Raw genomic sequence first — 72,089 nt, 5'->3', positions numbered from 1 at the left:
AGCCACCCCGGAAAATGGCGCGTTCATAGAAGCGCCATCTTCTGGCGCTGTACCCAACTCATCCAGGGCCCTGGTGCGGTGGCTCACTGGGTAATAAAGGGGTTAGGGCCAGCTTGGTATTATCAGCTGGCCCCAAGCCCAAAATTCATGGGGTCACGCCAGTATTAGACATGACCGCCATGAATTTCTAGTAAAGTATTTAAAAAAAACACAACACCCAGAATAAAGTCCTTTAATTGAAATAAAGACACAATTCTTTATTGTTCTAAATTAAACCATACTTACCATCACACCCATTCCAGCTGAAGCCAACGATCTCCTGCAATAAAAGAAAAATAATAAACCAACCTCATCCTTACCTTTCCATGGTTCCCACGACAGCTTCAGCTCTGCTACATCGAGATGACTGGCTGGACCGCAGCAGAACGCTGCCATCCAGCCTGTCATCCCGCAGACACTGAGAAGCGCAGGCTTGCTTGCGCTCCTCACTGTCTCGCTGTGACGGCATCCAGATGAGCCGAGGTCATGTCCAATGAACTCGGCTCACCTCATGCACGTCACTGACAGCGTGGGAAAATTCTCACGCTGAAGTGCTGAGTGCAGGAGAATTCTCCCACGCTGTCAGTGATGTGCATGAGGTGAGCTCATGTTCAATGAACTCAGCTCACCTCCTGCACGTCACTGACAGCGTGGGAAAATTCTCCTGCAATCAGCGCTTCAGCGTGAGAATTTTCCCACGCTGTCAGTGACGTGCATGAGGTGAGCCGAGTTCATTGGACATGAACTCGGCTCCTCTGGATGTCGTCACAGAGAGACGCTGAGCAGCGCAAGCAAGCCTGCGCTTCTCAGTGTCTGCGGGATGACAGACTGGATGGCAGCGTTCTGCTGCGGTCCAGCCTGTCATCTCGATGTAGCAGAGCTGAAGCTGTCGTGGGAACCATGGAAAGGTAAGGATGAGGTTGCTTTATTATTTTTCTTTTATTGCAGGAGATCGTTGGCTTCAGCTGGAATGGGCGTGATGGTAAGTATGGTTTAATTTAGAACAATAAAGGATTGTGTCTTTATTTCAATTAAAGGACTTTATTCTGGGTGTTTGTGTTTTTTTTAACTTTGACTATGGGGTTAGTAATGGGGGTGTCTTATAGACGCCTCTCCATTACTAACCTGGGCTTGATGTCAGCTGGCATTATAAGCTGACATCAACCCCAACCCTATTACCCCCTGCCACCGCACCAGGGCAGCGTGGAAGAGCGAGGCTAAGTGCCAGAATTGGCGCATCCTATGAATGCGCCATTTCTGGGGCGGCTGACGGCTGGTGTTTCTAGCCTGGGAGGGGGCCAATATTCATGGCTCCCTTCCTGGGCTATCAATATCAGCCCCCAGCTGTCTGCCTAGCCTTTGCTAGCTATTAAATTAGGGGGGACCCCACGTCATTTTTTTGGGGGGGTCCCCCATTTTAATAGCTAGTAAAGGCTATGTATTCAGCTGGGGGCTGATATTAGTAGCCTGGGAAGCTCCGTGGGTATTACCCCCTTCCCAGGCTTCAAACATCTGCCCCAGCCGTCTGCTTAACCTCCGCTAGAGCCTAAAATTAAGGGGAACCCCACGCCAATTTTTTTAATAATAAATCCTTTATTTTAATACTAAATGACAAGTACAGTAACCAACACTATCACTGTACTTCATATATATGTGACTGACATGTTTCTATCTATCTAATCTATGTGTGATGCTCTATCTTTCTGTTCAAAATTGTCGGGTACTGCTGCTGAATTGCCGGCCGGCTTTTTTAAAGAGACAGTGCATGAAAACACTATTATTTTTTTAAATAAATCCTTTACACTAAATGACAAGTACAGTAAGCAACACTGTCACTGTACTTATTATATATGTGACTGACATGTTTCTATCTATCTAATCTATGTGTGAAGCTCTATTCTTTCTGTTCTAAATTGTCGGGTACAGATGCTGAATTGCCGGCCGGCTTTTTTAAAGAGACGGTGCATGAAAACACTAATAGTTTTTTTAATAAATCCTTTACACTAAATGACAAGTGCAGTAACCAACACTGTCACTGTGCTTCTTATATGTGTGACTGACATGTTTCTATCTATCTAATCTATGTGTGATGCTCTATTCCTTCTTGTCTAAATTGTCGGGTACCGGTGTATGCCGCTGCTGAATTTGCCGGCCGGCTTTTTTAAAGAGAGTGTCTTCTGAGCAGTTTGTCAGCTTTTGGACACCTTTGCAGGTGTTTTCTATGTGTTTCTATGTGTTTTTGTTTGCCTGCCATTGGTTTTAACGGTGTTCGACGGTGTTCTAAGGTGTTCTACGAACAGTTCGACGAACAGTTCCTCGAACATCCCGGTGTTCGACGAACCGAACCGAACCCGAACACTACGGGGGTGGCTCAACACTAACTATAAGGCACTGCCTCACAAAACCAAAAGCACCGAGAGCCACCTCAGACTAAAATGAGAGAATGAGATCCCCACATGATTAAAAGACATTTTTATTGGAAAATAATTAAAAAATACATACAATTCAAGCAAGGTAACTCGAAAAGGATGGATGAATGACATTACCAGATGTAGTAACCCAACAACAGATAAAAATAAATGAGCCTGTTTACAATAAGAAATACAGGAAGGCCGTAGTTGGCCCAGGGCATTAAAGGGAGGCCGGCATGACAGGGTTAATGCGGGAATAAAGGGGGTGCTGATGTGAGGTTTATCTTTCCTTTGCACGGTGAAAAGGGGGTTAACTGGGATGGAGAAGGCTACAGGGGAGAGCATTTGGGGTCAGGGTTATTAATAAGGGAGGAGTGGGGTTTATAAGGGATGGCCATTTGGGATTTGGCAGCCATTTTAGGTTGCCATCATTGAATAAAAACCATCTCCCACCCACTCACCCTTAGAGCCTTCTACTAAATAGTCAGGGGTAATCTGAGGACGAATCTTAAATTGCATTATTTCAGTGTAAGCTCTATGTATGGGGGTGTCTCCGAAGTTGGTGGACTTGGTTAATGGCGGATCGGTGAGGGGGGCCTCGGGAAGTTCTGGACCCCCTACATTGTATTCAGTGGTCACAGGTAGTTGATCCCAAGGAAAGGGATAGGACGGCCTGTGTGTCACGCGTGTGAGTGCAACACAGAGGGAAAAGGGAAAGGGAGCCCAGACACTAGGAAAGGGGGATGAGGTGACCTCCTAATCGGGACTAGCATCACCCTGTCTCCCCCTAACGTCCCTATACAGCCTCCGCAGTTGTCGCCGATCATGTGCCTTGCACTACTATCCCTGGCGCAAGGCTATAGATGAGGGTGGAAGGAGATGAGCACTAGTCAACCTCCGCTAGCACTCTAAAGGCAAAAGGGAAGACAACACAGGGAAACAACAACTCAGCTTTAGAAGAACTCGAACAGGGCACACGGCCTCAAGACTCCAGAGAGGATGTGATGCTGCTTCAGCCAAGTTCCAAGTAGAAATGAGTATAACCGGCGACGCCCACCTAGACACACCAGGTATATATACACCCAGACTAAAGGGAGGTAGTCGCTGGGTCCTAAACACAGCCTCCTATCTAGGTAGCTGTCTGCATTACCAAACGTGGAGATCTCCTGCAAACCACTGTCTGTCACCTCTGACACACCCGTGACACCGTGTTTGGGGCATAGTTCATTGGCCGGTTGTTTGAATTGGTGCCTCCGAGCTGGGGCTTAGCAGCTGGAGGTAATACGATATCTGGCCTAAGGCAAAAAAACACAATTGGGTTCTTGGTTAAAGTGTGCGGCTTCGAGGACCACCCCTCTAGGAGGATGTTTATAATGTGTTGTATTTATATGTTAATATCAGGGAGATATTAAGAAGATATTAACAATTTTTCCCAAACCCCTCTTGCCTCTCACCCCTCCATTATCCACCATTTGTCACAAAAGGAGAGCTGACAGTCCAGCTAAAAATTATCACCCACAGCCAAAGTAGCTTAAACAAACACTGGCACACAAGAGGTGCCACCAACCTACTTAAAATGCGAGTGTGTTTTCCCCTGGCGAGGCAGGGGACGATTATACGCAGGCTTGTGACAATTAGAATGTAGTTGAGGAAGTTTCCAGGACTTCATTGGAAATTTAACTGAAGTCTCCAGACTTTTGGGCACCGATTCAAAATATGGAATATTGGAAATTCCATAATTCTGAGAATGATGGGACCCATATTTTTAGTGGCAGGGTCAGCCAACGAACAAGATGCTTATTTTTTCGTAGTCGTAAGCCCCTCCAGCGGGCTGTGGCACAAAATTAACAAAATAGCAGATCACAACTATGCCATGTGTGGTCTCTAAATGAATGTAAAATAATAATAGAAAATATGGTATCGCTTTTGAGCTTCTGGGATCAACCAGTGAAAAGTTATCCCAAAAACCAGGTATCTTAGATAAAATGTGCAGACCAGCCCCCGTAATGTCAGCACAGGGGATGTGTGGGCAGACCGCCCCTTAGGCATGAAAGAGTCCACGGAGGATAGATGAGCATTCTTTGTCAGGGGGGTATAGATAATATAAGCAACGGATCGCGTTCGATAATGCTCAAATCAAATCGGGGAGCCCCTCCTCCAGCTATACTGATTCATCCCTGCGAACTCTATAGTAAGTTTCTTCTGTAATCCTGTTTATTTTATGTAAATGTCTATTCTGCATTGTAAATGTCCATTTGTAAAATCTTGTATATTTTTTATAAGACTGCCTCACTTTTGGATTAAATATAAAATGTAATAGTTCTGTTTCTTTTGTCCTGTAATTGTTACCTCTCCCAAAGCCATATGCTACCAGAATGCAGGTGTCCGCCCAGGCCTGTATTATATTTCAGATCTGGATGGTGGTGGCAGAGAATATTAATAATTGGGCTATCGTGAAGCTGACAATGACAGTACGGGGCGTATACACATATTTCATACTTTGGAATCCGGAGGTGTGACGCCATACGCGCACTGGTTGCTTGCCGATTCCTACGTAGTGAGTAGTGGGGTCCCTGACGAAATCCTGACAGGGTGACGGCAACGGCGAGATATTGCGTGATGTCCCCGGTATCGTCGCTGTGGAATACCTGACAGTTAATAAAAGGCTTCTGTGGCCAATTTAATCCAACATGCTGTACATGTGTGGCGTGTTTATTTAGTAAGGGGAGGCGGGGGAAGTTATAGGATAAGGGTACCGTTAGCCCCATGACTCGCAGATACCCATTGTCAAGACTACATTGTCTCAAGCATACTGTAGGTGAAAGTAAATATAGATATAAGTATAGCATACTTAGCTGCTGTGTGCCATCATCACCCTTGCGCCCCAATTCGCATTTTGCCCTGCTTCCTCAGGGGGCATGTTTATCATCAAGGGAAACACTCTTATATATGTGCACATTTTACGCCAATCAACAGAAAGGTGTGTAATAATTAATATTGATCCTACTACATGGTGATGGCACATGCCGTGCTATTTCCCCGCTTGCCACCAGGAATTTCCTGTTTCTGATCAATGGAATGCATACGAAGTGCAGGCGCATCTGGAAATAGTATCCGGCATGTCAGTGCATGCGTGCATGCCCTATGGCACCAAACTATCGGAAGAACCAGTAGAAAAAATTTTAGCACATGCACACGGCCAGTTGTGTGTTGTTAGACCTATTCACACTTAGTCAGTGACCAATGCCACATCTGTAAGGCCACTTCCTAAAACCGCGGTCATCAGACGTGATCCGATATTACTGACGTAATAATCATCACATTTTTTTAGAGCGTGCCAAATATTACACTCTAGTTAAGGTCTGCCAGTTGTGTGTTGCTCAACCTATTCACACTTGGTCAGTGACCAATACCACATCTGTAAGGCCACTACATAAAATCGTGGTCATTAGACGTGATCCCATATTACTGCCGTAATAATCGTCACATTTTTTGATGCGTGCCAAATATTACACTCCAGTTAAAGTCTGCCAGTTGTGTGTTGTTCAACCTATTCACACTTGGTCGCTGACCTATACCACATCTATAAGGCCACTGCCTAAAACCGTGGTCATCAGACATATGAAAATATGCACTAGCTCTCTGGCTACACTCCTGGCGTACGGGGCACAGGCACGGGGTACTGATCCAGCAGTGCACAAAATCAGGGTAGGTACTTATCACATGGAGAGATTTTCTTTACATGTTTATTAACTTTTACAGCCCTGGTTTAATGAGAGTTTTGGACGCTTATACTATGTCTAATGAAGCTTGTTTGCTTCATGTACAAATAACCCCTTTTTTCCATGAGTTAAACTTACATATAAATGCATAAATGTGATTTATGACTCATGGTAAGGGATTTAGTGTTCTGTGACCAGTGGTACTTTCTGGTCTTATTCCCTCTTCTCGTATGCACAAACATGTGAGCTGCACTGCAATGTCTTTTTCGAAGCCTATATCTGGACTTCGTCTTAACTGTATGAGGCATTGTCCTCTTGTTCTGGTGTTCCTTTGAACCCAGCTCTTTTATTGTATTTGTATGAATTTTGTCTAATAAAACTGTGTCTATTTTTTCCAAATGATTGACTTTTTGGATCTTTCTATGACTCATATTTGGTGCGTTGTAGGTTAGTTATATATTATGAGTCTTGATCCACAATGAATATTGTTGCCCTGACCGTTTTTCGGTGCTATACTGTTCCTATATAAGTGGTCAGACCAATATATACATTCAGCTTATCACAAGCTGCTCTCATTTAGTAATTATATAAAATGTATGGATTTTTTTAAACTTGTAAGTGTAGCGCCCCGAGGGTTCGGCCGCTACAGGGGTATTGCACCTCAGACCAGAGGTGTGATATTCCACTCCCAGGTAAGGATGGAGTATGGACCAGGGCTCAGTTAGCTGCATGCAGCACACACACCCCATTTCCGAGGGACAGCTCAACGGTGCTCCCACTAGACAGAAGTGCAGGCACGACCGACCATGTCCCTGCTGGAGTGGGGAGGGAGGGGTGGAACACCCAGTGCTGTAGGGGCAGATAGGGCGTGATTACTGAGCGTAGGAAGGAGCCCATTGGTTGCTGGTCACCTGGGCTCATGGCTAGAGGGAGGTATAAAAGGTGGGCACCATCTTAGATCTAGGTTCGTTCTGTGGAGAGGAGAAGACAGGGAGCAGCAGCTCAGGCTGAGTGCTGCTCCAGAGGCAGGCTTAGGGAAGAGGTCGGGGCCTGAGAGGAGAAGGAGAAGTGGGCCTGGAGAAGAGGCCGAGGAGGAGGTGAAGGGGAGCTGAGATTCTGGCTCATCTCAGCTCCAAGAGAAAGGAACAGAAACAGAAAGGAACTGCAAAGAAGGAGAGACAGAGAAACAGAAGGGCTCAGGAACAAGAAGGTGGAAGGGACCCTAAGAACCCACGAGAATCCAGGGTGCAGGGTCAGGCAGATTAAGGGTTGATGGAGGAGAAACAGCCCTCAGCCAAAGACCGGTCGTCGTGATCATATATTAGTGCGACACCTCATCAAACCTGCTAGGAAGGCACCATATAGGACAGCGGAGGACTGGGCCCACGTTTAACCGCACAGGTCTGCGGCAGCTGGACAAAAGTGGGTCACTGGTGAGGCAGGCCAGAGAAAGGATAAAAGGGGGTCCTGTGCCATGCTCCTGAACTGCCTGGGAGTTGACCGAGCCCCTCACCTGGTGGACGCAGCACGGCTCGGGCGGTCACTGCTGGCCGAAGTGACCTGGAACAAACGAACTGTGAGTAAAGACCCTGGACTGTAACTTGTTGTCTGTGTGCTCCTTCACGTCTACAGCACTATCAGCACCGGGACCCGCACTACCATCACTCCCAACATCCACTACACTGCCCTGGGGCTGCACTCTTCCCGTGGGGAGTCACATCACCTCAGCTGCACCCATCATCAGCCCCAGCGGACTGCCTTGCAGCGGCGGTTCCTAATAACCGCAATCCACGGGTGGCGTAGTCGGACATTATCTAAAGCACGTAGCAGACTACCATTGGCCTGACCACCCTGAGCCGCGGGACCGGGCCGCCACTACTACTCCCAGCGTCTCCCTATCGCCCGGTTCCGCGTGCCCCACGGCTCAGGGGGCGAGTCAGCTTTGGCATAGTCGGCAGGATCGTGACCAACCCGCCACAAACGGGTATTGCGTGCCTGAAGAAAATTGCACATGTACCTTAAAAAGAAGTTTCCCGCCCTCCGGAGTCGTTTCCCGCCATCCGGAGCCGATTCCCGCCATCAGACGCCATCTTGGACCGTTTCCCGCCATCTTCATCCGTCTTTCCCGCCCTGGCAGAGCGGACGCCATTATGTGCGCACCAAAAGACAGCAGGAAGCCACCTCCCATCATGGGCCAGGTCCCAGAATGGCGCCAAAAAAGGAGCCCGCCCCCACCAGCCATGAATGCAGCAGTGGAGATGTCCATCAACATGGTGGGGCTGCCCCTGAAAGTGATTGTCAGCAGAATGCCCCAGGACCACCCCCTCTGGGGGCGGAGTGGGAAGAAAACTGTGGGGCAGGGCGCAGTCTGGATCAGTCTGGCCAGGCCGCACCCGGAGATGGAGGGGGAAACCAGTTCCGGTACCCTGGCAAAGGGCCTGCTGCAAGCTACACCACCATGCAGCCTCACCGAGCTGTTAGCCCATCTCCCCAAGGAGGACCCCGAATACACACGGGCGGCATTGGAAGAGCTGGACCGGAGGATGGTCCGGGCGCAGCAGGACGTGATCGCCGGATGGAAGGAGGAAGTGACCCGGCGGGCTGTGATCCTGCAGCCGAAGGCGCCATCGACGAGCGGCGTACCAACCAGCGAGGGCAGTGAAGGCCGAGCAGAGGCCGAGGACGACGCCGCGGAGGAGGCCGCGATAGCGGAGGCAGGTAACGGAGACGCCCCTGCACCGAATCCTAAGGCCGCCGACCTGCCCCCGCACCCCGTCGCGGAGCCCAACGCACCGGGACCTGCCGGCGACACCGTGTCCTCACCGCCATCAGCCAGCCCCCAGGCCGTCGACGCTGCCAGTGAGCCCCGCCCCACGCCGTGCCCTCTGACCCCGGGCGTGCTCAGCCAACCGCCACCGCAGGCCCGGTCGCAAGGCCCTGTGCTCCCGGGCGCCGCTGCCCTGACGGAACCCCCTGCACCTGCTGTACCACCCTTGGGAGCAACCAGGAAACGACCAGCACGGGCCTGGTCGCAAGGTCACGTGCCCCCGGGCGCCACCAACCCACCTGCGCCCCCTACTGCTGCAGTACAACCACTGGGCGCGGATCTCTTCGCCCAATACACCACTCCGGATGGGCTGCCTTTCATCTGGCCCCCCGAGTTTGTCAACCCCCGCTTCCGGAGGAGCCCGTCCGCGGAGGTCGAAGTACCCTCTGAGCCCCTCATACCTGCTCCGGCGCCTCAGGAAATCCCCCAGCTGCCATTGAAAGATGCCCAGTTCGAAAGGGACCCCACAGGGGAGGACCTGATGGGGTTCACGAAAGAAACGCGAGCGGGCATAGCTGAGCGGCGGGAGGCCTGCCGCCAATAGCTGGAGATGTTTGAGAAGGAGCAGCGAGAGCGGCGGGTGAAGCAAGAGAAGCTGCAGGTCCAGAGCGCGGAGCAGAAAATGAAGGCGCGGCGAGATCCCCGAACTGCCCGCAGACCCCGAGTCACCGGGACTGTAGTGAAGTTCCAGATGGAGCGCGGCTGGGGCTTCATCCGAGACCCCGAGACCATCAGTGACGTGTTTGTGACAAGGAGAGATGTGGAGAGTCACCTACCAGAAGGCCATCGTGGGCGGGATCTATTCCCAGGCGACGTGGTGTCTTACACCCGACACCAAGGCGTGAAGGGGTGGTACGCCCTACACGTCCGCCGAGTAGTAGAGGAGGAGGAACAGCACTACTCGGACGCTGAGTACCAGGAGGGCCCGGACGGGCCTGAAGATCCGTATGAGGAGGAAGAAGGAGCGTCACAAAGACACCGTTACCAGTGAACGGTAAAGTGGCATTGTAAATAGTTACCCGTAAGGGTGTAAAGGAACTGTGTGGGACTGTTACTAGATTGAAGTGTGGTCCCCGTTGGGACTGATATAGGACTGTGTGAACGTTATGCCCTATCCCCTAAGTAACCTGGCTGAGGACTGAGAACAGCCATCCCTCTTCCCCTAACAGGCTGAGGACTGTGAGCAGCCATTCCCCTATCCCCACCGGCCGAGGACTGGGAACGGCCAATCCCATGTATATAGTTGCGCTTCTTAAAGCGCCCCCTACTGGTTTTATACAAGAACCGCAACGTCTACCTCAAAGTTAAAATGGACTGTTGCACCTTTAAAAAAAAAAAAAAAAGAACACCTGGTCGCAAGTTGCACCGCCGCCAGGATCCAAGAATGTGCTTTATTTAAAAAAAAATGTTTTATGTGAAAAGGTTTTATATGCTGCTAAATAGTCATGTGAAAGTTTTCTATAATGTTTTATACAAAAGAGTTCCGGAAGTATTGAAAAAGTTTTCTATAATGTCTAGTGAAAAGAAAAGTGTGTCCCATAAAGGGAGTTGAACCGTAATGTCTGATTCTAATGTAAAAAAAAGTTATTGAAAAAGTTTTGCATGTCCTGTAATCAACTGTTTTTGCTCTTTTCCAGCCCGAGGACGTGCTGTGCTTTACAAGGGGGGAATGTAGCGCCCCGAGGGTTCGGCCGCTACAGGGGTATTGCACCTCAGACCAGAGGTGTGATATTCCACTCCCAGGTAAGGATGGAGTATGGACCATGGCTCAGTTAGCTGCATGCAGCACACACACCCCATTTCCGAGGGACAGCTCAACGGTGCTCCCACTAGACAGAAGTGCAGGCACGACCGACCATGTCCCTGCTGGAGTGGGGAGGGAGGGGTGGAACACCCAGTGCTGTAGGGGCAGATAGGGGGTGGTTCCTGAGCGTAGGAAGGAGCTCATTGGTTGCTGGTCACCTGGGCTCATGGCTAGAGGGAGGTATAAAAGGTGGGCACCATCTTAGATCTAGGTTCGTTCTGTGGAGAGGAGAAGACAGGGAGCAGCAGCTCAGGCTGAGTGCTGCTCCAGAGGCAGGCCTAGGGAAGAGGCCGGGGCCTGAGAGGAGAAGGAGAAGTGGGCCTGGAGAAGAGGCCGAGGAGAGGTGAAGGGGAGCTGAGATTCTGGCTCATCTCAGCTCCAAGAGAAAGGAACAGAAACAGAAAGGAACTGCAAAGAAGGAGAGACAGAGAAACAGAAGGGCTCAGGAACAAGAAGGTGGAAGGGACCCTAAGAACCCACGAGAATCCAGGGTGCAGGGTCAGGCAGATTAAGGGTTGGTGGAGGAGAAACAACCCTCAGCCAAAGACCGGTCGTCGTGATCATATATTGGTGCGACACCTCATCAAACCTGCTAGGAAGGCACCATATAGGACAGCGGAGGACTGGGCCTACGTTTAACCGCACAGGTCCGCGGCAGCTGGACAAAAGTGTGTCACTGGTGAGGCAGGCCAGAGAAAGGATAAAAGGGGGTCCTGTGCCATGCTCCTGAACTGCCTGGGAGTTGACCGAGCCCCTCACCTGGTGGACGCAGCACGGCTCGGGCGGTCACTGCTGGCCGAAGTGACCTGGAACAAACGAACTGTGAGTAAAGACCCTGGACTGTAACTTGTTGTCTGTGTGCTCCTTCACGCCTCCAGCACTATCAGCATCGGGACCCGCACTACCATCACTCCCAACATCCACTACACTGCCCTGGGGCTGCACTCTTCCCGTGGGGAGTCACATCACCTCAGCTGCACCCATCATCAGCCCCAGCGGACTGCCTTGCAGCGGCGGTTCCTAATAACCGCAATCCACGGGTGGCGTAGTCGGACATTATCTAAAGCACGTAGCAGACTACCATTGGCCTGACCACCCTGAGCGGCGGGACAGGGCCGCCACTACTACTCCCAGCGTCTCCCTATCGCCCGGTTCCGCGTGCCCCACGGCTCAGGGGGCGAGTCATAAGCAACAGAAAAAGGGAGGTATTGCTTCAGGGAGTATTAGAAACTGTGCACAATATGGGAGAGAAATCAAAACTTCATTATTCCAAAGCCCTAATGAAAATGGAAAAAGCGATTAGATTGTTATGGCCCCTCAGTCATTAACACAAAGTTTTAAAACGTCTCCCACAATGTCTTTGTGTAGCTGAAAGGTGGGCTCCATGTACATCAGTCCGATACTGGCAGCTCTGTATGGACTGTGGTGGACCTGTGTGCTTAAACATGACAGTACAGATTTTAAGTCATAGCCTGGCCTGCAAGTACAGTACAGATGTTGCTGCAGGGAGTTGAGTGTTGGCTCCTGAGAGGGCTTCTGTCACGCAAGGTGTGGGAAAGACTTAGTGCAACACAAAGGGAAGAGGGAAAGGGAGCCCAGACTCTAGGGAAAGGGGGAAAGTGTAGACCTCCTAGGTTGATCTAGCGTCACCTTGTCTCCCCTAATATCCCTGTATTGGCTCTTAACCAATCGCCGCACGCGTACCTCGCCCTGTCTTTCCCTGCGTTTGGCTCAAGCTAGGGAAGGGAAGAGATGAGCACTAGTCGATCTCCACTAAATACTATAGACAACATGGAAGGACAAATGGGAAAAGTGCTTAGCTTTAGATGATTTCAGACAAATGAACAAACACATCCTCAAGCTCCAGAGAGGAATAGGTACTGCTGTTGCTAAGCCTTCACAAGGAATAATGAATATCGCCAGCACCTCCCTCTGGAACACACCAGGTATTTATACACCCAGGCCAGGGAGTTAATTAGCCAGAGGGAGGTAGCCGCTGGGTCCTAGAGACATCCTTTAAGATGGCTGTAATGCCAAACGTAGATATCTCCTGCAACCAACTGCAGGGTGACTGTCTGTCCCCTCTGACACACCCGTGACAGTTTCATGGCTGAGAAGTGCGTTCACCAGAAGGAGAGAAGGTTTGAGAGAGGCTTGGTATAGAGCTGTATGCAGCTCAGTGGCTTTGGGCCATTTGCAGTGAGACTCTTCTCTACTGTGACCAGAGACCAGACCCACAAAGCAAGTTTGACCAGAAGGAGAAAGCATCATCATACCCCTGCCTTCCTTGTGCCTCATTTTTGGAAAGTGTGTTGCTTTGTACCCTAGACTGTAACTACTGAGCTAAGTGCCATTATCTATAAACACTACTTTTTATGCCCTGTCCAGGGTACTACAGAATGAAGACTGTCTGTTACGGTAGGTGCACACGACTGTTTTCTCTCCATTCGATTAAATCGATCAGTTTATGCTGATCAGACTTTTGATCAGAGTTTGATTAGTGTGGGATCAGTTTTTCTCAGAGGTGGAGATGAAAAATATAAGTTTCTCCACCTTTTCCATTATATCTGTCTGTGAAAATTGGCCCGCACTCAGATGCCAGCCAAGTGTGGTCCGATGTTTCTCATTGACCCGTAGACTTGCATTGACGATTTTGATCTGACACTCGGATCAAAATCAAACGTTATCATTTTTTTCTCACGTCACTCAGTTCTAGGAAAAAATTGGACATGTGCATGCACTTATAGAATAACATGGGTATGAGTACTATCCATCAAAACCAGTGATAGCACTCGTATGAGAAAATCGGTCTTGTGCACATGCCCTTATTGTGTCATTTTTGTACCGTGTTAGTCCCCTGACTCTTTAACAAGCTATTTCACCTCTCTTGAAATAATGAAATTAGATTAAAGATGCATTTAAACCAGGCTCACTTCTGCCCATTAACAAGCTTCAATCAACAATATATAAGTTTACATGGCCCCACAGTTACTGATTAGAACAGAATGATTGTTAATACGATTGTTCTGCCCCCATCATGTTATGGCAGCACATCCGCTGATTACACAGGGTGACATGCTGCTGATAATTAAAATGATGATTTCTAAATGATCCCATCTCCTTTGTCTGGTGAATGGGGGTCAATGGGAATGGAACTTTTCCCAACATATATGGTCAGTTATATGCATGAATACAGTGTGCACTTAGACTAAAAGTGGGAACATTTACGCAGCCTTTTTTTTATATTTTGTACATATGTCAGCAGTATAACAATAGGGATCAATAATAATTGTATTGATTGCAATGGTTAACACTATTATTTTAACCTTTCTTTTATTATTCCCCAGTGTTAAGTAATATTGACTGAAGAATGTAGAGCAATATGTTAGATAACAGCTCAGCCCCAGTAAATACAAGCAGTGAGTTATAAAACCCTGCACACATCCTCAGTGTTGTCTCCACTTGAGGGCAGTGAGTGATGACTCCATGTCTTACATAACTCTTTGTTTGGGACAGTTATACAAGTTCTCTGCTCCACCCACCCATATCCACAGCTTATAATAGCAGCTATGCTGCTCCATGCACCCATACACAGACATGGAGGTGAGGAGTGCACTGCTTCTGGGGCTGCTCTCTCTTTTTGGGATTGCAGTGGCTGAAGAACAAGAATTTAATGTCTCCAGTCAGAACCAGCTGCCTTCATTTTGTCGCACCAGTGACTGTCCAAAGTACCAGCTGGTGAAGAAATACGATGTAAGTATGGGGAAGGGGTTGTGGATGAACTAATGCGGAATGTTAATTATACTCCATGCTGGAATTAATCAAGAGTTTTGCATCAACAAAAAAAGACATTTTGTTGCATGCCATGTGTGATTTTTTACTATTTATGCGCCACTTTGGGCGTGGTTAGTTATACAAAAATGCCAGATTTAAAAATGGCACCTCACTCAAGTATGGGCATAGTGTAAAAAGTATACATTTGTGCAACATTTTGATAAAGTGAGTGCAAATAATAGCAACATAGTCACAAGCAAAACTGACTTAAAAAAATAATCTCAGGATGTATTCTCCCCTCAGTGCCTACCATTACGTCTAATATTTTAGGCTATATTCACACCTTTTTTTCTCATTTTCCTGCTGTCCATTTCTAAAAGCAAACAGCGCACTAGCCTAAACAGTTTAATGAAACTATTTACACATGTTTTTTTCATAACTGATCTGTGTGTTCGTTCTGTGAAACTTAAGAATATGTCCTATTCTAATAATTTTTTATGGATCAGACTTAGCCATTCAGTTCTAGGGGGGGTCTATCAAAAACAGATAAAAATGGTAGACATCTGCTTTCCATCATTTTTTTTTTTACTGATCTACTGCTTAGGGTATGTGCACAAATAGAGCCAGATTCATCAATGCTTTTACGCTAGTATTCTTAGAAAAGTCACATAATTTTGACGCAACTGATGGCTGAGTTAAAATTGTACGACTTTTGGTGTTCTCAAGCTAGTTTCACCCAGCTCTAATAAAATGGGCAGAGCTAAGGCTGGACGGGAGCTTGGCAACTGCCACTTTTGTCAAATTATTTCGCTACTCCACAAATCTTACTTCAATAGGGACATGATTAGGATTGTGAAGAGGCACCTGCCCACAGAGATGCATACCACTTACCTGGTGCTCTTGATTCATGAAGTTCGCTGATCTCGATGTATCAGGAATCTGCCTCTAAAAGTGCCAAAAAATGCGCCCTTAAAAATTAACATAATGGACAGCAATGTCAACATGTTCCGTCTTATGGCTGAAACCCTGAAGCGATTAAAAGAAGTGACATGCTCATTCTTCTGATAGTAGTATATTAAAAGCCACCGCAAGTATGACGGCTCTCTATATTTCACAGTTTAGAGTAAAAGACGCCAGAGCCGCCACAACAATGACGGGAAATCGGCCAGCGAAGCTGTTTCAGGTGGTTTCCTGAAGCAGCTTTGCCTGGAAAAACTTGCTGCAACAGCATTTTTAAAAACTGGATGAGAAAATAACAGACAATATCAAAAGGAATGACACATGGGAGAAAAACGGTTTGTTTTCCCGCTTTCCTTCTCAGCGCTTCTCCATCATTTGACTGTCAGATAACTTCGTACCATCCTGCTAGGCTTCCTGCCCCAGTCCTAGTCTCCGGGGAATCACTAACATCCCTCATTCCTTCTAATACTTTTCCTTGTCCCCTCTGGATCACGCTATCTGTTGCCTCAGTCTATGCTGAGCAGCACACGTACCTGTGCCATGGAATCAGTGTACAGTTCGTGTCGTTTCCAAGCGCCGGGTGCTGAACGTTGACCTCATCATTGTCTCTTGCTCGCGCTGTGATCAGCACGAGCAAGGGACAATGTTGGGAGTAGTAGTCTGCTCCCGCAGTGTCCATGTGTAAAAATAATAATAAAATAATAAAATCCTTATACTCACCTGTCCGGAGATGTCCCCTGCTGTAATCCTCTGACCGCTGGAGCCGGGAAGAATGAGCCGCTCCAGCGAGTGGGGCCCTGTACTGAGCGGAGCTCATTGAATGGCAGGACACCACTCCTGAGCTCAGCTCAGCTCCGGGGTCCACTTTCTGGAGCTGCTCATTCTCCCTGGCTCCTTGGTGTCAGCGGTCAGAGGATTACAGCCAGGTGAGTATAAGGATTTTATTATTTAATTCTTATTTTTACACTTGGACACTGCGGGAGCAGAAAGCTACTCCCAACATTGTCCCTTGCTCGTGCTGATCACAGCGCGAGCAAGGAACAATGATGAGGGCAGCGTTCAACACCCGGTGCTTGGGAACAGCGCTAACTGTACTGCTGATTCCCAGGCGCTGGTATGTGTCACACTGATGACACACGGATGTCATCCGTGTGTGCTCAGTGTGGAACATTTTGCGGACCGTGCAGCGTGTAAAAAATGGATACGTCTACGTGTGGAGCACATGGACACACGGTCCGTGGAAACACATTGACATGTGCGCAAACCCATAGATTTGAATGGCTTGTTTTTTGCGTGATGAGTCGGATTTTTTATTGGTACCATTTTTGAGCCCATGCCATTTTTTCATCGCTTTCTATTCCAATTTTTGGGAGGTAAAATGAAAAAAAAAAACCAGCAATTCAGGAATTGTTTTTTTATGCCTTTTCGCACGTGGTAAAATTAATAAGGCAGCTTTATTTTTCGGGTCATTACCATTATAGCGATACCACATTTATGTCTTGTTTTTATGTTTTGGCGCTTTTACACAATAAAAATAGTATAAAAAAAAATAGTTTTTGCATTGCTATATTCTGAGAGATATAGATTTTTTATTTTTCCACTGATGGAGCTGGATGGCAGCTTGTTTTTTTGTGGGACATAATGGCATTCTCAGCGATATTATTTTTATTTACGTTTTACTTTCTGATCACGTTTTATTAAATTTTTTGTCTGGCAGTATGATGAAAAAGCATAGTTTTTTGCCATTTTTTTTTTTACAGTGTTCACTGAAGGGGTTAACTAGTGTAATAATTTTACATTTTTTTTCGGTTGTGGAGATACCAAATATGTATATTTTATTTGTTTATTTTTGTTTTTACATTAATATATGTATTTATTGGTATAATATTTTTTCAGTTCTTTATTTTGTTTTTTAATATTTTCATGATGTTTTAAAGCTGATTGATGTCGCTATTGACAGCGGCATCAGAGGGGTTAAATCAATGCGATCGGTGCTAGCACCAATCATGAGCGTTTCTGCAGGGTGTCAGCTATAATCTGTAGATGACGCCCGCTGATGATGGCGCTGGCTCTGCGAGTGAGCCAATGCTATCGTCCCTCTGTACATGTGCGGCAGTTTGCGGGAACGCACCTACTGCGGCACCGTACATGTATGACAGATGTTGTTAAGGGGTTAATTAATTGGGCCTTTGTTTTAAGAAATATTTTACCTTGATTTGGTCAACCCATTTATTAGCCTAATTGTTGACAGATTATTTTTCTCAATTGAACTTTTCCATTTTCAGAACTTTGAACTTCGTCAGTATGAGGAAACTCGATGGGTGACAACCTCACTAAATCAGGATTTGTTTGGCTTAGAGATGGTGAAAAGCTTTAAACGTCTGTTTAAATATATCAGTGGGAGTAATGCTGAAGGTACAGTCATATGAAAAAGTTTGGGCACCCCTATTAATCTTAAGCTTAATGTTTTATAAAAATTGGTGTTTTTGCAACAGCTATTTCAGTTTGATATATGTAATAACTGTTGGACACAGTAATGTTTCTGCCTTGAAATGAGGTTTATTGTGCTAACAGAAAATGTGCAATCTGCATTCAAACAAAATTTGACCGGTGCATAAGTATGGGCACCCTTATCATTTTCTTGTTTTAAATACTCCTGCCTACTTTTTACTGACTTACTAAAGCACTTTTTTTGGTTTTGTAACCTCATTGAGCTTTGAACTTTATAGCCAGGTGTATGCAATCATGAGAAAAGCTACTTAAAGTGGCCACTTGCAAGTTGTTCTCCTGTTTGAATCTCCTCTGAAGAGTGGCATCATGGGCTCCTCAAAACAACTGTCAAATGATCTGAAAACAAAGATTATTCAACATAGTTGTTCAGGGGAAGGATACAAAAAGCTGTCTCAGAGATTTAACCTGTCAGTTTCCACTGTGAGGAACATAGTAAGGAAATGGAAGAACATAGGGACAGTTCTTGTTAAGGCCAGAAGTGTCAGGACAAGAAAAACATCAGAAAGGCAGAGAAGAAGAATGGTGAGATCAGTCAAGGACAATCCTCAGACCACCTCCAGAGAGCTGCAGCATCAACTTGCTGCAGATGGTGTCACTGTGCATCGGTCAACTATACAACGCACTTTGCACAAGGAGAAGCTGTATGGGAGAGTGATGCGAAAGAAGCCGTTTCTGCAAGTACGCACAAACAGAGTCGGCTGAGGTATGCAAAAGCACATTTGAAGAAGCCTATTTCTTTTTGGAAGAAGGTCCTGTGGACTGATGAAACCAAGATTGAGTTGTTTGGTCATACAAAAAGGCGTTATGCATGGTGGCAAAAAAACACAGCATTCCAAGAAAAACACTTGCTACCCACAGTAAAATTTGGTGGAGGTTCCATCATGCTTTGGGGCTGTGTGGTCAATGCCGGCACTGGGAATCTTGTTAAAGTTGAGGGACGCATGGATTCCACTCAGTATCAGCAGATTCTTGGCAATAGTGTTCAAAAATCAGTGATAAAGTTGAAGTTACGCAGTGGATGGATCTTTCAGCAAGACAATGATCCAAAACACCGCTCCAAATCTACTCAGGCATTCATGCAGAGGAACAATTACAATGTTCTGGAATGGCCATCCCAGTCCCCAGACCTGAATATCATTGAACATCTGTGGGATCATTTGAAGAGGCTGTCCATGCTCGGCGACCATCAAACTTAACTGAACTGGAATTGTTTTGTAAAGAGGAATGGTCAAAAATACCTTCATCCAGGATCCAGGAACTCATTAAAAGCTACAGGAAGCGACTAGAGGCTGTTATTTTTGCAAAAGGAGGATCTACTAAATATTAATGTCACTTTTCTGGTGAGGTGCCCATACTTATGCACCTGTCAAATTTTGTTTGAATGCAGATTGCACATTTTCTGTTAGTACAATAAACCTCATTTCAAGGCAGAAACATTACTGTATCCAACAGTTGTTACATATATCAAACTGAAATAGCTGTTGCAAAAACACCAATTTTTATAAAACATTAAGCTTAAGATTAATAGGGGTGCCCAAACTTTTTCATATGACTGTATGTTGCTATCTTACATAAGCCTCTGCTCATATCCATGTTGTGGGGTTCTGTCTCGGTGTATGCCATCAAAATTATGTAAAACTTGATGGACTACATCAAGAATGTATAATTGGTAGAGAAAGGTTGAACTTGTACCTTCACAACTTCACACTGTAAAAATAATAATAACATTGTTAGGAGAGTCCTAACTCCAACTTAAAAGTTTCTGAAATTCATTTTCCGGCTAGTGAGAATAAGAAATGTACAGCTTGTGATTTCCAAAAATCTCCAAAAAATTCTGGTGTGTTCATGTATTTATTTTTACCCATTCTTCTTTGCAAACTAGCTCTAGCTCAGTGAAATTGGATGGAAGGCGTCTGTGAACAAAAATTTTCCATCCTTGCCACAGATTCTCGGTGGGATTTAGGTCTGGATTTTGACTGGGCCATTCACACAAATGAATATATTTTAATCTAAACCATTCCATTGCAGCTCTGGCAGTATGTTTGGGGTTGTCCTGCAAGAAGGTGAACCTACGCCCCAGTCTCAAGTCTTTTGCAACCTCTAACAAGTTTTCCTCCAGGATTACTCTGTATTTAGCTCTATTCATCTTCCCATCAACTCTGACCAGCTCCCTGTCCCTGCTGAAGAAAAGCATCCCCACAGCATGATGCTGCCACCACCATTTTTGACTGACACGGCCCCATTATCAGTATTTGGTCAGTATTCGGTCATATTTTTTCTCAGGAGTGGGAGCCAAAACCAGGAGTGGGTGATAAATGCAGAATTGGTCACTTGTTTCTATTATACCTTTTCTCTGATTGTTCCTCACCGGGTTTTGGCTCCCATTCCTGAGATAAAATACTGGACAAATACTGATAGTGGGGCTTGGCCTAATAGTTGTTCTGTGGACAGATTCTCCCATCTAAGCTGTGGGTCTCTGCAGCTCCTGTACAGTGATTTTGGGCTGTTTCTCTTATTAGTGCTCTCATTGCTTAGGATGTCACTTTAGGTGGATGGAAATGTCTTGGTAGGTTTACAGTTGTGCCATACGCTGTCCATTTCTGGATGATGGATTGAACAGTGCTCCGTGAGTTGTTCAGAGCTTGGACTATGTTTTTATAGCCTAAATCTGTTTTAGGCTATGTTCACACATTGCGTTTTTGCTGCTTTTTTTTCTACAGGCAAAACCTGCTCTCTTTGCAGTAAAGAAGCTGCTTACAAAAAGCAGGTTTTGCTGAGTATTTGCTGTGTTTTGCTGTCACTGTCAGCATTTTTTCATCCATAGAAAGTAAAACGCAGCAAATGGTCAGCAATTTGTAAGCAGCTTCTTTACTGCAAAGAGAGCAGGTTTTGCCTGTAGAATTACTATTCTCTACAACTTTATCCCTGACCTGTCTGGTATGTTCCTTGGTTTACATGATGCTGTTTGATCCCTTATGTTCTCAAAAGGCCTTCAAAGAACAGCTGGAGTTATACTGAGAATAAATTACACACAGGTGGACTCAATTTACTAATTATTAGTGTTGAGCGAGCACTAAAATGCTCGGGTGCTCGAAGCTCGGGCCGAGCTCGCCGTGATACTCGGGTGCTCGACCCGAGCAACGAGCCCAATGTTAGTCTATGGGAGACCCGAGCATTTTTGCGGCGGCACCCCCGGCAGTCTGTAGAAAGCCTAAAAAGTGCCCAAAACTATAGTGATCCCCATGCTGTCCTCAAATGACATGGGGACAGCATGAGGATCGCCCCAGGAAGCATTTCTGAACCCCAGGTCACTGTTGTCAACAACGTGTTCAGAGGTATTAAGCCACTTTTACAGGCTCATAATAAAGCATTCAAAAACGAAAGTGAAACTTTTTTCCTGTGAAATATGTTAAGGAATTTCTTTTCCAGGGTAAAGACTTGTGTATAAGGTAAAATAAATAACCAAAAACAAAAATACTCCTCCACACCTTGGGCTATGTTCACAAGTAGTATTTTTTATGCGTTTTTGCACTTTTGTATTGCTTTCAACTGTGACTAATGCATTCACCGGGAAATGTCATTTTAACATTTTACAACCTTATCTGGCCATGTGCTGTGTGACACATGCATACAGTGCTGAAAAGACATGGGGACAGCATGGGGAAGACCCCTGGAAGCATCTCTGACTCCCAGGTCACTGCCTAAAAGTGTGCCCATCAGAAGTGATCCTTGCCGCATCAGAAGATGCAGACTTGCAACTATCCCCATGCAAGTCCTTGTCCCAGGGCAGTGTTCAATTGTATCTCCCCCATTCCTTGCAATGCAAGCGCAAATATGCAGCCAACCACCCACCCACCCCCAGGCTGCAATACCATACTGCTAGCTTGCACTTGAAATGGAGCCTTTTAGTTTTGAGGAGGCCGAAACTGGCCACTACCTCATGGCTGCTTCGGCAGCGAGGTATCCATACTCAGTCCCTAGCCGCCCGGCGGCCGGGTGTCCACACTCGGTCCCCAGCCGCCAGGGGGCGGCCGGGTGTCCACACTCGGTCCCCAGCCGCCCCGCGGCCGGGTGTCCACACATGGTCCCCAGCCACCTGGGGGCGGCCGGGTGTCCATAAACGGTCCCCAGCTGCCCCAATTTCTCCGTAGAAGATCCCCACAGACTTTTCTTAGCCTGGCCTACTTTAGGGCAGCATTGGATGTGCCCACCAGAGAACCAGACTCCTCCGGTGGGCCCTGGCTTCTCCATCAGGGGAGTTGAGAGTGCAAAGGTGAGGAGCATGATGATGATGATAGAAGTTAGCATCTGCTTTGTTTTCAAGGAATGCAAGTGCATGTATGTAGTAGCGGCTAGGCCTGAGGTGGTCAGCGTTTTGGCGCATATCCTACCTCCTCCGAGGATTGCTGGATGTTTTCCTGCTACTATCCAAGTTCTATGACTCCCGTTAAAACAAAGCTTCAGGTGATAAATGATGGATGAGGTAGTAGCAAAGGAGAAAGAGCAGGAGGAACAGGGACCATTCACATCAATATCAGACCAGTCAACCACATATGTCTTGTAGGATATGTTTCTGTAACAAAAGGAGCGGTTCGGCTACACAGTTATAGGGCATACAGTGAGTGCAATGCCTACCAAAAATTTTGAGGCACTCCAATGCCCCTTGGAAATGACATGGAGGTCAGAGGGCCTTAACTAAACCTTTTTTTCCATTTATAGCAACTGGGTCTCGTGTACACTATTGGCCTAAGCAGTGAATGGAAGGCTTTCCAAAAATTATGAGGAACTGCAATGCCCCTTGAAACAGACGTGGATTACAGTGTATTAAAAGCCTTCTACCCATTATTGGGGAGTGTGTCTCCCTTAGTTTTCACCTTTGCATTGAAAAGCAAAAGCTGACTAAAATTAGGAGGAAATGCAATGCCCGTTGGAAGAGTCGTGGAGATTATCTCCCATAGTATTTGCTTATGCCTTCCAAGCAAAAGCTTCCAAAAATTAGGACGGAGCAACTTGCAATGCCCCTTACAAGAGCCATGCAGTACAGCATATTACAAACATAAGTCCCATTATTGGGGAGTGGGTCTCCCATAGTATTTGCTTATGCCTTCCAAGCAAAAGCTTCCAAAAATTAGGACGGAGCAACTTGCAATTAGAGATGAGCGGTGTTCGAGTCGAACTGTTCGCCAATCTCAAATTCGAGCTGTTTTGAGCGGTTTTCGAGCCGTTTGGCGAACACGAACGATTTGAAAAAAATCCGGCTGTTCGAGGTTATGTTCGATAAATGTTCGTGCACCAAAATCATAACTGGATTTTTTCACAGTAATGCTGATAATCAATGTTAATACGCAGTTTGAGTGTACAGCGGGGCGGGGGGAGGGGCAGGGGATGGATCTCTGCATAAATAATGAAGATCTCCATTTTTTTTTCTCTTTCCCGCATTTACAGTGGGGAGGTGCAATCTGTCAGCCTATCAGCAGCGCACACACGGAGCGAACTGCTTTTTATCACACAAGCAAGGGCATGTGTCATTGGCTGTGTATGTCACATGTCCTTGCCCTATAAGACCCAACCATTTTCCCCGTCGCCACCATTTTCTCACTGCTGCAGCTGCGTTTTAGACGGCACCGCTGTTGCTGTGTGCGCTATACTTTCAGTGTTAATTTCAAGCCAATTTTCTCAGAAATATACAGATAGCTTGGGAGTAGGGAATAGTTGTGATTGCAGTCCTTTTGAGGACTAGGTTCCAGCATTTCCTACGACTTTTAGCAGGCAGGTCTGTGCTCTTAAATAGATAGGTTGGGAGTAGGGACTAATTGTAATTGCAGTCCTTTTGAGGACTAGGTTACAGCATTTCCTAGGACTTTTTGCCAGGCAGGTCTGTGCCAGTGCTGTGCAAGTGTTTTTCACAGCATTTGGCTAAATCTAGCTAAGCAAATCCTATTTGGCCTCTTGCAGTGTGTGTTAGTCAGTGGAGTAGCGTATCTGTGTTGCAAGCTACACCACCTGTGTATAGAATACAATTTTTTTTTACTGCACCTAGCCAAGTAAAACCTTTTGGGCATAGCATCATTCTATTAGGCCATCTATACTAAGCTCCACCAGCTTGCAAATTACTAATAATTTTTATCTGCATCTAGCTCGGAAAATAATTTTGGGCTTGTAGCAGTGTGTGGGACTAATTCTTAGTCCATCTATACTAAGCTCCTCCAGCTTGCAAATTACAAATAATTTTTATCTGCATCTAGCTCGGAAAATAATTTTGGGCTTGTAGCAGTGTGTGGGACTTATTCTTAGGCCATCTATACTAAGCTCCACCAGCTTTCAAATTGCTAATAATTTTTAGCTGCATCTTGCCTGTAAAATAATTTTGGGCATATTAGCAATGTGTGGTACTCATTCTATTAGGCCATCTATACCAAGCTCCACCAGCTTTGAAATTAATAATAATTTTTAGCTGCATCTTGCCTGTAAAATAATTTTTGGCATATTAGCAGTGTGTGGTACTCATTCTACTAGGCCATCTATACTAAGCTCCACCAGCTTTCAAATTACAAATAATTTTTAGCTGCATCTTGCCTGGAAAATAATTTTGGGCCTAGTAGTAGTGTGTGGTACTCATTGTATTAGGCCATCTATACCAAGCTCCACCAGCTTTCAAATTAATAATAATTTTTAGCTGCATCTAGCCCCAAAAATAATTTTTCTTCTTAATAGTGGTAGCAATAGAAATATGGGGTGCGCTCCTGGCTAACAAAAATATACGCTTCATAACAAAAAACACCAGCCTAGCGCACTGCATTAATAAGATGGTATCATCGTCTCTCCCAGTGCTAGGCCTACTATGCCGTCTAGCATTCCTGTGCCTAAAACACAATGTATGGGTCCGCGCTAGCCACGATGCTGAGGTGTCTAAAGCTGCTGCTAACGCTTTATCACAATTCAATTGGCAGATTTTCACAGAGCTCCTCCCCAATGCCCACCCATCGGGCAACAGTTACCCACCCTCCCTATGGGATCTAGTGGCGAATAGTTGATGTCATTAATCAGAGCGTCTGTTGCCCCGTCGACGTGGCAAGCATATGGTAAGGCATGGGAAGAGTGGACACGACTAGTAGCAGGCAGACGGGTTGACCAATGTGAACAAGCCAGATTACAAGTCACCATAGAATTTCTCCACCAGCTAATGATGAGGGGCATATCAGGGGTGTCAGCGCAGCGGTGTCTGACCGGAGTAGCATTTCACTTCCAACTACTGAATTGGGGAGATGTGACAAAGAGATTCATCATCAGACAATCCATAAAAGGGTGGAAAAGGGGTCAGCCAAGTCAGGAGTGTAGACGTCCCGTCCCGTGTCACTAAAACTGATTTCTCACATCATATCCCTAACACCATTAACATGACACTCACAATTTGAAGCAACACTACTGTCTACTGCATTTGCGATCGCCTTGTTCGGGGCGCTATGCATAAGCGAATTAGTTCCTCGATCCAAAATTACCACCAGTGGAGGCTTATTACACCAGGACGTAGTCATAGCCAATAATGCAATACGTCTACGCATACACCAATCGAAAACGGTGCCAGCGGGCAGGGGCACTTGGGTACTTCTACAACCCACAAACGGTACACTGAGTCGGGTAACAATAGTAAAAACATATATAACCATCAGATCACAAAGTAATGCCATTATCAAGATACCAGTTCCAAGCTATATTTAATAAATGCATAACATTGGCAGGGAACCACCCCAAAGATTACAGGACACACTCATTCCGCATAGGCGCGGCCACGGAAGCAGCGAGAGCAGGACTGTCAGAAACGGAAGTTCAGAGGATAGGGAGATGGCGATCCACGTGTTTGGCGAGATACATAAGACCGGACTTGTTATCCTAACGTGGTTTGTTTCTTTTACAGGTGACGCTAAGCCAACAGTGTGGGTGATAGGCCACTTGTATATATATTGGGCAGAAAAAAGTCCGCCCAGGCAGGAGGAAATTAGAGTTTCATAACACATATTTCACCTGGAGAGGTATTAGAGGCCTGCTATGGCCACAGGTACTATTGGAGGTAATCAAAGTAGGGAGAGAGGCAAGAGGTCCGGTCATCTTAGTTATACAGGCCGGGGGAAACGACCTAGGTCATCACAAGAGCGCGTAACTAATGGCAATAATGAAACTAGACACTGAGAGCTTCAGAGAATTTTTCACAAAACTAACTATAGTATGGTTAGACATTGTGCCGATAGCGGTATGGCAAGGTGCGCGAGACATCACGGCCATCGAACGGACAAGGTAGGTAATAAATATTCGGATGGCAAAATTTAGAAGAGACAGAGGCGGTGTAGTGATACAACACCGACAACTGGAAGGAGATAAAGCAGGCCTCATAAGGCCCGACGGTGTTCACTTAATGGATATTGGACTGGACATATTCCTGTCAGGACTCCAGGACGGAGTGGAACAAGCGTTAAGAGTGATGGATGGGGGTCAGAGGCCTGCATACGAGTACGCAGGATCCTCCGTGGCCTAGAAATAGAAAGGACATGTTAGAGAGTTACACTTGTTGGCCAACTTTCCGGTGTGGAGACCCAGGGCATGCTGCAAGAAGCTGAATTATTTTAGAAATAAAATGCCTTTCTAATGGAATGAGTATAAAGAGTTAATAAAGCTGTGACCGATCCTCACCCATCCAGTTGTAAGAGTTACATTATTGTATTGTCAAGGAAAGGGGGGCGGTAGGGGGGCTGACCGTCTGGGTTTGGTTGGGGGTCCCCACAGTCTGCCTAGGCTAGATGCATTTAAAAATTCTTATTAGATACACAGGCGGTGCAGCTTGCTTCGCAGCTGGGCTACTACGCCCAAATTATTGCCTAGGCTAGATGCAGTTAAAAATTCTACGCTGACTAGCAGACACTGAAGCTTTGGAGCAGACCTCTGAGTAAACCACTCTTCAGACTCAACCATCTGTGTTACCCCAAGCCATAGTGTATGTAGTTTCTTACATTTAAAAGGGGGGGGGGGGGGCGACCCAACCCACCTGGAATTGACGATGCCAACGTCACGTAAAACACAGCAACGGGACTCCAAAAAGAGTCTCCATTTTTTCCAAAAATTGTGGCACAGACACCACTTAAGTGGCATCAATTGCCCCAGAGTTGCTTAAAAAGGTTGGTGAGGTGATTTTACCAAATCCTCAAGCTTTTAGTCTCCCCAGGATGACACAGGGGTAGAAAGGTCCTTGCGGATCCATGATTTGTTCATCTTTATGAACGTGAGCCTGTCTACGTTCTCAGTGGACAGCTGTGTGCGCTTATCTGTCAGCACACCACCAGCAGCGCTGAACACACATTCAGAGAGAACGCTGGCTGCAGGGCATGACAAGATCTCCAAGGCGTGAGTGGCGAGCTCCGGACATTTTTCCAGATTGGAATCCCAAAATGAGCAAGGGTCCAGTGACACAGTCATGGCTTCGATGTTCACTTGGAGATACTCCTGTACCATTCTCTCTAGGCATTGACTATGTGTCAGACTTCTTGTCTCCTGTGGCCTTGCAAAGGATGGTCTAAAAAAGTGGTGAAACTATTCCACAAAATTGCTGTTACCAGCAGATACTGTGTTACTGTTACGGTTTGAGTGATGAAGACTCGACAGTCCCACGGTTTGCAAGTTAGAACTGTGAGATGCACTACGTGCTCCACTGGTGTTTTGTGGAAAAGCACATGTAAGATTCTGCAACAGCCTCTGCTGATACTCCTGCATGCGTGAATCCCTTTCTATGGCAGGAATTATTTCGGCAAATTTATTTTTGTACCGGGGATCTAAGAGTGTGGCACTGGCAACCCAGTAGTCGGGATTACTTCGAATTCTGACAATCCAAGGGTCATGTTGCAGGTAGTGCAGCAAGAAGGCACTCATGTGTCTTGTGCATCCAGGAGGACCAAGTCCTTGATGTGTTGGTAGCGAGGTAAGAATCATGCTTCCTTCCTCTGCCCTCTCTCCCCCCAACCTCACACAACAGAAATGTGATCAAGGTCTCCCTCATCTGATGAGTCTTCCATGCCCATCGCCGGTTCGTCCTCCACTTCTTCCTCGGCTCCTGCACCTTCCTCAACAGTTTGGCTGCTACCATGCGCCCTGGTTAATCCCTCTCCCCCACCCTCCCATGCCTGCCGCCTTGGTGCTGCCAACCGTCTGGACCATGGAGATGTTATCGCTTCCGCATACGACTCCTCCTCTACTTCCTCCACCTCCTCTTGTCCCACCACCTGACTCTGAATTCTGTTTAACATGTGCTCCAGCATGTAAATCACTGTAATAGTCATGCTGATAATGGCATCGTCGTCAGCACAAACATCTTCGTCGCCATTTCAAAACTGTGCAGAAGGGTGTGTGGCGCCCCTGAGGGTTCAGTCGCCACAGAGGTACTGCATCTCACCCAGAGGTGTGGTATCTCACCCTCAGGTAAGGAAGGAGTATGGCTCGGGACCCTAGCACCTGCATCCACCACATACCCGCAGTGGGGGTAGGGCGAGATTGCTCCTAAGGGAGAGCACAGTCCCAGGTCCCTAGCTGGCTGGAGGGTCCTATGTAGTGGGTGTGGGTGGAGAAAGCAGCTTAGGGGAGAGTATAAATAGGAAGCCATCTTAGAAAGAGCAAGCCAGTCAGAGGAGGAGAAGTGACAGGAGCAGAGGCTCTGCATGAGCTCTGCTCCAGAGGCGGGCCTAGCCTGGGAGGCCCAGGACTGAAGGAGAGAAGAGAGGAGTGGGAGCAGGAAGGCTCCAGGAACCGAAGGGACCCTAGGGGTACAGGCCGTGCAGAAGGCCACCCGTACGCCTGCTGCTACCAGGAGGTAGAGGGGTCAGGCCAGATAAGGGGAACCGGTCCCTCAACTAGCGGAGAAACAGCAAGGCTCAACTAGAAACTGGAGGCTGCAGCATTTCATGTACTGCAGGCTAAAGTCCACACCAGTCTCACTAAGAAGGTAGCCACATAGGACCCAGGGGACGGAACACACGTCGCCCGCCAAGGCCTGAGGATACCGGATAGAAGTGTCACTGGGTGTGAGGTGCAGGGAGAAGGCCAGAGAAAGGACACACAGAAGGGGGTCCTGCTAAGTACTCCAGAGCTATCTGGGGGTGGACTGAGCCCCTCACTGAGTATGCACAGCACGACGGGGGAGATTGCTCTGGTACCTGTAATCTGGACTGCAACAACTGTGAGTAAAGATCTTGGGACTGCATCACACGGATTCTGTGTTAAATACTGACTCCCTGCACTACAACCACCATCATCCACCCACACTGCCCTGAAGCTACACTCTTCCTGTGGGGAGTAATAATACCATTGCTGCAAAACCACTAGCTTCAGAGGACTGTTCCGCAGTGGCGGCCCCTTTGGCCGCACTCCACAGGTGGCGTAGTCGGACATTATAAAACCCATATATACAAATTACCCTTGGATTGACCGCCCTGGATCACGGACCGGGTCACCGCCACAGTGACTACAACCCCCAGCTTCTACCGGCCCGGCTCCAGGTACCCCACGGCCCAGGGGGCGTGTCAACTTCATAGGTCCCTGATCTGAGACCACTCCTGCAGCGTGATTTGCCCCACCTCTGGATCTCGTTGGCCCAGGCTATACGTCAGAACTTATTACACCAGGGCTTGTCGGTGCTGCCACAGTCGCTGCAACATGTGCAGAGTTGAATTCCACCGTGTCGGCACATCGCATTTCAGCCGGTGAACTGGCAGGCCCAACGACTTCTGTAGAGATGTAAGTCGTTGAGCTGCGGGATGCGAACGGCGGAAGTGAGCACACAGCGACCGTGCCCTCTGCAGAAGGCCATCTAGTCCGGGATAATGGGCTAAAAATTGCTGGACAACCAGGTTCAACACGTGAGCCATACAAGGCACGTGTGTGACATTGCCCCGGCGAGGGGCCGCACCCAGGTTTGCAGCATTATCGCACACGGCCTTCCCTGGTTGCAGGTCCAGTGGAGACAACCATTCATGAAACTGGGTCTCCAGAGCTGACCACAACTCCTCAGCTGTGTGACTCACATTTCCCAGACATTTCAAAGTAAACACCGCCTGATGCCATTGAGCCCAGCTGCCAGCATAGTAAGGAGGTGTGCAGGATTCCTTCTGCGCAGTTAGAAAGCTGGTGGCATTACCAGACAGGCTTTGGGTGCAGGTGGAGGACCGAGAGGAGGTTGAGGAGGCAGAAGCAGTGGAGGAACTTCTAGATAAAGAGGATTGACGCACATCTCGTGGGGACGGCTAGACTTGGACAGCAGCCCCTTGTCCTGCTGTCACCATAGTTACCCAGTGCCCAGTCAGTGACATGTAACGCCCCTGTCCATGCCTACTCGTCCAAGTGTCTGTGGTGAAATGCACCCTGTCACACACAGAGTTTCTCAAGGAAGCGGTGATGTTGTGTGCGACATGCTGGTGTAGCGCAGGCACACCTTTCTTTGAGAAGTAGTGCCGACTGGGCATCTGGTACTGGGGCACTGCGACGGACATAAGGTCTCGAAAATCCTCTGTGTCCACCAGGTGGAAAGGCAACATTTCTTTACCCAACAGCTTGCAGATGGAGAAATTCAACCTCTTAGCTTTGTCATGGCTAAGAGGAAATGGTCTTTTACTTGTCCACATCTGAGGGACCGAGGGCTGGCTGTTGTGCTTAGACGGGGTTGAGTAGGGTGTCCACGGCAAACTGCCGGTCTGTGAGGAAGATGTGTGTCACCCTGGCCTGGATGCCACAAAATGTAATAAAGCTGTGTCTGAGAGCAAGGGAGAGGTTCTCTTGTCAGGGGAACATTAGCATGCAGTACCTCCTGTCTCAGGCCAGTAGGGGGAGCAGGCTGCCCCTATAAAAGCTGGTGCTGGGGGCAGGGTTAGTGAGAACTGGATGACCTGTCTCAGTACTGAGACGTGTCCCGGAGCAGAGCAGGGACAGAAAGTTGTATTGCACCTAAGAGGAAGTGTGGCAGGAAGAGAGCCACAAGCCAGAGACAAGAGGCGAAGTGAGCCTGTCTTGGCAGATAAAGGACTTAATTTACCAGACTTTGGTGTCTGAGGCTGGGAGGATTCCACATCCTACAGCAGATAACCAGTCCGCAGGGGACTGTATATTCCTTGGCCTAAGAAGCCTGGAGGCTCTGCCACATCAGAAGGGACCAGTAAAGCCGTACCAGGCCGGGAGCAGAAAGGAACCCACGTCGCAGGCCATACAGGCGAGAGTACACAGAAAGCTCGGAAACGTGGGCTGTTACCCTATCAGGAGGAGATAGCCAGAAGGAGCGCAGAAAGCACGGTAGGCCTACACCCTCACCCTGACCAGGGCCAATTTCCCCATTGCTCTCAGACATCCAGGTCCCCTCCTAGCCGGGACTGTTTGTAGGTCAGTTTACCTGTTCTAGTAAAGACCCTGGACTACAACCTGTTGTCTGTGTGCTCCTTGCTCCTCCTGCACTAACGGCACTGGGACTCTCCCCACCATCACTCCCACCATCCATTATACTGCCCTGGGGCCGCACTCTTCCCGTGGGGAGTCACACCATCCCAGCTGCATACATCATCAGCCCCAGCGGTCTGCCCTGCAGCGGCGGTTCCTAATGACCCCAAATCCACGGGTGGCGTAGTCGGACATAATCATCAGCACATAACGGACTACCACTGGCCTGACCACCCTGAGCCACGGAACCGGGTTGCCACTACTACTCCCACCGTTTCCCTATTGCCCAGATCCGAGTGCCCCACGACCCAGGGCGCGAGTCAGCTTTGGCGTAGTCGGCAGGATTTCGCGCCCTCAACCACCGTGTACTGCGTGCCTTCAAAAGACTGTCATACCTGCCGTGGTGAAGGTTCCCGCCATCCGGAGCCGTTTCCCGCCATCTTCAGTCGGTTCCCGCCATCTTCAGTCATTTTCCCGCCATTTGAAGTCGTTTTCCCGCCGTGGGACGCCATCTTCAGGACGCCGCGTGGGAAGAAGAGGGGCGTGGACGCTGAAAGCGCGCGAGACCTGAAGCTCCGCCCCACGCACCGACGCTGCGCAAGGTCCTGGAAGGGAGAGAGAGCGACGCTGACGTCATCAGGACGCGACGCAAGGTCCTCGTCCGGAGCAGCACCAGCGGAGCCGCGGCCTACAGAAGAGGATCGTCGGAAGGTAGGTCACGCTTAACTAGGAGGGAGGAAGATGTCGGACATGGAGGCGCCCACTACCGCCAGTGCAGCTGCAGCAGAGGTGATGCCATTTTCCCTGCCCTACATCCCTTGAGCGGCCTGGCTGCCTAAGTACTCAGGGGAGCCCCATGCCCTAACTGACTTCAAGGAAAGGCTGTACAGTTTGTTCCAAGTCTACCCTCTGACAGAGGAACAGAAGGTTAGCATACTAACAGGGCAGTTAACTGGCGCAGCCCAGAGGGAGGTAAAGTCATGGCCCGCTGAGGAGAAAAGAACTGTGAAGGGTATTCTGGCCCGGCTGCGGGGTACCTTTGACACAAGTACCTCCGCTGAAATTAAAATGAGGTTCTATGAATGTAAGCAGCGGGCACAGGACAGCATCAGAGACTATGCCCTAAACTTGCAGGAAGCCCTGAGGGCCATCCAACAAGCTGACCCAGGCAGCGTGCAGGATACGGATAAGCTCCTAACAGAACAGTTCATAGAAGGTCTGCTGTCTAGCGCCCACAGGACCCAGCTGCGCCTTATGTTCTTTCAGAACCCTGATCTGACCTTTGCCCAATTCAAGGACAGGGCCATAAGGGTGCTCCGTGAATCCGCAACAAGTGACGCTATAAATCCCCGGCGCCCTGCTTTCACCTACCACCAGGAGGCGGCGCCCTACTCTATGGACTCTGTGGGGGCTGATGCACAGGCCCTGAACCAAGCCCCGTCGAAAGATCTGCACCACCAAGTCCAGAAGCTGACCAGGAGCGTCGCGGCGTTGACCAGGACCGTGCAGGCGATACAAGTGGACCCATCAAGACCCAACGAACTGGCTTCAAGTCCGGAGGATGTCCCGTGGCATCAACAGAGGAGGATCCCGTCGTTCCGAGGGAGGCCCACAGACCGCTACGCAGAGGATGGACAGCCCATTTGTCGTCGATGCAACCAGCCCGGACATATTTCCAGGTACTGTAATTTAAACGGGTCCAATCCCCAGGCATAAGATCACCAGGCCCTTACAATTGGCGCAATAAGTACTTGGGGGGGCGCCCGGTTTTACCCGTGGTGCTGGACGGTATCCCCATGAGCGCCTTGCTGGATACTGGGTCGCAAGTAACCACTATCCCTTATGTACTTTTTAAGCAGTATTGGACTGATGCTGATATCACACGGTATCCAGACAGTAACTTGAGCATCATCGCCAGTATTGGCTTACCCGTGCCGCAGATGGGTTCAAGGAGATGACCATTAAAATTGGTAAAGTTGAACTGCCGGCACAGGGAGTAATTATTGTGGACATTGACCGTCGTGAAAGTCACCCTAAAATAACTGTGGGTACTAACGTGATTGAAAATTGTCTTTCAGAGGTAATTGAAATTCTACAACAGGTGGCGGTGAATGCTAGTTCCAGCCAACAGACAGTCCTCAACAAGGAGATAAAAGCCCTGATGAGACGGCAGCAGGTAGAACTGTCTGGTGGTGAGATCGGTAGCGTAAGACTGAGTGACCCGTTCCCCATTTCCATGCCTCCCAAAAGTGAAATGATGATCTGGTGTCGGACTGCAATCGGGTTGAGAGGTAGAGACTACCAAGCCATGGTAGAGCCCGTGTACTCAGACAGCAGGCCCACCATTTTGACAGCCAGGGGGGTGGTTGATGTCCGCCATGGGAGGGTGCCCGTTCGCATTCTCAACATTGGGGAGAGAGAGGTACACTTACCCAGGTACGCTATACTTGCCAAACTGTTTGTTGTCGAACACAAAGCTATCAGGGCCGTGGAACCCTTGCCTCCATCTCCTCAGGCGGAGGGTAATGGCTCCCAGAAACAAAAGGAGGACTGGTGCCAGAAACTCCATGTGGGTGCTGACTCCACCCCCCTGCACCAAAAACAAGGAGTCTACCGGGTGGTCCAGGAGTACGAGAGAATTTTTAGTAAGCACCCGCTAGACTTCGGCAGAGTAAAAGGGATAGAACACCACATCCCCACAGGGAGCCACCCACCAATAAAAGAGAGACACAGGCCTGTACCCCCTGCACATTATCAGAACGCCAAGGGTATGCTGCAGGAAATGAAAGAAGCTGGGGTCATTAGAGATAGCTGTAGCCCCTGGGCTGCCCCCCTGGTTCTGGTAAAAAAGAAAGACGGCACCATGAGAATGTGCGTGGACTATAGACAAATCAACCGTATCACCCACAAAGACGCATATCCGCTACCTAGAATAGAGGAGTCTTTAGCCGCACTAAAATCAGCTAACTTCTTTTCTACTTTGGACCTTACTAGCGGGTACTGGCAGGTTCCTGTGGCTGAGGCTGACAAGGAGAAGACCGCCTTCACCACCCCGATGGGACTGAGTGAATTCAACTGTATGCATTTCGGGCTCTGCAACGCACCAGGGACCTTCCAGAGGCTGATGGAATGCTGTCTAGGGCACCGAAACTTCGAGACGGTCCTCCTTTACCTGGACGACGTGATCGTCTATTCAAAGACCTACGAGGACCATCTAAAGCACCTGGCCGAGGTGTTCGAAGCCCTGGCAGGCTATGGCCTGAAGGTGAAACCATCGAAGTGTCACCTGTTGAAGCCAAAGGTCCAGTACCTGGGGCACGTGGTAAGGAAGGAGTAGCCCCCGACCCTGACAAGGTCACGGCAATCAAGAGCTGGCCAAGCCCCTCGAACATCAAAGAGGTGAGACCGTTTCTCGGGTTGGTAGGCTACTACCGAAGGTTCATCCTATGCAGGACCTCCTGATCGGACAGTCTAAGTCCAGGAGTCAAAAGCCACAATTCAAGTGGGATAAACCGGAAGAGGAGTCCTTCCGCCAGTTGAAGATGGCCCTCACGGGGGATGAGATCCTGGCCTACCCTGATTATGGCCAGCATTTCATTCTCCACACAGACGCCAGTAATGTGGGACTGGGAGCCGTACTGTCCCAAAACCAACAGGGCAGAGAACGGGTGATCGCATACGCCAGCCGGAATCTGAGGCCCACCGAGAGGAACCCGGAGAATTACAGCTCCTTCAAGCTAGAATTCTTGGCGGTGTTGTGGGCCATGACGTAACGCTTCAAGCATTACCTGGCCTCCGCAAAGTTCACCGTGTACACGGACAACAACCCGTTGACACACCTGGACAATGCGAGACTGGGTGCCCTGGAACAGCGGTGGATGGCCCGTCTCTCCAACTATGACTTCGTGATCAAGTACCGGGCAGGCAAAACCAATGCCAACGCTGACGCCCTATCGAGAATGCCTCACTTACCTGAAGGTGACGAAGACCCAGAAGAGCTGGAGGAGGTAGAACTCCCCGCGTTTCACCGGTATGGAGCCGCTCAATACTCCCACCGTGTGAAGGAGGAGGATCTAACAACCGTGATGATCAATCCCCTACCTCACCACAGCTGGGCCGAGACCCAAGATAATGACCCTGCCATCCGCCTGGTGAAAGATCTGCTGACCCGGGAAGACGCCCACTTAGACCCAGATGCCCCAGAGGAAGCCAAGCAGCTATGGAAAGAGAAGAGCAAGCTGTTCCTCTACGAAGTCAAGTTGTGCAGAAGGATTGTCAACCACTGGACGCACGAGCTGACCTGGCAAGTCGTGGTTCCAAGGCGGGATGCAGCTATGGTCCTGGGAGCTTACCATGACAGAGCGGGGCACTTCGGTTGGAAGAAACTGGAGTTCCTGCTAAGAGGAAGGTTCTTTTGGGTCGGCATGAGAGGAGCTGTAGAAAAATGGTGCAGAGACTGTGGCCCTTGTCACCTAAGGAGGAAGGACCGCACCAGCCAGAAGACACCCTTGAGGCCCATCGTCACCACGCAGCCTCTTGAGCTGGTAGCTCTGGACCACGTCAAATTGGCTCCAAGCCGGTCAGGATACATCTACGCCCTGACAATCCTGGACCACTATTCCCGTTTTCTAGTGGTGGTCCCGGTGAAAGATTTGACAGCCCAAACGGCGGCCAGAGCCTTCCAGCAATACTTCTGCCGTCCACACGGGTATCCGGAAGAGGTCCTGACGGACCAGGGTCCAGCGTTCGAAGCTGAAATCTTCCAGGAGTTCTGCAACCTCTATGGCTGTAAGAAGATTCGTACAACGCCTTACCACCCACAAACCAACGGGATGTGTGAGAAAATGAACAGCATAGTCATTGATCTCCTAAAGACGTTGCCCCTGGAGGAACGCAGCCTGTGGCCAGAAAAACTGCCGGATCTGATAGACTTATACAACAATATCCCGGTGAATGCTACAAACTGCACCCCGGCTTACCTGATGCGAGCCAGACCAGGTAAGCTGCCCGTAGACCTGGAGATGGGAGTCCTAACACCTGAGGACACCTCCCCGGATGCGGACTGGGATACCGAAAGGAAACTGCAGTACAAGAAGGTGCAGGAAAGTGTGGAGAAGAGCCTGGCCCAGGTGAGAGAGAGGCAAGAAAGACTCTTCAACCAACACGCCCCTGCTGGTCCCGTAGAACCTGGTGAGCAGGTCCTGAAGTGAAAGAGAAGGCTTCACAAGTTGGATGACCAGTGGGAAAGGGAACCCTACACCGTACTGCAGTCTGATCACGACAACCCGAAGGTGTACGTGATCACCAAGGACGGAGGAGAAACCACTAGTACCGTCTCCAGAGACCACCTAAAAAGGTGCCCTGAGCAGCTCCGTAGTGCAGAAGAGGATCAGAGTGACCTTGAACCCGCAGAGGACAAGGAAGAAATGATCAGCACCGTTCTCGGAGAGTTCCCTCAGTCCTGGACTCGCATAAATGATGCCATAGTGGTACCTGTCCTGCATTTCCTGCAACCAACTGCGCAACAACCTGCACCAGAGCTGGAGGGTGAAGAAGAGCAAGCAGCTCCAGAGGCAGAAGAGCCTGAACCAGCAGCCCAGGAGAGTCAACCCTCTGCTGACAGTGAACCTGCCATGCCTGCGGTAAGCCAAAGGACCCGCAGACAGCTGCCTGCCCTACCTGTACACCCAGCTGGTAGCTGTACCCCTAACGCTAGTGGGGAAAGCCGAGTCAGTCCACCACCAGACAGTGGGTTAAGGAGGTCAACCAGGAGCACAAAGGGGCAGATACCCGCTTGCTGGAGAATATAGGGTGCACTAAAATTGTAAATAACCCTGTTGCCAAATGTTGAAATGTTTGCCAAGTTACATGCATGTTTGGTAATTCTGTGTTTCAGTTTATTGCAGTTACCGTAAGGACTTAAAGGTTATGGACTTTTTATAACCGGGACCTTGTATGGACTGCGTTCGGAGCCTAACCAAGGAATGAACTAAGACTGTAAAGGACTTGGGGTAGGACAGACCCCCACCTGGTTAAGGCTCCCCGTTGTATTGGTGATATGGACACCCGTTCACAGACCACACTGTGACCTTAAGAACTCAATTTGTGCGTCACTTTCCTGATAATGTTTTATGGTTATGCATGTTATTCTTTATTTACTGTTTAGTCCTGGAGTACTAAATTTTACTAGGGGGGAATGTGTCACCCTGGCCTGGATGCCACAAAATGTAATAAAGCTGTGTCTGAGAGCAAGGGGGAGGTTCTCTAGTCAGGGGAACATGAGCATGCAGTACCTCCTGTCTCAGGCCAGTAGGGGGAGCAGGCTGCCCCTATAAAAGCTGGTGCTGGGGGCAAGGTTAGTGAGAACTGGATGACCTGTCTCAGTACTGAGCAGAGCAGGGACAGAAAGTTGTATTGCACCTAAGAGGAAGTGTGGCAGGAGGAGAGCCACAAGCCAGAGACAAGAGGCGAAGTGAGCCTGTCTTGGCAGATAAAGGACTTAATTTACCAGACTTTGGTGTCTGAGGCTGGGAGGATTCCACATCCTACAGCAGATAACCAGTCCGCAGGGGACTGTATATTCCTTGGCCTAAGAAGCCTGGAGGCTCTGCCACAACAGAAGGGACCAGTAAAGCCGTACCAGGCCGGGAGCAGAAAGGAACCCACATCGCAGGCCATACAGGCGAGAGTACACAGAAAGCTCGGAAACGTGGGCTGTTACCCTATCAGGAGGAGATAGCCAGAAGGAGCTCAGAAAGCATGGTAGGCCTACACCCTCACCCTGACCAGGGCCAATTTCCCCATTGCTCTCAGACATCCAGGTCCCGTCCTAGCCGGGACTGTTTGTGGGTCAGTTTTCCTGTTCTAGTAAAGACCCTGGACTGCAACCTGTTGTCTGTGTGCTCCTTGCTCCTCCAGCACTAACGGCACTGGGACTCTCACCACCATCATTCCCACCATCCATTATACTGCCCTGGGGCCGCACTCTTCCCGTGGGGAGTCACACCATCCCAGCTGCATACATCATCAGCCCCAGCAGTCTGCCCTGCAGCGGCGGTTCCTAATGACCGCAAATCCACGGGTGGCGTAGTCGGACATAATCATCAGCACATAACGGACTACCATTGGCCTGACCACCCTGAGCCACGGAACCGGGTTGCCACTACTACTCCCACCATTTCCCTATTGCCCGGATCCGAGTGCCCCACGGCCCAGGGGGCGAGTCAGATGCAGTCGGAAAAGTTAGGTTGCCTTGATCCAAAGGTGGTGCTCTCGATGTCGGAGAGCGCTCAACACCAGCTGGTGTTTCCACTTCCAAATGAAATGATGACCTGCCAATCACACTGGCTGTTGCGGGTAAAGAGGTGGCAGGTCTGCGTCCAAAAACATGTGTGACTGCTGTCCCCCCAGTGACAGAGGATGAAGGGGCCGCAGATGTACAAGATGGGGCAGACGGTGGTTGGCCTGGCCCGCTAGGCCGCATTGTAGCACAGTGAGCTTCCCACTGCAACTTATGCTTCATATCCATGTGACAGTTCATGCATGAAGTACTCAAACTATGGATTTTTTGGTCTCTACTTAGCTTTTGGTGACAAATATTACAGATAACACGAGTTGGGTCATCCTTTTTGATCTGAAAAAATACCCAGGCTATGCAAGGCTTAGAGCCCATGTGACCTGAAGAGCCACCACGACTTGTGGTCAGAGGCAGAGTTGTGGTTGAGGATGCACTTGTTGACGTGCTTCCAGTACTCCGTCTCTGTCCAGGAAGGCGTAACCTAACCTCGTCGTCACTAGCATCTGTGACGCCCAGCTGCGCTTGGTATCACAGATCCTAGAAGAGTGCATTGATGGAATCCTCCACAGGAGGCCCCCATAAACATTCACACATCTCCACCTTCCACCTCAGACCAGCAGAGGGAGCCCGTTAGGGATATAAATAGGTAAGGTGGAGCTAGGCAGTTCAATTCCTCTGAAGAGTTCCTGCAGTAGAGAAGCCTAAGAGAAGTCAGTCTGAAGTGGAGCTCAGTCTAGTCTAGAGAACTCAGTTAATAGTTCAGCAGTGGAGCACGAGGCTCCTGCTAGCTAGATTCAGGGAGCCCAGTTAGAGCTTAAGGTGTGCCGGCGCCATAAGATCGGTGAAGCGCGGCAAGCTGCCATTAGTGTGTATAGCCTAGTGAGGGCCCGAGTAGGCCGAAGGCAAGTGGAGAGTTAGTACATAGGGGGCAGAGGAGCTTAACCAGCTCACCCCGAAGCATTTACCGGACACCGGATCCGAGCTTACCGGGATCTCTATGACCCAGTAAGGCATAACCGGAATCCCTGGAGAACTACAAGTCCCAGGATCGCTAAGGTGCTGATACGTAACAGAGCCAGGAGACGCTTAGGCCCCGCATACTGGGAGCGTGAACTGCAAGACAAGGCCCTACCACAAGGTCAGCCAGCGCAGGACAGAGACAAAGTTAGGCCTAGCTCCAGGCAGGTCAGAAACTTACTACGCAGAGGCAAGAAACTGGAGGCCCTACACCCGCTCATTGGGGAGGATCCTGATATGCACCCTTCACCCTACAGTGCTCCGGGATGTGCCTGAATTTCCACCAGTAAAAGGTACTGAAGTGACTACCGTGTCCGTTCCCGTTCTTGCTCTGACCCAGCTGGGTCTCGCCTGTCCTGCATTCCCCCTGCATACGCTTTTCTGAGGACTAGCTCCACCTGTGGGGAGCTATACCATCGAGCTGCCTTATCACCGGCCTCAGTGGACAGCTGCAGCGCTGGTGCTTCTCACCAGATACCACAGGTGGCGTCACGAACTCTTATAAAATTAACAATTATCCACCCTTTTAAAGAGTGACCCCAGGGTACGGGCCCGGGAGCCGACCACCGCGACATCCCCAAGGCCAGGCAAAGGCCCGGGTACCGAGTCATCCCCATCCCCTGGGCTAGTCACATCCTCCTCCACCTCCTCTGCTGACCTCATCGACTGGCTGACTGTGGGTTGACAGTAAGTGGGATCTCCAACCTCGTCATCATCACCCTGTGTGTTCTCACACCCGTCGTCCTCAGAGCCAACCTCTTCCTGCCCTGACCGAAAAGTCAAGTTGTTGCTCCAATCAGGTATTTGAGTCTCATCATCGTCTTCATCATTGTCTCCACCAACAGGAGTTACAGTTTGGGAACGAGGGTCTACATTATGCTCAGAACCTTCTTCATCTGGTCCTGGATCCGACTCATAAAGATTCTGGGCATCAGTGCAGATCATTTCCTCGTCTGGATTAACAGAAGCTCTGGAGCAGACCTCCATTTCCCAGGCTACAGTATGAGTAAACAGCTGTGCAGACTCAACCATCTGTGTTACCCCATACTCAGACGGGCAGCTGGAGACTTGGGAGCTGTGACGAAGCAAGTGCGATTGGGGTGACACCTCTGAGGACTGGAGTATTTGTGATGTTGAAGTTGAGGTGGAGGAGAGCCCACTTGAAGGATGACTTGATATCCATTGAAGCACCTGCTGTTTTTGTGCCTCATCTGGAATTTGTAGCGATGGGCGTGTCCGTAAGAAAGGGATCGTATCACATTGTCCACGAAAGGAAGTAGACATCTTAGTTTGGCTGGAAGATGGTCTTTCTTCTGCAGATGTTAATTCCCCCCACCGCGGGGGGGCTCGACCCACCAGCGGACAGGCACCAGTATTGGGAGAGGGGGGCTGGCCGTCAGGGTCCACCGCGGCTCTGGCACAAACCCGGCGACACGGAGGTCGCATGGGCAGGAACGGACTGGCCGTGTCGGCTTCGCACTTTTTGGGTTTTAGAAGGGCATGACATGCCTATATCTGTGTCTCCCCCTCCTTTTACTGCTCCACCTCTTTTCTTTTCGCATGACTATATGTACTTGTCACTTTTCCATGTGTTAGTTGTGTCTTCTGAGCAGTTTGTCAGCTTTTGGACACCGAACCGAACTCGAACACTACGGGGGTGGCTCAACTCTACTTGCAATGCCCCTTACAAGAGCCATGCAGCACAGCATATTAGAAACATAAGTCCCATTATTCGGGAGTGGGTCTCCCATAGTATTTGCTTATGCCTTCCAAGCAAAAGCTTCCAAAAATTATGAGGAAATGCAATGCCCGTTCGAAGAGTCGTGGAGGTCCCAGTAGCTTAAAAAGACACTTTTAATGCCCCTCAGAAGAGACGTGGAGATCAGAGCGGTATAACAAGACGCTTTTAATGGCCCTTACAAGAGACGTGGAGGTCAGAGTGGTATAACAAGATGCTTTTAATGCCCCTCAGAAGAGACGTGGAGGTCAGAGTGGTATAACAAGACGCTTTTAATGCCCCTTACAAGAGACGTGGAGGTCAGAGTGGTATAACAAGACGCTTTTAATGCCCCTTACAAGAGACGTGGAGGTCAGGGTGGTATAACAAGATGGTTTTAATGCCCCTTACAAGAGACGTGGAGGTCAGAGTGGTATAACAAGACGCTTTTAATGCCCCTCAGAAGAGACGTGGAGGTCAGAGTGGTATAACAAGACGCTTTTAATGCCCCTCAGAAGAGACGTGGAGGTCAGAGTGGTATAACAAGACGCTTTTAATGCCACTTACAAGAGATGTGGAGGTCAGAGTGGTATAACAAGACGGTTTTAATGCCCCTTACAAGAGACGTGGAGGTCAGAGTGGTATAACAAGATGCTTTTAATGCCCGTAAGAAGAGACGTGGAGGTCAGAGTGGTATAACAAGACACTTTTAATGCCCCTTAAAAGAGACGTGGAGGTCAGAGTGGTATAACAAGACGCTTTTAATGCCCCTCAGAAGAGACGTGGAGGTCAGAGTGGTATAACAAGATGATTTTAATGCCCCTTACAAGAGACGTGGAGGTCAGAGTGGTATAACAAGACGCTTTTAATGCCCCTTTCAAGAGCCATACAGTACAGCATCTTAAAAATATTATTCCCATTATTGGGGAGTGGGTCTCCCACAGTCTTTGCTTATGCCTTCCAAGCAAAAGCTGACAAAAATCAGGATGGAGGAACTTTCAATAATGGCACCACGGACCATGGTCACCCTGGTGGCATAGTGGTGGTGGAGGCTGAGGATAAGGAGAAGAACATAAAACAGCCGAAATGAGGAAGCGTATACCCATGTGTGGGTGTGAAGCGGTGCATGTGAATACACCTCCTGAAATAACACAGTGGATTTGACTTTATGTTACTCTGCTGTCATTTGGTGGTGATCAGAAGTCTGGCCCAATCCAGCCCTTGTTCATTTTGATAAAGGTCAGCTTGTCAGCATTGTCAATTGACAGGCGAGTGCGCTTATCAGTTATAATTCCCCCAGCGGCACTAAAAACACGCTCCGATAACACGCTAGCGGCAGGGCAGGCCAGGACCTCCAAGGCGTACAGAGCGAGTTCATTCCAAGTGTCCAGCTTGGATACCCAATAATTAAAAGGCACAGAGGAATCACTGAGGACGCTGGTACGGTCGGCAAGGTACTCCCTCACCATCTTTTGAAACTTTCCACTCCTTGTGAGAGTACCCCGCGCCTCAGGGTCTGTCCAAAGGGAGGGTCTGAGAAAACTGTCCCAGAACATTGACAGTGTTCCCCTGCCTCTGCTGGATTGGAGTTGTGTCTCTCTCGCATGTACACCTTGGTTGGGCAACAACGAACTGTGACCTCTGCCGCTAGCGTGTTCAGATGGGAATTTTTTTAAGAGTTCTGCAGCAAGGGCCTTCTGGTACTGCCCCATTTTTGTAGACCTCTCCACCTCAGGAATAAGAGAGTGAAAGTTCTCCATGTAGCGGGGGTCTACAAGTGTCACCAACCAGTAATGACTGTCACCCAACATTTTGACAACGCGAGGGTCACGGTTAAGGCAGTGTAACATAAAGTCAGCCATGCGTGCCAGACTGGTAATGGGCAAGAATTCCGTGTCCTCACCAAGATGACGACTGACCATGCTCTCCTCCTCCTCCTCCTCCTCCCCCCTGTACTCAGGCCACCCACGCTGAACCGACGGTATGACAGTTGTAGAGGTACTACCGTCTATAGCGCATAATACCAGCTCCTGTTCTTCCTCCTCCTCCTCCTCCTCTCCCTCATTGTCCCCCAATGCACGTTGGGATGAGATGAGGCTGGGCTGTGGGTAATCGCCCATTACGGCTTCCTGATCCATCTCATCATACTCTGGCTGCAATGCCTCCTCTTTAATTCTCTGCAGAGAGCGTTGCAAAAGACAGACAAGTGGGATGCTGACACTAATGATGGCATCATCGCCACTCACCATCTTGGTGGCCTCGTCAAAGTTTGTCAGGATGGTACATATGTCAGACATCCAGGTCCACTCCTGAGGTCTTATGTGTGGAGTCTGACCTGAATATCAACGACCTTGTTGCAGTTGGTACTCCACAACTGCTCTCTTCTGCTCACAAATCCTTAGCATGTGGGGACATCACACACCAGTCGGTATGCCGGAAGCTGCAAACGCTGCAACACAGAAAGGGCGGCGGAAGCTGTAGCCGACTTGCGAAAATGAGCTGACAGGCGGCGTACTTTCACGAGCAGACTCTGGGTACAATTTAATAAACCACTGAACCACGAGGTTAAGCACATGAGCCAGGCATGGTATGTGTGTGATCTCGCCTTGCCTGAGAGCCGCCACCAGGTTATGGCCATTGTCACACACGACCATGCCTGGATGTAGGTTCAGCAGTCTCAGCCACAGATCTGCCTGCTCTTTCACAGCTGTCCACAACTCACAAGCAGTGTGAGGTTTATCACCTAAGCTTATGAGCTTCAGCACAGCCTGTTGCCGCTTGTCGGAGGCAGTACTGCACTGCTTCCAGCTTGTAACTGATGTGGTGATATCTGAGATGGAGGCTGAGCATGAGGAGGAGGAGGATGATGCATAGGAGCTGTACACCGTGGGGGCAACTCTGACTGACATAGGGCCCGCAATCCTCGGTGTGGGGAGGATGTGTTCCATCCCACGGTCCGACTGTTTACCCAGTGTGCCGTCAGGGAGATGTACCGTCCCTGGCCACAAGCACTTGTCCACGTGTCCGTTTTCAGGTGGACTCTCCCAGTAACTGTGTTGTTGAGGGCATGGCAGATGTTTTGGGACACGTGCTTGTGTAGTGCGGGGATGGCACACCGGGCAAAATAGTGTCGGCTGGGGACCAAGTACCGAGGGACAGCCACCGCCATAATGTTGCGGAAGGATTCCGTCTCCGTCAGCCTAAAAGGCAGCATTTCCAACGCAAGCAGTCGTGAAATGTGCAAATTTAGGACTGTGGCCTGTGGGGCATTAGCTGCGAATTTCCGCTTTCGTTCAAAGGTCTGGGATATGGACAATTGAACGCTGCGGTGGGACGTGGACGTTGATGCTGTTTCTTAAGAAACTGCCATAACAAGTGAAGACTGAGAGGAGGGGGCATCTTTACATGCAGTATGAACAGGGGATTGCCTTGCACACACAACAGGGGGTTCTATTGCACGCACAACAGCGGAAGGAGCAGTGACACCCGCTGACACTGGTCGTGGACCCTGGGGTTCACCCCACAAAGTCGGGTGCTTTGCTGCCATGTGCCTCATCATGCTGGTGGTGGTCAGGCTAGTAGTTTTGTCACCCCTGCTGATGCTGGCATGGCAGGTGGTACAAATGGCCTTTTTGGGGTTATAAGCAGAGTCTTTAAAAAAATTCCAGACTCTGGAAGACCTACCGCTTGTACTGTCAACGTCCCTCGTGTTGGTGTTACGGGGAACGGATGCCCGCCTTCTGTCTGTGGCCACCACACTGCTTCTTCCTGCCTGTTGGGGTACTCTGCCTCCCTCCCCCTGTGTGCTGCTGGCCTCACTCTGCATGTCCTCCTGCCACGTTGGGTCAGTTACTAGATCATCCACCACTTCCTCCTCTTCCACTTGCGCACCACGATCCTCCTCCTCACTTCCTGGCAATTGTGTCTCGTCATCGTCCACCTCTTGTGACAAATTGCCAGCGTCGACTTCCTGTGGCCGTGGCTGTTCAAATATTTGGGCATCGCTACATGGGATCTCCTCTTCCACCACTTCAAGCGGAGCAGGCGAGGGGCACAAATCTGGAAATGGACCAGTGAACAGCTCTTCAGAGTGTCCAAGTGTGGGATCAGTTGCTGTCTGACCACATTCGGCATGGTGGGAGGAAGGAGAATCAGGGTGAGGAGGAGTATGCGGTCGAGACTCATGGCTACTAACATTTGACCATGTGGAAGACAGAACGGAGGTGGTGGTTCTCAGGTAACTGGAAGTATTATCTGCTATCCAATTAATAACCTGTTCACACTGATCAGTTCGCAATACTGGTGTTGTTCTGTGCTTCCCTCGTAATTTGGTCAAGAAGTGGGAGCGAGAAGATGTGGCTGTTGGTTGTGGCACATTTTCACCTTGGCCACGGCCCCGTCCTCTGCACGCACCATCACCAGAACGTCCACTTCCACGTCCCTTGCCACGCGCCTTGCCGATTGTAAAGGAAGTAAAATAGCTTACACTCACACTTTTCAATGGAAAAAGGGTAATAAAAAGTAGATTAGAACCGTGGAAGAGGAAAACCACAGTTCTATTTCTCTGGCCTACACCCGACTCTTTTAAACAATCAGAACAATCAGGGATAAACTATTACTGTTTTTCTTTACGGAAAAAATACCAAACCCTGAATAATAGAGATTTTTTACAGTGGAATGGCAAAACCACAGTTATTGTTTACTGGGGTATACCATAAAATTTTAAATATATATATGAAGCTCATCAAGAGAATGCCAAGAGTGTGCAAAGCAGTCATCAAAGCAAAAGGTGGCTACTTTGAAGAACCTAGAATATAAGACATATTTTCAGTTGTTTCACACTTTTTTGTTAAGTATATAATTCCACATGTGTTAATTCATAGTTTTGATGCCTTCAGTGTGAATGTGCAATTTTCATAGTCATGAAAATACAGAAAAATCTTTAAATGAGAAGATGTGTCCAAACTTTTGGTCTGTACTGTATATATTTGCGGCTGAACAGTGACACACTCAAACTGTTTTTTTTTAGATACAAAAGGCCCAAAACTGGATACTACAGAGATTTGACCCATGGAACTGCAAAACCACACTTGGATTTGTCGGGCCTACAACAGACTCTTTTCAACAGAGATATTTGTGTCTGAAAAATCAGAGACACACTTTTTTTTTGGGGGGGGGGGCACCAATAGGTTAATAAGACGGGTATTTGTACAGTGTGAAGGAGGGAAAAAAAAGAGGATTTAGATGAAAAAAAAAGGATTTTTCCTGGCCCCTGAGACCTGGAGCTAAGTCCAGCAATTTCAGAAACAGGAGCATACAGGACTGTAATGCAGCGTTTGCTGGTATAACCACTGCGTCTCCTATACAGCCTGCCTGCCTGATATCTGGGATGGATATTAGTCCTGAGAATGACTGTTTGCTTGTTCTGCCAGCCTTTACAGACCCTACACTAACTTTTTCGCAGGAAAAATCTCTCCCTAGCTCACCAGCGCTGTCCCTACACTCTCTAATCCGGAGCGACTGTGTCCAAGATGGCGGCGCCCGGTTTTAAATACTCGAGGTGATGCTGTGCGGCCAGCCAATCACTGTAATGCCCACAAACATGGCTGCGGCATTACAGTGACTGGCTGGCAATCCCTGCATGTTCATTGGCTCTGTAAAGAGCGCCAAACATGCAGGGCGGAGACCTGAGCTCCCGCCCGAGTATCCCGGAAATGCTCGGTGCTCGCCGAACATCCCGAGTAGCGTGATGCTCGGGCGAGTAACCAGCATTGTCGAGCATGCTCGCTCAACACTACTAATTATGTAACTTCTGGAGGCAATTGGTCATTCAGGATTTTATTTAAGGGTATCAAACTACAAGGCTGAATAACAAATGCATGTCACAATTTTTAGATTCATATTTTTAACCCCTTAAGGACGGAGCCAATTATGTACTTAATGACCAAGCCAAATTTTACAATTCTGACCACTGTCACTTTATGAGGTAATACCTCTGGAACGCTTCAACGGATCCCCTGATTATGAGACTGTTTTTTCATGACATATTGTACTTCATAATAGTGGTAAAATTTCTTCGATATCACTTACGTTTATTTGTGAAAAAAATGGAAATTAGACGAAAATTTAGAAAATTTTGCAATTTTCAAACTTTAAATTTTTATGACCTTAAATCAGAGAGAGATGTCACACAAAATAGTTAATAAATAACATTTCCCACATGTCTATTTTACATCAGCACAGTTTTGGAACCAAAATTTTTTTTGTTAGAAAGTTATAAGGGTTAAAAGATGACCAGCGATTTCTCATTTTTCCAACAAAATTTATGAAATCATTTTTTTAGGGACCACATCACATTTGAAGTGACTTTGAGGGGTCTACATGACAGAATATACCCAAAAGTGACACCATTCTAAAAACTGCACCCCTCAAAGTGCTTAAAACCACATTCAAGAAGTTTATTAACCCTTCATGTGTTTTACAGGAACTGAAGCAACGTGGAAGGAAAAAATGAACATTTAACTTTTTTTCACACAAATTTTACTTCAGGCCCAAAATGTTTAATTTTCTCAATGGTAACGGGAAAATGGGCCACAAAATTTGTTGTGCAATTTCTTCTGAGTAAGCCGATACCCCATTTGTGGGGGAAAACCACTGTTTGGGCGCACAGCAGGGTTCGGAAGGGAAGGTGCGCCATTTGACTTTTTGAATGTAAAATTTGGTTGAATAATTAGCAGACGCCATGTTGCGATTGGGGAGCCCCTGATGTGCCTAAACAGTGGAAACCCCCCACAAGTGACCCCATTTTGGAAACTAGACCCATCAGGAAACTTATCTAGATGTGTGGTGAGCACCTTGAACACCCAGGTGCTTCACAGAAGTTTATAACATTGAGCCGTAAAAATAAAATTTTCACATTTTTCCCACAAAAATGTTTTTCAACCTCCAATTTTGCATTTTCATAAGGGTAACCGGAAAAATTGCACCATAAAATTTGTTGTGCAATTTCTCCTGAGTAAGCTGATACCCCATATGTGCGGGAAAACCACTGTTTGGGCTCACAGCAGGGTTCGGAAGGAAAGGAGCGCCATTTGACTTTTTGAATGTAAAATTTGCTTGAATAATTAGCGGACGCAGGGCCGGCTCCAGGTTTTTGTGGGCCCTGGGTGAAATAGTCTCAGTGGGACCCTTTAACACATACCACAATTCATGATGCACAGATACCGCAGGGAAATATATATCGGAAGGAAAGGAGCGCCATTTGACTTTTTGAATGTAAAATTTGCTTGAATAATTAGCGGACGCAGGGCCGGCTCCAGGTTTTTGTGGGCCCTGGGTGAAATAGTCTCAGTGGGACCCTTTAACACATACCACAATTCATGATGCACAGATACCGCAGGGAAATATATATATAGTACAATGCCGAAGATTTCACTTCTTACATTACATGAGTGATATCTATTGTAAATTCTACAGTAGCTCAGAAACTGGCGAATTCTCTCAACGCACAGTGCAGACCGGACAATATAGTCCTCCATACAGTATTATGGGCCCCATATATTGCTCCAAGCAGAATACTGGTCCCCATATATCTCTCCATACAGGATACTGGTCCCCATATAACGCTCCATACAGGATGCTGGTCCCCATATAACGCTCCATACAGGATACTGGTCCCCATATAACACTCCATACAGGATACTGGTCCCCATATAACGCTCCATACAGGATGCTGGTCCCCATACAATGCTCCATACAGGATACTGGTCCCCATATAATGCTCCATACAGGATACTGGCCCCCATATAACTCTCCATAAAGGATACTGGCCCCCTTATAATGCTCCATACAGAATATTGGCCACCACATAATGCCCCATGCAGGATGTCACCCCCCCTTATAATGCCCCATGCAGGATGTCACCTCTCCCCCCATATAATACCCCATGCAGGATGTCACCTCTCCCCCCCATGTAATGCCACTTGCAGGATGTCACCTTTCCCCCCCATAAAATGCCCCATGCAGGATGTCACCTCTCCTCCCCATATAATGCCCCATGCAGGATGTCACCTCTCCCCCCCCACATAATGCCCCATGCAGAATGTCACCTCTCCCCCCCATATAATACCCCATGCAGGATGTCACCTCCTCCCCATATAATGCCCCATGCAGGATGTCACCTCCCCCCATATAATGCCCCATGCATGATGTCACCCCTCCCCCCATATAATGCCCCATGCAGGATGTCACCTCCCCCCCATATAATGCCCCATGCAGGATGTCACCTCTCCCCCCATATAATGCCCCATGCAGGATGTCACCTCTCCCCCCTATATAATGCCCCATGCAGGATGTCACCTCTCCCCCCCATATAATTCCCCATGCAGGATGTCACCTCTCCCCCCTATATAATGCCCCATGCAGGATGTCACCTCTCCCCCCATATAATGCCCCATGCAGGATGTCACCTCTCCCCCCTATATAATGCCCCATGCAGGATGTCACCTCTCCCCCCCATATAATTCCCCATGCAGGATGTCACCTCTCCCCCCCATATAATGCCCCAAGCAGGATGTTACCTCTCCCCCCCATATAATGCCCCAGGCAGGATGTCACCTCTCCCCCCATATAATGCCCAATGCAGGATGTCGCCTCCCCCCCATATAATGCCCCATGCAGGATGTCGCCTCTCCCGCCATATAATGCCCCATGCAGGATGTCACCTTTCCCCCCCATATAATGCCCCATGCAGGACGTCACCTCTCCCCCATATAATGCCCCATGCAGGATGTCACCCCCCCATATAATGCCCCATGCAGGATGTCACTTGTTCCCCTCCCACCATATAATGCCCCATGCCTTCATACATATATATAAAAAAAAAAATCAAATACTCACCTCACTTCTCACCTGCTGTCTCTGCTCTGGACCCCTCACCCACGCCGGCGTCTTCCCGCTCTGCGCTGCCTGTGACGGCTCAGGAGAGAGCGAGGTGTAAAGACGTCACCGCGCCCTCTGACCTGAGACGTCACAGTGCAGAAGCCGCGGAAGAGACCGGAGTTGCTGCGGAGGCACGGGGAGAGGTAAGTATTGTGCTGGGGCCCTGAGAAAGCGGGGGGGAGCGGACGCTGACACCGGCACCGCTCATGGGTTCCATAGCGCGCCGGGGTGCCCGACGGTGAGTGGGCCCCCCCGCCTGCTCAGGGCCCCGGCATGCCATGTTGCGTTTGGAGAGCACCTGATGCACCTAAACAGTGGAAACCCCCCACAAGTGACCCCATTTTGGAAACTAGACCCCTGAAGTATTTTATCAAGGGGTATAGTGAACATTTTGAACCCAGAGGTATGACACAGAATTTGATAACATTAGGTCATGATATTGAATAAGTTGTCATTAGTCTTGAGCGCAAGTGCTCGCTACTTGAGTTTATATCGTGTACTCGGGTATGTACCCTGTATCGCGGATACTCGAGTCCTGCCCCACATGTTTCACGGTTGTATGGCAGGCAATCCCCGCGTGTTTTTTTGGCTGTTTAACAACTGCGAAACATGCAGGGCGAGGACTCGAGCATGTCACTCGAGCACCCACGATACTCGGTGCATACCCGAGCACCCAATGCAAACTCAAGTAGCGAACACTTGCGCTCAACACTGGTCGCCATATCGGCATCATTTTTTTTTCTCTAACTCTAGCACAACCCTAACCGTAACCCTAACCCTAACCCTAGGCTAACCCTAACCTTAACCCTAGGCTAACCCTAACCCTGGGCTAACCCTAACCCTAGGTAGGCTAAACCCTAACCCTAGACTAACCCTAACCCTATCCCTAGGCTAGCCCTAACCTTAGGCTAACCTTAACCCTAGGCTAACCCTAACCCTAGGCTAACCTTATTTTATTTTGATCACTGTGATATGGTTTATCACAGTGATCAATATGAACCAATAGAGAAAATTCCCTGTTGTTGCCGGGCAGATCTCGGTGGGCGCACTGCGCATGCGCCCGCCATTTTATTTTTTCGAAAGATACCGGGGAGCTGGGGGCCCATCAGGGGGAGATCGGAGGACGGCAGAGGTACTGGGGGGCTCGGGGGCTTCATTTCTCCTTCCTCTGACATGTATATCATGTCAGAGGAGAGAGAAATCATTGGAAACTATGGGTACACTTTTTTTTTGTGATTGCTGCTATTCGGTGAATAGCGGCAATCACGTGACAAGGCACCGGAAAAACCGTCCCTGATCATATTCTCCAGGGTCTCAGGTAGCTGAGACCCTGGAGAATTTCCGACTCTGGGGGGCGCTATAGCCTTATTCCTCAGTGTCGCATTTTCACGGCGCTGAGGAATAAGTACCCTTAATTGCCGCCGTGAAAATGCGTTACGGCGGTCGTTAAAAGGTTAAAATAATTAGAAAAACATGTATAATTTCCTTTTATACGTCACAATACTTGCTACTTTGTGTTGATATATCACATGAAATCCCAATAAAAAACATGGAAGTTTGTGGGTGTAACGTGATAAAATATGGAAGAGTTCATAGGCCATGAATACTTTTTCAAGGCACTGGATAAGAGTGGATTACATTTAGTTGTCCATAATGAGGGGTCTGGAAGGTTGTATAGTAGTGTATGCTGAAAGCACAATATGGAGTCAATGGGGCTAATTCATCAAGGCTGGCATATCGCCAAACCGGGCCATGCAAGACTTTACAGAGGACATGATGCCGAATTCATTCCGAGCGACTAAATGAATTTGGTGCCTCTAGTGCTCCTCTGTGCACTGCGCCAGTAATGCTACTCCAATCAGGGGCTGGAGTAGTATTTCTTATGTAGAAAATGCTGGCAGATTTGATAAATTAGACAGGGAGTGTGGCCACACTTGCATCCTAACCCGGTTCTTCCCCAGCTCTGCCCATTTTGGTGGAGCTGATCCAAAGTGGTATGAAAACTCTAAACTTCACAATTTTTGCTCAACTCCACAGTCCACCAAAATTTTGCAACTTTTCAAAGTTTTTCTGCCATTTTTGTAGTGTAAAAACTATGATGAATCAGCTCCAAAGTATATTCTGTTATTAAATGAAATTTCTCACTTTTTTGTCTGTTTCCCTACCAGAGCTGAAGATCAATATGACTGTACCAGTGGTGATATATATGCCATTAAAACAACCACCGGCTGGTAATTCCACAATGTCCTTTTTTGTGCCACATGAAGTGGCGAATACTCCAGAACCTACAAACCCTGAAGTTTACCTTGACACGATCCCTACAGCTTCTATTTATGTAAAGTAAGTCACTACCGATTCAGATCAGTACACAGTTCTTCCTTGGTAGATGGCGATATGTGAGAAAAAAATAATTCTAGAGTAATACTTAGCACTTTACAAGACTTTCACAATTGATGAAAGGTAGTATTATATGCAACTATTTGAATGAATGGCCAACCATATAATATATAAAGAGTGTCCTCTCCAGAGCCATTATTTGCTAGCATCCCTCTGATGCTTTATAGAAGGAGGGGTGAAAGGGAATTTATTCTTTGCCTGTTGGTTATGTGAAATTTGCATTTATTTTAGGACTTTTGGAGGATATGCCTTAGAATTTACATATAACAAGCAAGCTAAAGTTCTAGCAGAAGAGTTGAGGACCCTTGGTCTGCAGTTTGATGATTCATACTTTGTTCATGTTGGCTACAATCCTCCTTTTGAATTTGTCGACCGCCACAATGAAGTGTGGTACATGGCAAAGTGAACTCAACTAATGTTAACAATGGAGGAGATTTATTTATTCCTCTACCGATTTTTTTTTTTCTTGACACTAAACGAATTCTCATACTTTGTGTTGTAATATTTGCTAACAAGAACATGCCAGTAAATGGTGGTGTGCATTGTCTCTGCTCAGATGCTAACTTGCAAAATGAAAATACCTATAATATTACCTTGCATATGTAACATGTTCTCATATATGCACTTTTTTTGTAACTGATTTTGTAACATTAAAATATTATTTGTAGAGTGTGTTCCTCATTTTGGTTTATATACATGACTGGACTATATATTGTTTGTACACCAGTCGCTCACAACATTAAAACCACTGACAGGTGAAGTGAATCACATCGATAATTTTGTGACAATAGCACCTGTTAGACTTCGTTCACACTTTGCACCCATGCAGGGCCGTTGATAGTGAGGGATCAAACTGGGCAACTGCACAGGACCTCCACCCTCCTAGGGGCCACAAGCATTTCAAGCAGAAACTGCAGTGATAATACGAGTTCTGTAATATCAATGTTGTTTCTGAGGTTAAGACTACAGAAGGATTTTTGGTGATATCATGGCCATATGACCATGATGTCACCAAAATTCCTTTACCCTGCGGAAGTCTAGAGGAACTGCAGAGGAGACAGGCTGGTAAGTCTTCTGTAGTGTGTGTATGTGTACACATGAGCACGTGCTGTGTTAATATACAAGTGTGTTTGTGCTGTGTATATATACATATAACCGACAACAACCTCAGCACATAAAAAAGATCCCCTCTAACCTGAACATGACCAATCCTGAAAAATAGAAGGAGCAGCAGATCTAGATAATTCATATAGAAAATGTTATTTGAAAGATACAGTATATTATACAAAAGTAATTATACAAGTATTATAGTATACATGAAAATGAGACATGGCACACCAAAAAAGCAACCGGAGACCAGTGAGCAAACTTATACAGCGATGTAACCTCACCCCTGAGTCTCAGGTATGGAAAATAAAATTTGCTTTATGAATTATCTAGATCTGCTGCTCCTTCTATTTTCATGATTGTGTATATACATGTAGAATATGTATATTCATGTGTGTATGTGCTGTGTGTATATACTTGTGTATGTCCTGTGTGTTCATACGTGTGATTGTATGTGATGTGCGTGTATAAATGTTTGTGTATATACATGTGTGTGAATATGCTTTATGTATATACATACAGTATGTGTGTGCTCTGTGTATATACTTGTGTAAATGTGCTGTGTGTTTGTGTATGTACGAGTATGTGCTACGTATATACTTATGGGCATATGTGCTGTTTGTATATACAAGAGTGTATATGTACATTTCTGGCAGAGGTGCACTGCACTTGTAATATTCCTAATTCATTAAGTGGTGTGCACCTTTTTAATTAATTAGATGCATCTTCCTCCAGCAGCGTTGTTATTTAAAGGGGTTGTCAACTATTAGACAACCACTTTCCAATCTGAATGTCTGCCCCCATTAAAATATAAACACATATACTGACCTCCGGTGTCGGCGCTGTTCCAGCTGTGTCGGCACTCGCGTTTCCGAGGCTCACGTGAGGTTGTGACGTAATTGCCTTCGGAAAAATCGAACATAAAGAGCAAGTAAAAGAACAGCCGCAGCCCTGATTCCCTGTTGATGTTCGTCTTGTCAGAAGGTAGGGACAGTGAAGCCGGTGCTGATTGGGAGGTGAGTATAGGTGATTTTATTTTAATGAGGGCAAAAATTCATATTGAGAAGGGGTTGTCCTAGTACTGGACAGCCCTTTTAAGACTGGCATGCACAACTCCAGTCCTAATGAATTAAGACTAATGTTCTTGGCAGCACATCACCCAGTTTACTCAGGAGATGTGCTGGCAATAACCTGATATGTATGTGGACAGAATGATCTATTAGTGATCGTTCTAACCCAGTGATTCTTTGTCAGCCTCTCTGAGGAGGCCCATACACAAGCGCCGAGTGACTTTAATATAGTTGATCACGCTTGTTTAAAGGTCTGAAATTAGCTCCTGTAAATGCAACTTAATGTGTTTCTGCATGATGGTGCAATATGTTAGCAGTTGAGGACCCACTTTTAACCTTTGCCTAAGGCTTCACTTTGTCTAAAACTGGCTCTGCACCCATGGTACGTGTTTTTGCCACTATTCCACTTTTTTGGAAATAGAGGCAAAACTGTACATCTCTCTGCAATATTTTACCTTTAAGGTGTGAGATTTTTTAGGCAGCAAGTGAAACATTCGTTCTTAAAGTTGAGGTGCTGGTAGCAGGGAAAACAAAGATTTAAGGGACCTTAAAGGGAATCTGTCAGTATGATCAATTCTCATAATCCATCTACATGGGCACACAGGTCAAAAAAGTTGAATAAAATGATACTTTAGTATCTGGAATCCGATGTTTCATTCCAGAAAATCCTGTGCTTTCTTAATATGTAAATGAGCTGTTAAGATATATGGGCCGGACACAGATCTGCATGAGAATCTGTCTCCAGAACTTATTTTAAATGAAAGGGGGGTATCACCAGTGTGAGACATGTAATGACTGACAGTCTGCTTTCCTGGTCTCACCGCAGAGCTGTGTGTGATTACAACTAACACAGTACAGTAGAGCTGAGCTTTGTCTAATTACAAACACATTTGCAGTTGTCCCCTCACAGTGCTGTCAGCACTGCTGTTCTGCTCATCTACACACTGACTGTGTGAGATGGATGCTGAAGCACTATGGGAGGACAACTGCAGCTGCAAATGTTTGTCATGAGACAAGTTCAGATTGGCTGTACTGTGTTAGTCATAATCACACACAGCTCTGCAGTGCCATCAGAAAAGCAAAGTGTAATTCCTTACATATTACCCTGGTAACACCCCTTTTAATTTAAAATAACCCGTGGAGGCACATTCACAGGAAGATCTTTGTTCAGACCATAGTTCTTAATAGCTCATTTACATATTAAAAAATGGGTGTTTCTCTAGAATAAGACATTGGATTGCAGAAATGTAAATTCATCGACACCTTTATATTGTCTATCTGTTGTTGCAGTCCCAGGTATTTAAGTGTTTTATGCCCATATGCAAATGAGGCATTGTGTGATTTATCGGTGACTGAGGCTCTGCCTGTCAAGGTTGCTTCCTCCCCTAACATGAACCTCTTTAGCTTGATAGCTCACTGTCTGACTTCCTTGCTTAGCGCCTGATGTCACAAAGACAGTGAGCTATCAATCAAGCAATCAAAAGAGGCTGGTGCTGGGAAGGGAAATAACCTTAGGATGCAACAACAAAGCCTACAAAGATTACTTACGTAAATGTTAATCCATCAACACTTTTATATCTTCCATCTTATGCTGCATTCCTAAATAATTAGTGTTTTAATTCCAATGCAAATGATGCATTAAGTGAACTGGACATCACCAGGCATTTAAATCTGGGGCAGATTTAAATATTCTGTTTTTTTTCTTTGCGTAATCTCTCTACTTTATATGTTTTTATGTATTGTGTGGCAATAAAGAATTTATACTTTTATTGTAATCTGTTTACGGGAGTAATCTTTGTAGGCTTTCTTATTGATCTTTACTCCCAAGCACATATAGGGCTGTATTTTGGGCTGCTAACCTTGGGATGCAGTGGCTTCTTAAATGCCTGATGATGTCCAGGGCACTTAATGCATCATTTGCATTGGAATTAAAACACTAATTATTCAGGAATGCAGCATCAGATAGAAGATATAAAAGTGTTGATGGATTAACATTTCAAAGGCCTGCATGCCAATATATGCGGTTTGGTCTTTGATTCAAATGAAAGATAACCTTTAACAAGTGACTACTAGGTCACAACATCATCAAAATGGCATGTCTTGTGTCTTCCCAGTATGCAGTTGTTAGTACCTACCAAAAGTGGTCCAAGGAAGGACAACTAAATATTTCCCAACAGTCCTGATTTTGCTGGGACCATGCCACAAACTAGATTGCTAATGGGGTCTGTTTTAACAAAATGGTCCTCTAAAAAGAGCTGTTATGGGTGCGTTCCTGGGGGCAGTTCACCATAAATGTCTCGATTTAGGCATTCTAAATGTTGGTAAGTATGTGACTGCCCCTTCAGAGCTATAGTGTTCCCTAAGACTTAACTGGTCTCTTTCAGCACTATATGTGTCTTGTCACACTGCAAAAATTCTTCAAGACCTAGTTAAGGAACATAAAGAAGAGTTCAAAATGCTTTCTTGGCCTCCAAATTCCCCAGATCTCAATCAGATCAAACATCTGGTGGATGTGCTAAAAGATTTTTTAATGGGGGTCTGTGTGCTGAAACCCGTATAGATTTATAAATGTTGGGGTAGAAGCATTCAACCAAACACTAATCTTCAAAGTAAAGACCTGTGAATAAACTTTCTAGGGCTCACTCACACAATCATCATAGATTCTCTCATGTGAGATGATCAAATTGATTATGCTAATGATTGATTATGCTAATGACACTCTGATCAGAGTTTGAGCCGAGTGTCATGCAAGTGTGATCTGATTCGCTCGCATGCAAGAATCGGAGCATAGGTGTGGAGAAGATGGAGAACCTGGAGAAGATGGAGCAGTAGCCTAGGGGAGGGAAGAGGGGGCAGTGGCCCCAGGCCCCGCACTCTCAGGGCCCACCCGAAGCTACGCTATTAACTGTATGAGCATGCTCAGCAAGCTCATACAGTTACACTCCGGGGCAGAGCAGGAAGACTTGATCTCCCTGCACTGCCCAGCGGCTGCTATCGGGTCCTTGAGCAGGAGGGTGGGGTGCCCCCGCTGCCAGCATCGGGCCACCGCGACGCTCCCTCTCCCATCAGTCCCCCCTCTGCGTCTGACGTCATCACTAGGCGCCCGCTGTTCTTCGATGTGCAGGTGCTCGGAGCCGCGGGGGAATGAGGAGGAGAGGTGAGTATTGTGTATATTTATTTTTTTATTATGGGGTGCATTATACTATAGACTGCCTATGGGGGTGCATTATACTACAGACTACCTATGGGGTGCATTATACCATAGTCTGCCTATGGGGTGCATTATACTATAGACTGCCTATGGGGTGCATTATACTATAGACTGCCTATGGGGTGCATTATACTACAGACTGCCAATGGGGTGCATTATACTATAGTCGGCCTATGGGGTGTATTATACTATAGACTGCCTATGGGGTGCATTATACTATAGTATGCCTATGGGGTGCATTATACTATAGACTGCCTATGGGGTGCATTATACTATAGTCTGCCTATGGGGTACATTATACTACAGTCTGCCTTTGGGGTGCATTATACTATAGACTGCCTATGGGGTGCATTATACTATAGACTGCCTATGGGGTGCTGTCACAAACCGATCAGAGCCACGTGCCCCTGATCCTTCCTTACAACTTCCGTGAGTTCCGGGTTTAGGATAATGTGAAGCGAGCTTATAAATTTTATATATTTATTTACTCAAAAGAGCGATGCTAGGTACAATATATACAAGCGGTTACAAGATATATATATACAGTAGTTAAACAAATACAGTAAGGAAGCAGTAATACGATACAGTAAAATTAAAAGGAATAAAAGTGAATATACCACACTTTCATCAAAGGTCTCTGGACATGGCAGGAAGGGTGCTGTCATGGATCCAGGGCGGTTCCTTGTGTCTTTCTGCCCATCTGTAGCGACAGGTGACCCTCAACAGAAGACCCCTCCTCTCTTACAGAGGGACACATTTATACGTAACTTGGGCAGGGCAGAAAATAGGCATGTAATCTCCTCTTCCCTTCTATCAGACATTTCATAATCCATTTCCCAGCAATATTCTCATTGTAAGGTGCGCATGGTAATTGATCTAACACAGGTGCTTCCCCTGACTTCAGAGGTAATTCAATTAGCTATTCCTCATTGCCATGAGTCAATTAGCTCCCCCATACTCTTGTCAGGAATAGGCGTTTGCACTACAAAGGTATATATCCCGGCTGACCTGTATTCAATTCTCTCCTGGGCAATAGCATCCTTTTGGTAATTGCCTTTTGGAGCCGGCATAGTAACGTAATGGTAATTTAGTCATATCCTGACTGTGGGGAATACACCATTTCCCTTGGGGTCCTTTGAAGTCAGACAGACTAGCGTTCCTGCTGAGACCTTCATAACTGGGAATATGAATTTCCAGTCCCTGGCCCCAACACAGGTGCATTATACTATAGTATGCCTATGGGGTGCATTATACTATAGACTTCCTATGGGGTGCATTATACTATAGTCTGCCTATGGGGTACATTATACTACAGTCTGCCTATGGGGTGTATTATACTATAGACTGCCTATGGGGTGCATTATACTATAGTCTGCTTGTGGGGTGAATTATACTATAGACTGCCTATGGGGTGCATTATACTATAGACTGCCTATGGGGTACATTATACTATAGTCTGCTTATAGGGTGCATTATACTATAGACTGCTGATGGGGTGCATTATACTATAGTCTGCCTTCGGGATGCATTATACTACAGACTGCCTATGGGGTGTATTATACTATATACTGCCTATGAGGTGCATTATACTATAGACTGCCTATGGGGTGCATTATACTACAGTCTGCCTATGGGGTGCATTATACTATAGACTGCCTATGGGGTGCATTATACTATAGTCTGTCCAGTAGCGTAGCTACTGGGGGGGCAGACGGGGCAGTGGCCCTGGGCCCCGCCCTCTCAGGGACCCACCTGGAGCTACGCTAGTAACTGTATGGGTGTGCACAGCAAGCTCATACAGTTACACTATGGGGCAGAGCAGGGAGACTCGATGTCCCTCCATTGCCTGGTGATCGCTATCAGACCCTTGACCAAGAGGGCAGCATCGGGCCCCTCCACCCATCACCGCAAGTTCAGTCATGAGAGAAGGAGCGCGACACTCCCTCTCCCATCAGTCCCCGCTCTGCATCTGACGTCATCACTTGGCACCCTCTGTTCTTCGATGTGCGGGCGCTTGGAGCAGCGGGGGAATGAGGAGGAGAGGTGAGTATTGTATATATTTATTTTTTATTATGGGGTGCATTATACTACAGACTGCTAGGGGGGTGCATTATACTACATACTGCCTAGGGGGGTGCATTATCATAGAATCATAGAATCATAGAATCATAGAATGGTAGAGTTGGAAGGGACCTCCTGGGTCATCTGGTCCAACCCCCTGCTCAAAGCAGGATTCACTAAATCATCTCAGACAGATGTCTGTCCAGCCTCTGTTTGAAGACGTCCATTGAAGGGGAACTCACCACCTCTCGTGGCAGCCTGTTCCACTCATTAATCACCCTAACTGTCAAAAAGTTTTTTCTAATATCTAATCTGTGTCTCCTCCCATTTAGTTTCATCCCGTTGCTTCTAGTCTTTCCCTGTGCAAATGAGAATAAAGATGATCCTTCTACAATGTGACAGCCCTTGACATATTTGTAGACAGCTATTAAGTCTCCTCTCAGTCTTCTTTTTTGCAAGCTAAACATTCCCAAATCCTGCAACCGTTCCTCATAGGACATGGTTTGCAGACCAGTCACCATTCTGGTCGCTCTTCTCTGAACTTGTTCCAGTTTGTCTATGTCTTTTTTAAAATGTGGTGCCCAAAACTGTACACAGTATTCCAGATGAGGTCTGACCAAAGAGGAGTAAAGACCGATAATGACTTCACGTGATCTAGACTGTATGCTTCTGTTAATACATCCCAGAATTGTATTTGCGTTTTTTGCTGCTGCATCACACTGTTGACTCATGTTCAGTCTATGATCTATTAGTATACCTAAGTCTTTTTCACATGTACTGTTGCTTAGCTCTATTCCTCCCATTCTGTATATGCTTTTTTCATTTTTATTGCCCAGATGTAGTACTTTGCATTTTTCCCTGTTAAAAACCATTCTGTTGGTTGCTGCCCACTGCTCCAGTTTATTTAGGTCTTTTTGAATCCTCTCTCTCTCTTCTCTAGTATTAGCTATCCCTCCTAGCTTTGTGTCATCAGCAAATTTAATCAGTTTACCCTCAATTCCTTCATCTAAATCATTGATGAAGATGTTGAACAATACAGGTCCCAGGACAGAGCCCTGTGGTATCCCACTTGAGACATTCATCCAGCTGGATGTGAAGCCATTTACAACCACCCTTTGAGTCCGATCACTAAGCCAGTTATGAATCCACCTAACAGTTGCCTGGTCCATTGCATACTTGGTCATTTTTTGGTAATTTTTTCAATAAGGATGGTGTGAGATACTTTGTCAAATGCTTTGCTGAAGTCAAGATATACTATATCTACAGCATTTCCCTGATCCACCCAGTCAGTGATTCTGTCATAGAAGGAAATTAAGTTAGTCTGACATGACTTGTTAGTTACAAACCCATGCTGACTCTGGTTAATCACTTCATTCTTATCCAGGTACTTACATACATGATGTTTAATAATTTGTTCAAAGATCTTTCCTGGTATAGAAGTCAGACTCACCGGCCTATAGTTCCCTGGGTCCACCTTCTTCCCCTTTTTGAAGATAGGAACAACATTTGCTCTTCTCCAGTCTTCTGGGACTTCTCCTGTTCTCCAAGAATTTTCAAAGATTATGGAGAGTGGTTCTAAAATTTCTTCTACGATCTCCTTCAGTACTCTGGGGTGTAATTCATCTGGACCTGGAGACTTGAACTCATTTATGTTAGCTAAATATTCCCTCACAATCTTTCTGTTTACAGATAACTTGGATTCTTCTATTCCTTTAAAAGGACAGTGAAAATCAGTTGATGTTACATTTTCTTTCTGAGAGAAAACAGATGCAAAATAGGAATTAAAAAGTTCGGCCTTCTCAACATCCTCTCTTACCATTTCTCCATTTTCATCCTGTAAAAATCCTATAGCATCTTTGACTTTTCTTTTACTTTTGACATACCCCCAAAATCCTTTTTTATTGCTTTTGACATCTCTTGCAAGCCTTAATTCATTGTCAGCTTTAGCTAACCTGATACGTGCCCTACAGGATCTGCAGACTGCATTATAATCTTCTTTAGATATGCCTCCCTCTTTCCATTTAATAAACATTTCTTTCTTTCTTTTTAGCATGTGTTTAAGTTCTGTGTTCATCCATCCTGGTTTCCTTAAATGCTTCCCATTCTTCCTACTTTTCGGGATTGTTAACGATTGTGCTTTGAGAATCTCATTTTTAAAAATTTCCCATCCTTCCTGGACATTTTTGTCCTTAAGGACATCCAGCCATTGGATCCCTCCTATTCTCTTTCTGAGTCTCTTAAAATCTGCCTTTCTAAAATCTAACCTTGAAGTTTGAGTCTTCACATGTCTTCCTCCTCTAGTTATCCAAAATTCTATAATAGCATGATCGCTGCCTCCTAGGGTCCCAGCCACCTTTACCTCCTCAACCATTTCCTCCCTGTTTATAAGGATTAGATCCAAAGTAGCAGATCCCCTTGTTTTCTCCCCTACCTTTTGGAAGATAAAGTTGTCAGCAAGAGAGGATAAGAATTTGCTTGACCTGTTAGTTTTACTTGAGAGAGATTCCCAACAAATGTCTGGATAGTTGAAATCTCCCATGACCACTACGTCATATTTTTTGGAGAACTTGGTCATTTGATACATAAAGAGTTCATCCATATCTTCAGCTTGCCCAGGTGGCCTGTAGTAAATGCCTACAATGGTGTCCTTTCCGTTGTTCTCTCCTTGTATTCTTACCCAAACAGTTTCCACAGAACTCCCAGTCTCTGAAGCTTCAATCTCTGTGCAGATATACGCTTTTCTAACATACAATGCGACACCTCCTCCTCGTTTATCAATTCTGTTTCTTGCAAATAAGTTGTATCCTTTTAGCCTTTTATTCCAATCATGTGTATCGTCCCACCAAGTTTCAGTGATTCCAATGACATCATATTTCTTTTCCTGCATTAGTAGTTCCAATTCTCCTTGTTTGTTGCCCATGCTTTGTGCATTTGTATAAAAACATTTTAGTTTGTGATTGGTTTCTCTTCCTCCCATATTTTTATTTAGATTTTTTTGTCTTTGTTCTTTCTTTCCACTTCCAGTAGCAGAGATCTCAATAGTATTTGTCAGCTGTATGGCTTTTTCTGGCCTTTTGCTTCCCTTCCCACATTGTTCTAGTTTAAAGCTCTCCTGATGAGTGTAGCAAGGCGACTTCCAAATACATGTTTTCCAGTCTTCGTAAGGTGCACCCCATCTCTAGCAAGTAGTCCATCGTAATTCATCCCGTGATCCAGAAATCCAAATCCTTGTTGACGGCACCATCGACGTAGCCAGTTGTTCACCTGTAGAATCTTATTCCACCTCATTGTTCCATGGTCATCCACTGGGAGGATGGATGAGAAGACCACCTGCGCTGACAATTCTTTCACTTTCTTGCCTAAGTCTTCAAAGTCACTGCAGATGGTTTCCAGGTCCTTTCTTGCGGTGTTATTTGTCCCCACATGTATTAGCAGGAATGGGTAGTGATCTGTAGGTCTGAAGAGTCTTGATATCCTGTCAGACACATCTTTAATTTTTGCTCCAGGAAGACAGCACATTTCTCTTGAGGTTATGTCTGGTCTGCAGATAGCGGCCTCTGTTCCTCTTAACAGGGAATCCCCCATGACCACCACTCTTCGTTTTTTCTTCACAACATTCTTCTTTCTCCATCCAGGAGGATTCTGAGGACTTACAAGGTTATTCATTGCTGGCAAAGTCTTATCTTGCTGTATTTCTTCAAGGTTCTCCTGCGTGAGAGCCTGGTACTGGTTCCTGAGCAGTATGGGTGCTGACTGCCTCTCGATCATCCTGCTTCTGTGGGTCACATGCTTCCATTCCTCTGTTTCGTCAGGTGCAGTTCGAATTTCTTCTCTTTCTGAATCATGAAGAGATAATTCTGCTCTGTCTAAGAACTCTTCACCTTCCTTAATGATTTTCAAGGTAGTTAACCTCTCTTCTAGATTTCGCAACTTTTCCTCCAACAGGGACACAAGCTTGCATTTCTGGCATGTGAAGTTTGGCTTTTCCACTGGCAAGTCTGTGAACATGTAGCAGGATATGCAGCTCACCAAATATACTATAGTCTGCCTATGGGGTGCATTATACTACAGACTGCCTATGGGGTGCATTATACTATAGACTGCCTATGGGGTGCATTATACTATAGTCTGCCTATGGGGTGCATTAAACTATAGACTGCCTATAGGGTGCATTATACTATAGTCTGTCCAGTAGTCTGCTATAGTATAGTATAGACTGCCTATGGGGTGCATTATACTATAGTCTGTCCAGTAGTTTGCTATAGTATAGTAATACTATAGACTGCCTATGGGGTGCATTATGCTATAGTCTGTCTATAGACTGCCTGTGGGGTGCATTTATGCACCCCATATCTATAGACTGCTGATGGGTTGCATTATACAGTCATGGCCAAAAGTTTTCAGAATGACACCAAAATTATATTTTCACATGATCTGCTGGCCTCTGGTTTTTATTAGTGTTTGTCTGATGTTTATATCACATACAGAAATATAATTGCAATCATATTATGAGTACCAATAGGTTATATTGACAGTTAGAATGAGTTAATGCAGCAAGTCAATATTTGCAGTGTTGCCCCTTCTTCTTCAAGACCTCTGTAATTCTCCCTGGCATGCTCTCAATCAACTTTTGGACCAAATCCTGACTGATAGCAGTCCATTCTTGCATAATCAATGCTTGCATTTTGCCAGAATTTGTTGCTTTTTGTTTGTCCACCCGTCTCTTGATGATTGACCACAAGTTCTCAATGGGATTAAGATCTGGGGAGTTTCCAGGCCATGGACCCAAAATCTCTATGTTTTGTTCCATGAGCCATTTAGTTATCACATTTGCTTTATGGCAAGGTGCTCCATCATGCTGGAAAAGGCATTGTTGGGCGCCAAACTGCTCTTGTACGGTTGGGAGAAGTTACTCTTGGAGGACATTCTGGTACCATTCTTTATTCATGGCTGTGTTTTTAGGCAAGACTGTGAGTGAGCCGATTCCCTTGGCTGAGAAGCAACCCCACACATGAATGGTTTCAGGATGCTTTACAGTTGGCATGAGACAAGACTGGTGGTAACGCTCACCTCTTCTTCTCCGAATAAGCTGTTTTCCAGATGTCCCAAACAATCGAAAAGGGGATTCATCAGAGAAAATGACTTTGCCCCAGTCCTCAGCAGTCCACTCCCTGTACCTTTTGCAGAATATCAGTCGGTCCCTGATGTTGTTTCTGGAGAGAAATGGCTTCTTTGCTGCCCTCCTTGAAACCAGCCCTTGCTCAAAGAGTCTCCGCCTCACAGTGCGTGCAGAAGCACTCACACCAGCCTGCTGCCATTCCTGAGCAAGCTCGGCACTGCTGGTAGTCTGATCCCGCAGCTGAAACAGTTTTAAGATACGGTCCTGGCGCTTGCTGGTCTTTCTTGGGCGCCCTGGAGCCTTTTTGACAACAATGGAAGCTCTCTCCTTGAAGTTCTTGATGATGCGATAGATTGTTGACTGAGGTGCAATCTTTGTAGCTGCGATACTCTTCCCTGTTAGGCCATTTTTGTGCAGTGCAATGATGGCTGCACGTGTTTCTTTAGAGATAACCATGGTTAACTGAAGAGAAACAATGATACCAAGAACCAGCCTCCTTTTAAAGTGTCCAGTGATGTCATTCTTACTTAATCATGACTGATTGATCGCCAGCCCTGTCCTTATCAACACCCACACCTGTGTTAATGGATCAATCACTAAAACGATGTTAGCTGCTCCTTTTAAGGCAGGACTGCAATGATGTTGAAATGTGTTTTGGGGGTTAAAGTTCATTTTCTGGGCAAGTATTGACTTTGCAAGTACAGTAATTGCTGTTAAGCTGATCACTCTTTGACATTCAGGAGTATATGCAAATTGCCATTACTATATCTGCCTATGGGGTGCGTTATACTACAGACTGCCTATGGGGTGCATTATACTATAGATTGCCTATGGGGTGCATTATGCTATAGTCTGCCTATGGGGTGCATTATACTATAGACTGCCTATGGGGTGCATTATACTATAGACTGCCTATGGGGTGCATTATACTATAGACTGCCTATGGGGTGCATTATACTACAGTCTGCCTATAGGGTTCATTATACTATAGACTGGCCATGCGGTGCATTATACTACAGACTGCCTATGGGGTGCATTATACTATAGTCTGCCTATGGGGTGCATTATGCTATAGACTGCTTATGGGGTGCATTATGCTATAGTCTGTCCAGTAGCGTAGCTACTGGGGGGGGCAGAGGGGGCAGTGGCCCCAGGCCCTGCCCTCTCAGGGGCCCACCCGGAGCTACGATAGTAACTGTATGGGTGTGCGCAGCAAGCTCATACAGTTACACTCCGGGGCAGAGCAGGGAGACTCGATGACCCTGCACTGCCCGACGACCGCTATCGGGCCCTTGAGCAAGAACTACAGAGAATCTATCGGTCTCTTAGATTGAAGGCACACTTCTCCCAGGCAGACACTAGGGACACCACATCCAAGACTCTCTGTCCAGCCCCAATCACGGTAGCCAGTTTAGGCTTAAGAACTAAAAGCACATATCGCCCCCCACAGAACAACCATGCAGTTGAGACATTTATTCATTTCATTGAGGAATCATTCCAAAAACTACGGTCAGATATTGACTTAGGCCGAATACATTACCATCAAAATTTGTCCCCTCTTGATAGACAAGCCTTGAGATCGCTAGAATCGGACCCATTGATTGTCATCAAACCTGCTGACAAAGGTGGGGCGATAGTCATTATGGATAAGTCATAATAAATAAATATTATGGGTTCAATATATTTTTATTTTTTGGGGATTATTTTTTTCATTTCTTTTTTTTAGATTTTTACAAACTTTTTTTCATTTTTTTTTCACTTTTCTACATTTTTTTTTTACTCTTACACATTGTCCCACTATAGGACTTTCACTTTTTGCAGCCTAATCGGCTGCATGGCATAGAGAGCAACAGCTCCGTATGTCATGCAGCCTGTCAGCGCTGCACACAGAGGAGACATTACTTCCTGCCTCCTGGTGACCCGGATGTTGTCATGAAGACATCGGGTCGTCATGACAACATCTGGAAGCCGCTGCAGACATTGCTGGAAGCCGGCAGGAGAGGTGAGTATAGCGATCACCTCCCCCTTGCCACCGCAGCATTGCGGGTGTTAATGTGCAGGGAGCGGTGCGGGACAGACCAGGTGTTAGCTGTGCCAATCAACTGACACCTGGCAGCGATCGCCCCGCACAGCTTGTGTGCGGGAATGATTGCCACATGCGTAATAGTATGTAGCTGGTCCATAAGTCCCAGGGCGCAGCTACGTACTATTACTGACCTCGTCGGAAAGGGGTTAAGCTAAAAAATTGGGTATGAAAAAAAGTTCACACAGTAATATATAATTAATTAGGTACATATGTTACAACCCCTGGCAAAAATTATGGAATCACCGGGCACGGAGGATGTTCATTCAGTTGTTTAATGTTGTTGAAAAATAGCAGATCACAGACATGGCACAAAACTAAAGTCATTTCATATGGCAACTTTAGGGCTTTAAGAAACACTAAAAGAAATCAAGATTAAAAATGTGGTACTTAGTAAGGGTAATTTTTTTCAGACCAAGCAGACGGAAAAAATTATGGAATCACTCAATTCTGAGGAAAAAATGATGGAATTACCCTGTAAATTTTCATTTCCAGAACTAACACATGCATCAAATTAGATCTGCTCTTTAGTCTGCATCTAAAAAGGAATGATCACACCTTGGAAAGCTGTTGCTCCAAGTGGACTAACATGAATCATGGCTCTGACATGAGAGATGTCAATTGAAACAAAGGAGAGGATTATCAAACTCTTAAAAGAAGGTAAATCATCACACAATGTTGCAAAAGATGTTGGTTGTTCACAGTCAGCTATGTCTAAAATCTGGACCAAATACAAACAACATGGGAAGGTTGTTAAAGGCAAACATACTGGTAGACTAAGGAAGACATCAAAGCGTCAAGACCGGAAACTTAAAGCAATATGTCTCCAAAACAGGAAATGCACAACAAAACAAATGAGGAACGAGTGGGAGGAAACTGGAGTCAATGTCTGTGACCGAACTGTAAGAAACCGCCTAAAGAAAATGGGATTTACATACAGAAAAGCTAAACATAAGCCATCATTAACACCTAAACAGAAAAAAACAAGGTTACAATGGGCTAATGAAAAGCAATTGTGGACTGTGAATGACTGGATGAAAGTCATATTCAGTGATGAATCGCGAATTTGCATTGGGCAAGGTGATGATGCTGGAAGTTTTGTTTGGTGCCGTTCCAATGAGATTTATAAAGATGACTGCATGAAGAGAACATGCAAATTTCCACAGTCATTGATGATATGGGGCTGCATGTCAGGTAAAGGCATTGGGGAGATGGCTGTCATTATATCTTCAATAAATGCCCAAGTTTGCATTGATATTTTGGACAGTTTTCTTATCCCATCAATTGAAAGGATGTTTGGGGATGATGACATCATTTTTCAAAATCATAATGCATCCTGCCATAGAGCACAAACTGTGAAAACATTCCTTGAAAGAAGACACATAAGGTCAATGTCATGGCCTGCAAATAGTCCGGATCTCAATCCAATTGAAAATCTTTGGTGGAAGTTGAAGAAAATGGTCCATGACAAGGCTCCAACCTGCAAAGCTGATCTGGCAACAGCAATCAGAGAAAGTTGGAGCCAGATTGATGAAGAGTACTGTTTGTCACTCATTAAGTCCATGCCTCAGAGACTGCAAGCTGTTATTAAAGCCAGAGGTGGTGCAACAAAATACTAGTGATGTATTGTGTTCTTTGGTGTGTTTGTTTTTCATGATTCCATAATTTTTTCCTCAGAATTGAGTAATTCCATAATTTTTTCCCTCTGCTTGGTCTGAAAAAAAAATTACCGTTACTGAGTACCACATTTTTAATCTTGATTTCTTTTAGTGTTTCTTAAAGCCCTAAAGTTGCCATTTGAAATGACTTTAGCTTTGTGCCATGTCTGTGATCTGCTTTTTTTCAACAAGATTAAACAACTGAATGAACATCCTCCGAGCCCGGTGATTCCATAATTTTTGACAGGGGTTGTATTTTGAACAAAATAAAATCAATCTTAACATGTCTGGTAATGTCTGTATTGTTTAGGCCTTTTTAATTACAAACCACACAGCACAATGACCAGTCTATGCATTTAAAAGGAACATTTTGTTAGGAAAAAGGAACTGGGATAACTTACCAAACGTTGCCAGCTTGGCTGGTGAATATGTGGCCCATCCTGGTCTTGGGAAGAGCTGTGCAGCTACAGAAAGCCAAGCCCGCTCTATTGTCAGCCTGTGACGGTATCCCTCTATTCTGGTGTCCCAAAGCTCAGGGTGCTTCTCCACAAGAGATATTAGCCGTGCTGTGTCCACACTGGGGGCCATTCTGAAGATAAATCTCAACACACTTCCAAAACTCTACTATTGCAACTTCACCTCACACAAAATGCTGCCAAGATTAGCCCAAACTTTTAAAGCAATCAAGGTCTAGACACCTGGCTCATATTGAAAAAAAGCACGTGGATGGCACACAGATAACATACCTATGTCATCCATGTGCGGTACGTGTTTACACGAACACATTGACTTTAAGGAGTCCATGTGATCCATACTGTCATCAAAAAATGGACATGTCTTCATGTGGCGCACACTAACACACGGTCCGTGCAAACACACGGAGATGTGCACAGACCAATAGATTTGAATGGGTCTGCGTGTGTCAGTGTCTCCGGTACGTGCGGAAACTGTCGCCACTCGTACCAGAGATACTGACGTGTGAAAGTGCCCTTAGAATCAGATCTATTAAATTGTAGCTGCACTTTGAGAACTTTTCTCATTTCAGAAATTTTGATGGTGGGAGTTCAGGTACTTAGACACCCCTGATCACTAAAACAAAGGTGCGTAAGAGTTCAGCATACTAATGCTCTAATCAAAGTCTGAAACTGGTCATAAAGGGAATATGTCAGAAGGCTTTTGCTATGTAATCTGAGAGCATCATGATATAAGGGCAGAGACCTTGATTCCAGCGATGTATCACTTGCTAGTCTGCATGTTGTCTTTTTGATACGATCTCTGTTTTCTTTGCTGCAGTTCTAGCAGTTCTCTGAATGATGAGCTCTCCCACACCACTGATTGATAGCTTTCTGTGTACACTATGCATTGGCAGAAAAATACTAATCAGTGATGGAGCAGGGTTACAAAAAGCAGGATGACTACATGACAGGAGACAACTAGTCCTCTAGTGATAATCTGCTGCTGATAAAAACTGAAACTGCAGCAAGCAGCCCAGTAAGTGATACATTGCTGGAATCAGGGTCTCTGCACCTATACCATGCTGCTGTCAGATTAAATAACAAAAATCTGCTGACAGATTCCCTTTCATAGAAAGTCTATCCACCTGTATTTATATCAGAGGAGATCAGGGTTTGGTTGAGTGCTTCTACTCCATCATTTATCAATCTATAGGGGTCTCAGCACAAAGACCACCACTAGTCATGAGCGAGCATACTCGCAAGTACTCGGTACTCACCCGAGCATCTCAGTACTCGAGATGCTCGGAGCTCGCCGAGTACTTGTGAGATGCTCGGTCGGATGCTCGGGTCCCCTCACTGCATGTTTGGCGCTCTTTACAGAGCCAATGAACATGCAGGGATTGCCTGCCACTCACTGTAATGCCGCAGCCATGTTGGTTGTGGCATTACAGTGAATGGCTGGTCGCACAGCGTCATCAGGTCTATATCAGACCTGGCGCCGCTGTGTTCGTCAGTCTACTCCGCAATCAGACAGTGTAGGGAGAGGTGCTGCTGAGCTAGGGAGAGATTCTCTTGTTTATTAGGTAGTGTAGGTAGAACCGAAGTATATTACACATACCTATCTCAACAAACAGTCCTTGTGAGGACTAATCCATCTGCAGGGATATCAGGCAGGCAGTGTATATAGGCAGGCAGTGTATATAGCAGACTGCAGTACATATAGCACAAGAGGCTCCATTCCAGTTCTCTCGGCTGCTGCTGTTAGATATTTCTATACAAAGACCCAGGTCTCAGGGGCCTGGACTAATTTTTTTTTCGATCTTAATCCTCATTATTTGCTTAAAAAGCAATCCAGAGAACACCGTTTTTCTGTGCCATTTGCTTGTTGGCAGTGCAGAATACAGCCAGGTCCTTTCCATATTACAGCGCTAAAAATCCATCTATTTAAAACTGCTGTTTCTCCGTCACAAAGATCACATATACGTTTTCAGTAAATACTGCCATTTTTGGCCTCCGTTAAAAAAAAATTTCAGTGTGTCAGCCAAGTTTTTGACACCGGTTTGCTGTTCAAAATAGTTACCTACAGGCCAGGTATTTTAAATTGTGGTTTCTCCCTCACATGGATCACATATACATTTTCAGAAAATACTGCCACTTCTGGCCTCCATTAAAATTTTTTTTTCAGTGTGTCAGCGAAGTTTTTGACACCAGTTTGCTGTTCAAAATAGTTACCTACAGGCCAGGTATTTAAAACTGTGGTTTCTCCGTCACACGGATCACATATAACTTCGTCCAAATTCTGCCATTTGTAGTGAGCGTGGAAGATATTGTCCTCCATTTAAAATGGGCAAGGCGCGTGGCAAGGGACGGGGAACTGGACGTGATGGTGATGGTGCATGCAGAAGCCGAGGCCGTGGGCAAGCTGAAATTGTGCCATAACAAACTCCAACA

General features: G+C 46.8%; 1 protein-coding gene across 1 annotated transcript; it reads left to right on the top strand.

Annotated features, from left to right (window-relative positions):
• Positions 1–14,331: 14,331 nt before the first annotated feature.
• LOC141257653 (heme-binding protein 2-like) lies at positions 14,332–53,490 on the top strand. The gene is made up of 4 exons (XM_073672473.1): positions 14,332–14,556; positions 17,823–17,952; positions 52,646–52,817; positions 53,106–53,490. Exons 1-4 carry the CDS (start codon positions 14,383–14,385, stop codon positions 53,278–53,280), a joined length of 651 nt encoding a protein of 216 aa, XP_073528574.1. The 5' UTR covers positions 14,332–14,382; the 3' UTR covers positions 53,281–53,490.
• Positions 53,491–72,089: the final 18,599 nt, after the last annotated feature.

Source organism: Phyllobates terribilis, unplaced genomic scaffold (assembly GCF_046119375.1).
Source record: "Phyllobates terribilis strain yellow unplaced genomic scaffold, ASM4611937v1 Scaffold_3__8_contigs__length_932513732, whole genome shotgun sequence".
Classification (NCBI taxonomy): Eukaryota; Metazoa; Chordata; class Amphibia; order Anura; family Dendrobatidae; genus Phyllobates; species Phyllobates terribilis.
This window is presented reverse-complemented; position numbering and strand designations above follow the sequence as displayed.

Bases quoted from the DNA above. Each gene is read 5' to 3' on its own strand.
- LOC141257653 (XM_073672473.1), top strand. From the start codon at position 14,383: ATGCACCCATACACAGACATGGAGGTGAGGAGTGCACTGCTTCTGGGG. The intron at 17,953-52,645 runs GTACAGTCATAT...TTTCCCTACCAG, and splicing joins CAGTGGGAGTAATGCTGAAG to AGCTGAAGATCAATATGACT. The intron at 52,818-53,105 runs GTAAGTCACTAC...CATTTATTTTAG, and splicing joins ACAGCTTCTATTTATGTAAA to GACTTTTGGAGGATATGCCT.